Source organism: Lagopus leucura, unplaced genomic scaffold (genome assembly GCF_019238085.1).
Source record: "Lagopus leucura isolate 7727_CA_CO unplaced genomic scaffold, USGS_WTPT01 Super-Scaffold_100028, whole genome shotgun sequence".
NCBI lineage: Eukaryota > Metazoa > Chordata > Aves > Galliformes > Phasianidae > Lagopus > Lagopus leucura.
In genome coordinates, this window is record NW_024962279.1 from 4,576,072 (window position 1) to 4,635,577 (window position 59,506).

Consider the following 59,506-nt stretch of genomic DNA (forward strand, 5'->3'; position numbering starts at 1 on the left):
GGGGGGCGCGGGCGGCTGCGCGGCCCGAGGGCGGGGGAGGGGGCTCCGCGGGTGCGCACCGCCACACCTCCCCCCCCACCCCCGGTACCGGCGGTAAAGGGCTGGGGGGGGGGTGGGAGGGCAGACACGTGGGACCGGCGGTGGGGGAAGAAGTGCAACAGCCCCGGGAGGAGCGAGGAAAGTGTCGGGGGACGGCGGACTCACCCGCAGCGCTCGGCCTGGCCCCTGCCCAGCACGGCGCGGCCCCGGGGCGGGTGGCGGCGCGGAGCGGCTCGGGGCTGCCTCTCCGTCCCGTCCCTCCCTCCCGTCCCTCCGGCACGCCGAGCCCGGGCGGCGCGGCGCGGCGGCGGCGTGCTCCGCCGCTCGGTAAATAACAATAGAGCCCTCCGCTCCGCTCCGCTCGGGGCCCCGCACGCCGCCCCGCTCCGCGCCCCCGCCCCGCGGCCCCCCCCTCCCCGCCCCGCGCAGTCCCGCGCCGCCGCTCGCTCCGGGCGGGCTGGGGGCGGCCCTCGCCACCCCCGCGGAGGGAGATGTTGTTATTTTTTGCTGTTGTCAGTCTCTGACGTCACATCCACCTGCTGGGTAAACAAGGCTCGGTGCAGGGGAAAAATGGGGGGGTGGGGGGGGAGAAGGAATAATAATAATAATAATAATAATGAGAGCGGGGTGGGGGTTGCGGAGCTCGGATGCGATCACTTGCGGGGCGAAGGGGAGAGGGCGACCGCACGGGGAAGACGACGCTGGTGCGCAGCGCTGCGCGTGTTTTGCGCGGAGGCAGGCTCAGGGCAGCGCCGCATCCTCGGGCCCGCAGCAACTTTTCGTTCCCCCCACCCTCCCCTCCATACGCACGCTGCGCAGTCCCGGCACGCTACGCGGGTGGCTTAAAGGGGGGGAAGGGCCGGGGGGGGTTAGGCCCGCGGGTACCCGCGCATCCCTCCCTCAACTCCTTACCTGCACGGAGCGGCAAAGCGGGCGCAGCCTGCGCGCCTCAACCCCCCCCAACCCCCCCGCCCAAGCAGCATTGCGCGGGTGCGCAGCGGCGCGCACCGGCCGCCGAGCGGGAGTGCGGGAGCCGAGCGCGGCGCTGCTTTCCGGGAGTTGCGCATCCCGCGCCGGGGTCCCCGCACTGCCCCGCGGGACGGCGCCGGGGGGACGCGGAGAGGGGAGGGAAGCTGAGAGCAGCCTCGTAAAGTTTCAGATCCCGGCGCAGAGCCGGCGAGAGCAACGCGGCGGGATGCGGGGGGCGAGGGGAGCCGCAGCGGGGCCGGCGGCTGCTGCAGTGAGCGGCGGCCCCGAGTTACCGACTTTGTTCGCTACAAATTCTTTCCTCGCGGCTGCGGGAACCTGTTCGGAACCTATTTTCTTCCCCCTCTTTTGGATTGAATACTTGTTGTTGGTTGGTTTGTTTTGGGTTTGTTTGGTTGTTGTTTTTTTTTTTTGGTTTTTTTTTTGCGTTCTGCCTTCCAGCGGGGCTGACACAAAGCTCCCGGGGCTGGGGACAGCTCACCATGCGCTGTACCGCGGCAGTAGCTCCATAGGGCGGCTACGCGGGGCGCGGAGCTCCGCAGGTCCCCCCCGGGCGCGGAGCCGTTCGCCCCCCGCCGCGCTCCGCTCTCGGGGCCGGACCCGCGGCGCCACCTCCCGGCAGCAGCGCCCCATGGAGCGGGGAGCGCCGCGCAGCGCACCTGGGTGCGGGAGAGGCGGTGTGCCGGTACTCCTTCGAGCCGTTCGGGAAAATCGCTGTAAATAAAGAGTCGCGGAGGCGATGTTTGGGTCGCACGTTGCGGGCCAGCGGACGCCCAGGAGCTGCGCAACAGAAAGGAAGCCCCAGCTTTAACCCCACTAGTGCGGGTTATTCTGAGCTGCCGGGGCTGAGGCTTTTTTGTTCATCTATTTCTTCAGCAGAAAAAGGAAAGGAGATAACTGCATTAAAATAACTTTTCTAAAGCACTGCTCCCCCCACCCCCAGCCCATACTGTTCTGGGAGAGACTTGGTGTACGTTTCATCCTGGAATAAACACTGTTTATCAGAAACTCTCTCTGCTGTTTTTGAGTTCACAAAACTAAACCAGTAACGTCAGCGCTGTAAAATGTGATTAATTCCACAGCAGTGGGACTGCACCCTCCGCCAACATCACTGCTAATTGTACCTGAATTGTTTACTGCTGGATTGTTTTACACGGGCCTGGAGAAGGATGCTCCATATTCCCACCCCCAGCACCACCATCCCAGGAACAAACACTGCACATTTTGGCAGGGGTGCAAACAGGCCGCAACTACAGCTTGTTAGCTGAAAAAAACATGATGAAGGTGATGACGCCTCTGTAATTATAGGCGTTCCTTGGTTTAAAGTCAGAATGTTTTCCAAGCTACTGTGATGCCACACCTCTGCTGTCCCAGCAGCCAGGCCCCAAGGTCCTGGGGCCCTGCAGCACATGACTGCATGGCTGTTTCCCAGCCCCGTGCTGCTCCTGGTGGGTGCACAGCCCATGCAGTGCTGTGCCGTGGTCCTGCATGAGCTTCAGGCAGGGAAAGTTGAGCTATAGGCTGCATGCCCCATCAGAAGCTGGTAGGTACATTTGAAGGAGAAATGCATTGTGCTGGTTCTCCCTTTGTAGTTGGAGTGTGGAGTTTGGGCAATGGCTACCTCTAGAAAAGGTGGAAAGTGCTGCTCTGCCCAGCACCTGCTACGCATACATGAAAGTGAACACCAAGATTTCCATTACCCAGATAATGTTAAGGATGGGAAGGGTTGACTTGACAGTTCCCATGAGAGGGAACATTTAAAGAACAGCCTTTAACCACAAGCCCCAGACATGCCCTCTGTCCACAAGCGCTGGCTGACCCCAGTGCTGGCGGCAGCAGCTGCACCAACTGGAGTTGCTTTCCCAGCTGGGGGAACTGGACACAAAGATAGAGCGAAGGCAACACAGCTAAGGTCTCAGTTGGCTTGTCTGACTACAGGAAGTTACAAATGACCCAAACGAGGACTGCAGCCAGAAATAGATAATTTTTCAATTTAACCATCATCTTACATCATCTACATGATGTACAGTCTACATGAAGCAGCGCTGCAGATGGATTCATCCCCCTCTGCTCTGTGTGCTGAGACACAGGATGGGGTGGCTTTGCTTACAGCCCAGCAACAGTGTGCTGCCCTGATCCACAGCAGCTCTCTCTGCTCCTGAAGTGTCCGTCCATCCTCCAGTGCATCAGGAACTGCCCCAAGACAACTCCATAGCCTACTGCCGTGTGCCCGCAGCTGCCAGGCAGTGCATATTGCCTTCTCTTGGGGGGGTTGAAATAAATGGCCATTGGATTTGAGTTGGACTATTCATCTGCCTGAATTTGGTAGTGATTCTTCAATGAATATTCATGGAAATTAATGCCATTTAAATCCCATCGCTTCCTGAATATAATTGTCTGCTATACATGAATTGGCAAACACCAGAAGACATCCAATCTCACTGAAAGTCTACAGGCAATTAATCTGAGCCACCACAAGCTGGACACAGGCTGTGCAGAAGCTGCATGAAGTACACCAGAAGAGATGGGTTGCAGCTGATGGAAGAAAATAGGTCTAAGAGTGTACTTGAATTGTACTACATGTACTACAATTGTACTACAAATGTACTACAATTCTGTGATTCTGCGAATGCTCAAGAAAGTGTTTATATTGATCTACAAATAGGAACTACACTTAACTTTTTTTTCCCTGTGGAAAACTTCAGCTTTTCTCTCCCCAAGCCCCAGCACAGCATCCATCCATCCTGTCGTCTTCCTGAGTCCCAGTGCCTTCAAGAAGGCCCTCAGTGCCTACAGAAAGAAACACCCAAAGCCAATTTCCTGCAGACAGAAACACCCAGATGCAATCCCCCTTCCCAAGAGCTGCCATACCAGAGCTCACGCCGCTCCCCCAACAACAGGCGGCAGTCAGCGCAGTGCTAATGCGGAGCGAGTCCCCAGCACGGAGCTACCAGGCCCTGCAGTAACATAATAAGGGCTCTTCCCAAAATATTTGGGCTTGCCCTGTCACAGCGCAAGGCGTTCGAGTTCAGCGCTCTGTCAACAGTGCCAGGTGTCTCCCGACGCCCCGCTCCTGCGCCAAGAGGGAGAGCTCGGCAGCACGGAATAGTCATTATTCACATTACTAACATATAACGGAATGTCTAAACAGATAACGTAACAAAACCCTCTGCAGAAGAGAAAAAAAAAAAAAAATACAGGTTCGTATTTATCCCAGCGAGATGCAAAATGAACTCCATCTCCTGGAAAGCAGAAGTGAGGCTCTTGTTTTTGCAACTGACAGTCACCAAAAAAATAGTTCAGCTGAGCCAGGGCTGACGTTCTCTGCAGCCCTCGATAACCTAACCAGCAAATCTGGGGGAAAAAAGGGTGACTCAAAGCCAAACCTGAGCATGTAATGAGAGCAGAAATCCAGGCACAATTTCATCTCGAGTCAATCCAAAGATTTCCTTTCAGTTTTGATTTTTAGGGAATTAAAAAAAAAAGAAAAAAAAAGACACCGGGCGGCCCCCCCCCCGCCTGCGTGAAAATAAAGGACATTTTGAACACAAAGTAGTTTCAAAGTGAAAAAATCAAAGTGTTTCATGTCAGAAGTGTCAAAACTAACAGCTTCAGCATTTGTCAGAGCTTTTTTTGAGTTTTTATAAATGACAAGTTTGGCATGTGTGCACAGACCGCTTTGGTGCTGCTGAGACTGCGTTTTTGCATGCAGGAAGCAGCAGGCTGAGATTTCTGTGCACAAACCCCCTTCGCTGGTGGCTTTGTTCCGAGGTGCCCGCCCCCCCCCCCCCTTTTTCCTCCCCCCCACCATGCCTATGCCACAGTACAGCCCCCAGTGGCCATCACCTCTTTGTTGCCACATTAGCATCTCACCAATGGGGCCACAGGACCCCACAGGCCTGGGCTCTTTCAGCAGTTACTCACCATGAACGCTCAAAGGTTGGGACAGGCCAACTGCACATCTCTGCTTGGCATGCTGCTGCAGGACAGCCTGCTACCTACCTGTGCCAGGTACCTCCTCAACCTGGTGCACTGCAGCCTTCGCTATTGCAAAGCTGTAGGCTGAGCTCCGTTCTATCACCTCCGCCCCCCAAAGCAAAGTTTTTCGCAGTGCCACCTCCTGAGAAGTCTGTAGCCAGGTTTACAAGTGACCTGGTAAGGGCTAGCATCTATCCTGACGGAATGCACCTGAGCAGGCCTGAAATAGGACATTTAGTTAGAAATCTGAATTACATTAGATGCTATTGCTATAAAAAAGAACTACTAACCACCAAATCTGTGATGCATTTACAGTATTAGCACCTGAACTTGTTGCTGTGCAGGCAGCAGCCACCTGGATGGATGTCACACCTGTTCCCAACACAGCCTTCCTGCAGGTTCAGTGCCCTGTCCCCAGGGAGGGCAGCAGAATGCATTGCTGTGAGCACCACACTCACCCCTGCTAACACTTCCCTCCTGCCATCAGGCCCCTGCAGTGCTTTCTGCACCTCCCAACCACTCACTGTTTGCATCTGCTGGAGCTTGGAAGAGCTCCTCCTCTCCCTCCATGGCTTATAGGACCTTCCCTAGAGCTGGAGATGCAGAGCTGGTGGTTGGCAGCCCTGCATGGGGGGGGGGGTTGGAGCTGGGAGGTCTGTCAGCATTCATCCAACCCATCCATTCCATGATTGTAACTGTAGCTTCTGCCATGGAGCATTTTCTGCTGATGCTGCCTCGGAATTGTGCTCCAATGGAGTATTATTTCATCTCAACTTTTCCACTATTGTGACTTTCCTAGTCCAAAGGTCCAACATCAACAAAGATTAAAACTTCCACTCTGGTTACATATCTACGAAAGCAGCAGCCTCCTTCTTGGGAGATAAACACTACCAGATGCTCTGGTAAACAGCAGACAGGGGAGAGAGGGGGGAAAAAACAATGGTTGGGAAAAGGAAAGGGGTGAAAATAAGATAAAAACGGCTGAAGGAGAGACTGGAAAAGTAATTCTTGGTGGCTCCTGGTGCATGGCAGTGAAGAGGTTAAGCCCCAGTGCGCTGCCATCTCCAGACAGAATTGGTTGTTATTGCATTGATAAAACCCCGGGTTGTGTTTTCCTTGTCCATTTTGACCCGTAACTGACGTTAGCATTGCAAATGATGTCTGCTGCCATTCAACCAGCCGAAGTGAGCGGACAGAAACAAGACAGAGAGCTCCACAAGATGTTACTAATGGAAGGGGTGGGGAAAAGTCTGATTTGCATGTAATTAATGATTATTTATATAAAAACCATATCACTGTGGTGGTTCTTGACATCATTTAAAGCCGCTTTTCAGAAGTGGAGTCTCTCCTGTTAGCGCTCCGATCTTTTCTGTGCTGTATGAATGGAGGTGGAGGTGCCCACTGTGCTGATAACCACTGCTGGGGGCTGAGCAGCGCCGTGCTGCCCTCAGTCCCAAACCTCTGCAGCAGTTGCCCCGGGAGCCATTTGGTGGAGCACTGTCGGCTCTCAGGCCGATGCTCTGCAGAAGGTGATGGAGCTACGCACAGATGTTGCGAAGGAGTTTCAGATTAAATAAATGGATTTTCTTCCGAGCTTGTAAAATGATTAACTTATTTGATTTCAACATCTAATCGCGAAATAATTGCCTAGCCCAGCCCCGAGATACCTTGGCAGAGTTGTTTGAGATGCTTTGGCACAGACAATAAGCTCCCGCAGGAAGGCATCCATCTCTCTGCACCAATGAAACCGGTCCTTGGAAAGGAAGGGCGCAGCTCCGCCCTGGCTCCTGCACACCCATAGCTCCCAGTCACATCCCTGCACACCGGCCCAGCCAGCTTGGGCTGCATATGGCAGCATGACCTAATTTATTGGGCTCTGCTGGACAAAATCTGCGTGGCGGAAGGCTTATTGGCTGCCTCTCACAGATTCTCTCTCTAATTTGCCCAAGGAGCTGCTGGGTAGGAAACTCAACCTCAATGATGGCAGGGACAGATTAAAGAGAGCTGGGCTCAAAAACAAGCAGGTCTCAAGCACCCTTCTTAATAAAGAAAAGCAAACCACAGCACTAATTGGAGCAATTGGACAGAGCAGCAACTGAGGCTCGAGCCTGGGAGAGGGGGGGACAGCCTGAGCTCAGGTGGGAGGAATGTCACACTGGGGATGCTCCAACGCAGAGCAAACCTGGGTGTGCTGCTGCAGATCAAGCAAAGACCACCACAGGCAGATATCCACCTGCAAGGTCCCACCCGGCCTTCTGCTTTTCGAGAACAGCATCATATGTCATGTTCTCCCATCACTGCCTCCTGGCAGCACCAAAGCATATCTCATTGCACCTAGGGGAACAGATCACCCCCAGAACAAACAGAGCAGCCCAAACTGCCCACTTCCATGTTGCTCAGCGTGTGTTGTGGCTGGGGTGGGATGCCCATCCTACCTTCAGCAGTGGGCAGCTGGTGGGGTGAGATGGCTCATCCAGCCTTGCCCAGATTGAGCAGGAATTGATGCCAGGCAGGCACCCAGACTCCTAGGTTAAAAAAGAAAGAAAAAGAGAAAAAAAAAGAAAAGCAAAAGTGATTTCTCGTAGTAGATCTCATCTCCCCCTTTGCATTATTTTATCAAAAGTAGCCTGATGAAGAGCTACTGCCATTGTGAGCATTGTGCAAACCCAGGTAACAAGCAGCACGCTTGGCAGAAGGAGCTCCTGAAGCAGACTCCAGGAAGGTTGGTCCCCTTGCCAGCCACCCCATTTCAGACTTCAATGCTTTCCATTCCATTTCCAGTATTTTTCACTTATATCATCAACACTTTTCTCCCCGTTGTTTTATTTGTAAGTCACACTTGCCATAGGGCTGCTATCTCTGCATTCCAACATTCACATTCGGCAGAACTGAGTGAGGTCAGCATCAGGACTGTTTCCCCCCTGAAATTAGCACAAAAATGGGACAGGAGCAATATCAGAGCTACCGAAAGCTTTCTTTATCAGCTTGACCTGGAGACCAGATGTTTTGCTACAAACTCTTCAGCTCTCAGTGGTTCACAAGCGCTCTCTGCCATCCCCGCACATCAAATGTTGGCAGAGCAAAGAGTGTTTTGAATCTCAACAAAATTTCAGACTTTCAGGAGGGCCATTATTTCTGGGAGAAGAAATTACTTAAATGGAATCCTCACGCCCAAGAGCCTTCTGGCTGTTTCTTCCTGCTCAGGGTAATTCTCTGGCAGACGCCTTGCAGCTTCCACCCCGATACTGAGAGGCTGAGGCACATCTCCGCCAACCCTCGGACTGCCTTAATCACATCAGATATTTTGTTTATGAAGCTCAGCTCTACAAAGCCCAACCTGGAAGCAGGTATTCATCCTCCCATAGACAACTACTTTTGCTGTAATTTCTTCTAGAGTCAAAGCTGATCCTTATCTACAAAAGGCCAGAGCAATAAGGACTTAATGTGTTTAGAAAACATGGCTCTTTCACCACACCTGCAGCCTGGCTGCCAGCTTTCCACCATCTGCACTCTCTGCTGCTCTGGGAGCCATGAGGGAAGCAGGAGAGCTTTCCCTGCCATCCCTTCCAGCCGGCACCTCTCCCAGATGTCTGCACACACTCACATGCCCAAAGGGCTTTGCTCTGGTCCAGCATTTCCAAAGACTCATGTTTTGCAGTAGGAACTGGTGGCGCTTAGTTTGGTTTTTTCCTGCTCCACTTCCTCCATGCTGTCCTATTCATGACTTTGCAACAGACACAGAAGAGCTCTTGCTGCTGAGCAATGGCAGGACCCACTTCAGGAGGTACTCCTAAGATTTTTCTGTCCCCCTTTTTAAGAGATGAATTAAATCCCCCTCTTCTTCAAGCTTCCAGAGGCAGTAGCTTGTCCCAGCTCCCCAGTTTGCTTCTGCCATTTACTTCTGTCTTACACAAGGCAGCATCCTGTACATCCCTCCCTTGAGCTCATTTTGATGCTCCCTCCCAGTGCTCATTTTGGTCATAGCAATGCCACCGAACAAACTTCAAAGAAAAAGCAGCGTGGAGCCAAGGAGAAGTGCTTGGGGTGGGGCAAGGGGTGAGAGCACACAGGTAACAAATCTCCCAGCAGCATCCTCATGCCAACAGCCACAAAGCTTTTGTGCCTCCAAGTCCTGTCACGATTTCCCAAGATCCCAGTTCGTTTTGGAAAAGAAAGAAGCAGGCAAGGGTTAAAGCCCAGCCGTGCACCCCACCCCCAGCCCATTCACAGCAGAAGGAAATCTGTCTCTCCCACCCCTCAGCATCCTGTCTGTGCTGCCTTGGAAAACACAGCTCCCTGCCCGCATCCGGAGGTGCCGGACCTCAGCACGACCCCGGCCCCTGCCCCCCCTGCAGCAGCCTCTGGGTGCTGTCCTGGCAGTTCCCGTTGCCAGGTGCCCACACCCAACCCCAGGTGAACTCCCCAAAAGCAGCTTTCATCCCCGATCCCTCTCAGGAGGTCTGCCCCAATGGGTCATTTCCCTTTTTCTCCCTCCAGCTGATGTGAGCAGACAGAATGGAGTTGGAACTGCTCACTTCCAGCTGTCCCACACTCATCCCACTGGTCTCCCAAGACTTCCCCATGCCACCCAATGGTTCCAAGAAGCTGAGACATACCACCCTCATGGCAACAAGCAGTTGGAGATAGGGTGCATGGAGTTTCAATGGCAAGTGAAGCCCCCATTGGTCATACAGTGTCATTGCTTTCCGGCAAGTGAAGCCCCCATTGGTCATACAGTGTCATTGCTTTCCCAAACAAGGCCCCTGGCACTGCAGAGCACACTTGCCTGGCCATGCAGAAAGGCCACAGGTCCTTATTCTCCTCCTCTCCAACAGACCTAGAAGATACACAGTTGATCCGTTTGCCCCTACAAGAAGCCAAGGAGGGAACACAGCACTGCACTCAGCATGTCTCAGAGCACTCTGAGGCTGGAGGGCCCAACATCTGTACAACAGCATCACCTAGGAGCCATGCCCATGCTAGAAGTGCACGTGCAACACTCAAAGCTACTCCTGGTCCACCACCACATGGCTGCCAGCTAGAGGGGCTCCAATGCACACACCCCAAATTACTCAGATAGAGGCATGTCCTGAGACTGTTCCCAAAGGGCAGGTACACAGGGAATGCATGCCATAGAAGCAGGGCTCTGTGGATTCCCAGCCCAGCTCTCTGTGCTGGGACTTGTTGGTGCAGACAGACGAGCCCCGTGTGGCTCCTTCCAGCGCTCCTGGCCACGTGGGAGCAGAGCTGTGGCCGTGCCAGAGCCGAGCACTCAAAATCATGAGTCACAGTTTCCAAAAGTTATCTAACTGGTATTAAAAAAAAAAAAAAAAAAAAAAAAAAAAAGGAATTTAATGAATTCCATTTTTTCATTTTTCAGATGACACCCAAAAGTTTCTCCACAGCTCTCGGTGCTGGAAACCAAAGGAAAAACAAACACATGACAGAAAGCAGAAGTAAGAGATTTTCATGCATTCTCGTGATCCCAGGAGCTGGAGCTTTAAGGAGAAGAAAACAACAAACAACAAAAGCATATGATATAAGAATTATGATGTGGCTGGCAGCAGAAGGAAAGCCTCATGATTTATGTGACAAACCTCAACGAACAACCCAGCTCAAAAGCTTGGAAAAAGGTGAAACATTCCAGCATCATTCAGGCTGCCAAAATAACAGCAACAATCATGCAGAATTCCAGCACAAGAAAAAAAAATAAAATAAAATGAATGAGATTTTCTTCACTTTCATGAACTCAAAGACAAACAGATGTTGACAAGAAGATGTTGCAAACACTTTTGCTGTTGTTGAGCTGAGCCCAGCTCACAGCAATAGCAGCACATCTCTCCCTCATTGCCAGCCCCTCTGCTCTCAGTGGAGCTCAGGCAGCAGCCACCGTCCACACATGCTGTGTGCTCTTCCACATCTTGTTCCAACACAAGGGGTTTAATTACAGCTTCTTGTATGCCACATTAACACTTGCAATTAGTTACTAAGCATTCATTCTGCTGGAGAACACCCACACTGGGTACTTCCCTAAAAGTGTACAGCCCTATGAAAAGTGCCCCACTCAGTAACATCTGCACTTGTCAGTGCAGTCCTACAATTCTATGTGTTCCAAAGGGCCCGTCTGACTCCTGCGTGCTACTTTCTGTGCTCCTTTAATACTGAAGAAGCCATTAATTTTATTTAGCAGAGATTAGACTTGCAGGACCCAACCTGATACAGAGTTCCAAGAGGCCCTCTCCTGGAAAAAGGCCTCAGAAATGGATCCCATGTCCAAATGGAAGATGACGCCAGCACCGGTTTCATTTCAAGGCCATCCAGATGTTCTGTAAAGTGATTAGGAAGTGCCGTGTATCAAATATAAGATACCCTGCATTGAACTAATGCATTTATTTGCTCTGAATGGTTTTCCAGTTCAGGGCAGCACTTTGCCTGTCACAAGTAAAGTGCTTTGACAGAACACATGGACATTTCTGCTGCTTAAACTGAGCCAGGGTACAGAGTGGCCAGCAACTCTTAGATCTCAGCAAGAGCCCAGAGAAGTACTTTCACTCTGATATATTTATTTCCTGGTCAACTAAAAGATGAGTCCAAATCCCATTTGTCAGCATCCTGCGCATCCACAGTCATTTGAAAGGAAGCAAATAAACATAATGTTATCATGGAGTCATTGAGTTTCCACTGTGTTACAGGCTAGCAGGTGTCCAGAACATCACAGAGATTGGGTAATGCAGCCCTCTGCTTTGAAGAATGGCAACTGAGAGCTGGTCCTGTCTATTGGGGATGTTGAATCTCCACCCAGACATGCTTGGCTTCCTCCAGCGCTGGATCCAAGCACACTTGGAGTGATGAGGTGTTGGTACAGACATCCTATCCCTAGAGGTGTTCAGGACCTGGCAGGATGGGGTGCTGGGCAGCCTAAGATGGTGAGTGGCCATCAGCCCACGGCAGGGGGAGAGACCTAGGGGACCTTTAGAGGCCTTGGAGACCTTCAGTGCCCCTTCCAACCTTAGCAAGCTACGATTCTGATAACCTGGCCTCAGCTGTGTGGCTGTGACAAGGGCAATGCCGTGGGAACCTGCTGGTGAAGAAGCTTTCAGCAGATGTGTTGACATCACCTCTGTCATTGATTTTTTTTTTTTTTTAGAGTTACAAAAAAAAAAAATCTCCAAATAGTCACAAAAACAAACAAACAAACAACCACCACTATTCCTAGAGATACCACAGCCTATGTGAATGTGGCTCCATCCAGATCAGGAGGGCATGAGCCACACCATCCCATCCAAACACAGTATCCACTCATGTGCATGGGAGCTTCTGTGCTGACAGGGACCCTTCTGACTTCAGGTTTGGTCTCTGCTGTCTCACCAAGCTTCTCTTTGCACCTTCTACTTGTGTACAGGAGAGAACTCACAGGCACATGGGAGGAAAAATATCCAGATAAGAAAATGCAGCTGGATTGTAATTTGTAGTTTCACAGTCCTCTGTGGATAAGCCCCTACACAATACATCCATTTGCCTGCAAATTGAGAATTGTGTTAAACCCACAGTAGTTCTGATGTAACAATATCTTCATGCTGAGAAACTTGAAGACTGCTGAGAAATACAGCACTTAAGCAGAACAAAAAGCAAATTCCCAGCAGCACCTTCCACCCCCATGTTTTTATTGAGTTTTAGTAGAAAAGAATTCAAGAATACAGAGGGCCTGCCGACCAGACTAGGCATTGTCTGCATTAATTTGGGGTATACATTACTTTCAGCTGATACTCAGCTGAAGAATTAACCCAGCATTCCTCCATGGCTTGGGATTTCGCCAACAAGCGTTGCAGACACATCCCTGCTCCCTGGATGCAAAGCTCTACAGTTCCACTTCCACAGGCAGGAGGAGCAGCAGCTCTGGGTGGGAGCATCAGGGGGCTGAAGTCTCCCAAGTGGGACAAGGCCAAGCAGAACAGCCCAGCTCAGAGCCCTTCTGGAAGCAGCAATAGCAATGGGACTTCTCACCAGCTCCAGTAAGCACAAACTTTGGCCACCAGGTATCTGACCTGTGCTGGCCACACAAAAGCAAGTATTAGGAATAAAATGGAGTGGCAACAAGACCTTCAGCAGTGCCTGAAGGAACTGGAATCCACACCTCCACCCCTTGGTTTGAGGTAGCTTTGATAATTTTTATCCAAAGCTTTTTCTTTAAGCCAAAAGACAAAGTGTCCTAGGATACAGAGGTATCATGCTCCCAGCTGCTCTTACACTGCTATCACAAGACTTTCATTCTCAGTATTTGTAATTTGATAGATGTCATTTCATTAGGTTATAGTTTATTTCTGACAGGCATTTTCATCAACCACACATGACTTAGAATTATTTAGGTTGGAAAAGACCAAGATCAGCAACCCCAACCAATTCCCACTAATCGTGCTCCTTAGTGGGGCATCTACTTAGTGGGACAATGCCTCCAGAAACAGCGTCTCCAACTTCAAGCACCCAAGGCCCTTCCTTTCACCACACTTGGGCTCCAGCTTTCTCCAGAAGCTCCACTACAAAACTCACTTGAGCCCCACCAATTGCCCTGCAGGATCCCAAGGCACACAGTTCACCTCCAGCTCTACCAAAGCTGCTTCTCCCCTGCAGCACCCAAGGAAAAGAACAGAACAGCGAGACTTACCTCTCTTCCTCACCTTCAGCCCTCTTCCCACAGATCTGTGCTCTCTTCCTTCCAATCCATCCCCCAAAAAAGAAAGCACCTCTTCCTCTTGGGCTCTTATATCCCTGGGGAGCTCTGGGATAGCAGCACAGGCCTATTCCATCACCCCCTGCCCACAGGTGTAGGCACTTCCCTCTCCTGGCAATGGCTGCAGAAGCACCACGAACCACCCCATCCCACTAGGAGAGCTGAGCCTTTTTACAACAGATAAGGACAACATCAATGTCAGTACTAGAGAAAGTCAAACATTCCGTTTGCAACAAAATAAATTAAAAGCAATGCTAGCTGCAAGAGGTTGGAAAGAATTATCTTGGGCATCGTCACTGGAGTGTGGTCCAAAGCTGCAGCCACTAAACGTGGCCATTTCCATCGGGCATCACTCTGAAGATGCCCAGTGAAAGCAAATCATTGGGTGGGAAATGAAAATCAAGGAGGAAAAATATATCTGTGTTTCTGATTATTCTACCTTAATGTTGTGTTCTGTCATTATGGCAGATTGCTTAATTGTGCTGCTGATTACTTTTCCTGAATTCTTCCTACAGCTGTAGTTTTTGCAGTGCCGTGGAAACACTAATTAGTGGGAAGAACATTGCCTTGAATTTTGTTAGAATATCATACATGTTTAAAAAAAAAAATAGAAAACCACAGTGTTACTTACTCGGTCCCTTCTCTTGTTGACTTAACTCAGCACACCACCGTCTATCCGTCCTGAGCGAGGTGCGGGTGGGAGTGCTGTGCCAGTGCCATCACCCAGACACGTAGCATAGATCAGCCCTTTCCACCCAACGCTCACCTTGCAGAGCAATCCAAACGTGCACTTACCACAGGACAGGCCAGACTTTGCCTGCGTTCGCTGCTACCAGGAATTATCTCTATACTTTGCAATATGCAAAACAAGCTGCCGGTACAGAACATCTGCACGATGCTGTAATCTTACTGCACATTTAGGCTCCACATTCTTAATGATCCATCACGGGGAATGATTTGATGTTGTTTAACTCTTGTTTTACTAAGCTGGGGCGTGCATTCCCCCTACTTGTTCTGCAATATATCCACACACTATGGAGAAAAGCTTCTTATTGTGTGAAAATTAATGCTGTGACTTTTTATTGTTGATTTTTCTGTCCCTAAGTGTTAGCTGCTGGCCCAGCCAGCCTTTCTCTTCTTCCTTCTCAATCATTCAATGAGCTCAATTCAGCACCTTCAACAGTGGGACATGCCCAAAAGTTGCCAGAATGGAGTTTGGCCATCTGGAAATTGGGAAAAGAAATTGGAAATCTGGGCACAGCTAAGGACAGATCGCTGGGCTTTGTCTACAAGTGAGAATCCAAACAATGAGTGCTCTGGAGCAGAGGCAGTGGTGCACTGCCAGGTACTGCTCATGGGTATGACATAGATTGGCTTCTTCCTGCATATGGTTTCCCACCAATACACTGCTCCTGAAACACTGCTAAGGCATTGAGCAGCAGGGCAGGAAGGCAGAATACACCCTAATGGATAGGGAAAGCAGGCAGCAGCCAAGATCAGACATTCATCCCAGCACCAGTCCGGGTTCATCAGGGTATAGGCACAAGAACCTCACTGCTAACCAAATCCCACTGATGTCACCGGACCTCTGTTCTCAGTCCCCACCCAAAACAGTGAGGAGCAGGAGGCAGGCAGCAGGGATCAGTGAAAACCAGCAGCACACACAGCAGACTGCTACAAACCAACACCAAACGCACCTCCTCCAGGAGAAAAGCCACTCTCTCTGCCCGTTCCTGGTAAGCACAGGAAGAGGTTTCGTGGTCACTACAAGTATTAGGATTGAATAATGTTTGGCTATATTAATCCAAAGTGCACAGCAGGGAATAAGGTAATTTTTCCATCCTCTTGATTATATGTAGAAATTTTATATGCGCTTTTTGTGGATTTGATTGCAGCAGCTTGGGACGCTTCCCAATTTGCTCCTCTCCCAGGACGCTCTTTCTGGATCAGCTGCAAGCGAGCCCTGGTGGAACACATGGTATATAGTATTTGTTGCTTTAACATCTTAAACAATCTAGAGAGACAAGGTCACGCTCTCCTGGCACACGGCCCACGTGCTGCGCCTTCTTGTTCTGCTTCACTCTGCTGCAGCTGAGCAGCCAGAGTAGCGAGCTGGGGCTGCCATCCCCATGCACACATACAGGCACAAAGCCACGCTTCCCCTCCCTGGCACTCTTGCCTTTGCCAACAGTTTTCTGTGTGGTTACAGTGATGACATTTGACAACACCTTTCTGTCTGGTTACAGCACTGGCCTGTTGGCTAAAAGCAGCCTCCTCCCTTGCAGAGCATGCAGGTCACCTTGTTACTTAATTTCTGTGTTCCTCTATTAGAGGAGATGCTGCAAAGTACTCGAAATAATGTTCACAGCTGTGAACCGTGGTGCCCGATCAATGAGGGACACGACAGCCAATTACCCTTCCACTTTCTGATTGTCCCCAACAATCAGCCCAGATCGATGCCTTCAAACTCAATTGGCAGTGCATACCAAATCTGAAATAACACGTTTCATTGTTTTGGAAGTGCTGTCATGTTACACACAGGTGGCCCCAGCATTTATTTAGTCATTCCTTCTGCTCCTGGCCCAGTCTGGCTGACCACGCTTCCAACTGTTCATATGCAGCGTTGCAGCACAAGCACCCATCAACTGCTGCACTGCACCCTGTGGGGAGCCTCAATGCAGGAACAGCTGTGGAGGGAGAAGAATGATGGAAATGGGGCAGGGTAGTGCAGCAGGAGGAGAGCGGGAATGGCAGCAGGAAAACTCATGGAGAAAGGAGATGGCGAGCACATATTCTGTCCATGCATCTGCCTTTGTTTCAGGAGACTCAGCAAAGCTTCCAAGCATTGGAAGCAGCACCGTGCCAGGAGCTCCTTCAGAGTTTCCTTTACAGGTGCCAGTTTGCACAGGCTTTTGTAATTGAGAAGGATCATTTACATGTCTAATGGTTTAAACCAAAAAACAGCCACCGTGCAGGTACCAGGAGCCCCTCGCTGTGGATTGATGTGAAAGAGCTCTCCTGTCCTACTGTCCTAAGCCCTGTAGGTTTGGGTTTGGTGCCCCAAAGCCTCCCTGTGGCTGCAGGCTCTCTATCTGTTTTAAAGCATAAACCCATGGTCCCACATGAGTGCTCCTCACAGCCATACAGGTGTGACTGCTCCCTGTGAACCTCTGAGCATCCCTGCCTTGCCTGATACCCCCAGTAAAACCCCCAGGTGACCGACCCCAGAGGGGGACAGCCATTTGCCCCAGGGCATCCTCCAGCTCCTATCCCTGCCCCTATTCCCACTCTGGACATGGTACTGCCTTTAGAGGCCAAGGTAATGAAATAGATGCAGATGAGCTCACCATGAGCTGCTTCATTGAGGTGCCCTGCATGCAAGGGAGGCAGGAGCGCAACGGAAAGCTAATGGGGCTGAAGCATTAGCTCTGCGATCGGAGCATGGCGAGGAGCCAAGGCACTCCCTTTTTGTTAATCCACAGTACTTGTTATAAGATTGAATATCCATTTGGGGGCAGAATTCACCCACTTTCCTTCGCCCATTCCCCTGTGAAAGCATTGTAATGCTTTACTTATTGGCATTTTATTTTGATGAATATGCTGTGACTGGCACAAAAAAAAAAAATCCCAAATGGCATTAGGAGGCTCAGCCACGTGTCCGTTGGCCCATGTGCACTGAGTACCATCAGTCAAGGTTCATATTGCTCACGGGATGCTTCACCAAATGTTTTCCTAGCATCACCACCACCAGGAGCGTCAGCAGGGAAAAATCCCACTGCTGGTCCCATCAGCAAACCCTCCACGTGCCACGGGGCAGGCTCCAAAATGCCACAGCCCACGTGCTGGCAGAGGGAAGACTGCTACAATGCGTGGGTTGTGCCAGGATCCTGCCAGGATCGCTCCTGACCTTGTCAGCTTCACACGCGGGCACATCCCACTCTCCTTCTGAAGGCACGGAGCCATTGATGTGCCGCTGTTTGCTTTGGGAGCACAGCGGAGCCAAGGCCCTGTCTGAGCACTGCTCGTGTTGTTTCTGGGCAAGGGAAGGGGAGGGAGGCAGCGATTCAGAAAGCAGTCCCTGTGCAGCACATAAAGAGGAGCCCTTCGTGGTTTAGGCTTTCTAATTACAATTAATTAGAAGTCATAGCTGTCGCGCTGCTTCTCGCACGGCTTCGGGCAGAACCGTTGGCAAAAGTTGTTTTCAAGAGCATTTTGTATCAAATCCATCACCAGCGCTGCAAGCACGGCCCGGGGAGGGCAGCACCTCAGGCTGGTGTGTGCTGGGAGAGGGGGAGCCCAGCAAAAGGCGATGACCGTTCTTAACGTGCTTTTATACACAGAAACGCCCCCAGCAACCAAAAGCTTTCTGAATTTGCCAGCAACGGTTAAAGAAAACCCATTTCCTTGTTGCTGCTCATAACTCAGAGAGCTTCCCCCTCTACTCCACCGTTTATACACGAATTCTTACAGCGTTATGTGCTCTGTGTAAGCAGCAAAAGTCCGGTCCAGGCACGGCAGCGCTGAGTGGAGGCACACCATCCCCCGCGAGCCGCGGGCAGCCCCGGGCTGCGCCGCCCATCCCCGGTCTCGCACTGCCATCTCATGGCAGCTCCGGGCCCGCACTGAGCCCATCCGTTTCCTTTCAACTCTTCTCAAGTGTTTGATTCAGTTGCTCTGCGATGGCTTCAGATCTATACATTCAAACAAAACGCGGAGAGTAAATGAGTTTTTAATTACCGAAAGCTCGCCGTCCAAAACCTAGAAGCCTTCAAAGGCGGCTCTGGGATGGAGCACACCAGCACAGAGCTCATTTATCTCCTTGCGAGACATCCCGTCCAGACTGCTATATACATGTAACACTATCCAAACATGTGCCTTCCACATTACAGTCCATCTCTAATGGCTCCTTTATTTCAGGAGAGAGGGAGGAAAAAAAAATGAATAAATAAAAAGGAGATAAAGCCAGACTGGAATCTGGAAGCCATCGCAGCCTTTGAGAAGGAAAGCTATCGCAAATGTGGAACTTCCATCACAGCCTCCTCGTGGCTCCAAGGAATTCCCAGCAGTAAAACCTCCCCATTGCAGGGACAGCACATGCTGCACCTCTGGGTGCACAGAGGGACCCTTGGTCCCCTGAGGAGGAAGAGCTGCCACCCAAAAAGCTGCCACCCCCGTCCCACAGCATGCTGCTGAGCCACAGAGGTGTGCCAGGAAAGCCATGCTGTCAGAGAGCTTTCCTCCCAGGCTTCAGCTCTCCCTGTGCCTGCAGGAGGATCAGAGGAGGCCTAATCCAGGGATTAGGGCTGGATGCAGGCGGAAGGAAGGGCTCAGCTGTGAGCTGTGAGAGCACAGTGCTGCAGGGGGCAGCTGCCAGAGCAGCAAAGCCCAACAAAACTAGATTAACTTTTTTATTAACTTTTTTTTTTCTTTTTTTTTTTTTTTCCCCAATAGCTCAGGATCCTATTGCAAAGGACAAAACCATGATGGGAAATGGGACATTATCACAGAGTTGGGACCTGAGCACAGGACCCATCCTGGGGCACCATGGGTGTCATCTCCTCCATGGAGCAGCACCCAGTCACAGCTGCGGGCTTTCACAGCATGCAATGCAAGGAGGAGCAAAGCCAGCCCAACCCACAGAGAATTCTCAGACTGGAAGGTGGCTGGAGCCTGGCACCACATGTGGCTACAGTAAAGTCGGGCACAGCAGTGAATGTAAGTTCCTCCCATTTTACATCTCAGAGCTCCAGATGATCTCCGACCAACCCCACCACACCAATAGGTCCCTCTTTGGAAAAACCCTGGGTTTACACAGCTCTGCTGATGAACCACCCAACCCTCAATGACACGATGATGCTCTGCTCAGCCAGAACAGCACCAGGCAGTGCACATTGCAGTACAGCACAGGGCTACACACACTGCCTGGCACCTGTTGGATGCCTCGTTTTTCCTTTGCACACTTGTATGGAAATATAAGTGCAAAACATTCCTTCAAACTACTCCTCAGCGCACAAATATAGCTTTAAATGACTTCTCTAGGAAAGAATCCTCACTATTTTATACAAATTGTCTCGCATGTTTATTGCTCAGAATCATGATCCAAGAAGAAGGGGATTCATCCCATGCCTATTCATAACACTGCTCTCCCAGACTCATTACAAGCTGAACGCAGTCCAGGCCCTGCACATGATGGATGATGCCTGCTTTGGGCTCCGCTTTCAGTCTGCTCTGATTTGCTTATTTATGGAGCAGCACCAGTGGAAACCCTTCTTGCACAGTTTTACCTTTTCAGCTTTATCTCCTCCCAACCATAGGAATATCAACCCCACCATAGGAAAAATAGGAATTGTTACTTCTCTGTGCCATTACCTGGCTACAGCAAGGCACTGCCTAAGCCCCTCCTGCCCTGCAGAGCTTTGTGTTCTCAAGTACTGAGTTGATTAATTACTACTGACGAGAGCATGTCATCCTGCCCTGAGCCTGCCAGGCTGCAATAAAGGCCCACAGAGGACCCAGCAAGACCCATAGCACAAAGTGGCTTTAGACTGAAGATGCTTTGATGCATTCCTCCACAGTCAGGCAGCATCCCTAAGGCACACTGCACAACAGAAAATAAATAAATGAAAAATAAAAACAGCAGCAAACCCAAGCTGCCTGAGTCACACGCCTGCTGGAGAATGAAAGAACAAAGCCCTATGGCCAGAAGCAACTGCTTGGGTATGGGCTCTTGAGGCAGCATTGCCTATCCTTGCCTGCTAACTCTTAGCAGGCAACTCTTAACATTTCATCAAATAAGCTATGTTCAACAAACTGCCATTTAATTAGCAGAGCAGAATCCTGCTAATTAGCCTGGCCCAGAAGGCGGCCCTTCATCCCCACTAAGTGGCATTCCCAGCTAATCCCCATGGGCACAGCTGTGCCACAGCCTGGGGAGATGAGCAGCACAGAGGTGGGTGTTCACAGCAAGGGAGGAGGGGGCTGCACACATTCTGCATGGCTTTTAAATGCAGTGCTTGCTAAACTCCAAAATGCCATTTGTCTGGTACCTGAAAACTTGTATTGCACATTTTGATCCAAGCTCAGTTTCAGATTGTGGCATACTTGGAGAATTTTAGTCATCACTCATCAAACCAGGTATTAATTATCATCATCAGAGTTTTAAGATGCCCAGGAAAAAAAAAATCCACAAAACAAATTAAAAACCCCAAACCGTAATTTAATTTTAATACTACAATAGGGACACTGAATAAGGAAAATGAATAAGGAAAACTTGACAAGCTTGCAAGGTATCCTTTGGTGGTGAACAGACAGCTCTTCCATATCATGGCTAAAATAAAATCACCACCTATCCAATGTTCGAGCAGAGATCTTTCTTAAAGAAAGGGTAGGCAAGACAGCTAGAAAAATCCTTCCCTTCAGTGAGATGAGTAAGGTAATAACTAACCCATGACACTGCCAGGCATCACCGAGGCCACAGAGCAGGAACACTTCATCCCAGAAATGCAATTTTTAGGGTGGAGACACATTGGAACAGGTTGCCCAAGGAGGCTGTGGATGCCCCATCCCTGGAGGCATTCAAGGTCAGGCTGGATGTGGCTCTGGGCAGCCTGGGCTGGTGGCTGGAGACCCTGCACACAGCAGGGGGTTGGAATTACATGAGCACTGTGGTCCTTTTCAACCCAGGCCATTCTATGCTTCTATGATGATTCAGAAAGCAACCGCAGAAGCAAGACATTGGATTTTCAAAGTTTTGTTTAATTAATAATGCTCACTAACTGCACAGTTTGAATTCATAAATACAAAGTTGTAAAAAAAAAAAAAAAATAATAATAATAAAAAACAACCAACCTCTCCTATGTGTAATTCTTATTGCTACATTTGATTCTAATGGCTGCTTCTTCATACACCAAACATGTGGAGATCAGTGCCATTGGACCAGTTGCCAAACAAGAACTCTTACCCACAAAGCAATGCTGAGCAGAGTGCAAATCCTTCTCTATCTTATGGCTTCTTCTTGCACAAGGAGATAAATTAATCTTTGGTAGAACAGTAAAGCAAACCAGCACCTCAATTAATACAAACATTTACAGATTAAAGCAGTTAATATTCACATTCATGCCACAAAACAAAATCCATTTGTTTCCTGTAAATTAAAGAAAATAGGTGACCTGGGGAGCCATGACAGCTTGGAAGTACGAGTGACAGAATTTCTTCCTTTGCACCAAAGCGAACAGCACTTCTGATCTGAGCCTCTACAGGTGCAGGCCTAACATCTCCAGAAGCATGAGGGATGAATCAGGTTAGGCAAATGGGTTAGAAAGAATTTGTGACTTCTGTCATGAATGTACAGAGAAAGATCATAAGCTGAAAAGATTATAAGCACCATCCCTTCTGAAATAAATTGGAGGTGGGGGGTTCACAGGGTTTCTTACTGCAAAATCTCTAAATCCTAGCCTGAACCAGGGTTCTTTGGGAATCACCACACTTTAAACATTCAACATCATCTCACCCGGGGTCAGACCATATAAATGCATCTCTTCAGTTGCCCATTCAGTGAACACTTTGCTATTTACTTTTGCAGGATGTGTGCTGTTGTCAGTGCAAGAGCCCGCTAGGATAATGCCATGCAACTCCTTCATCTCCCGGGACAAAGACAGGGAGTAGATCTTCATATGATAGGAATGTCTCAAAAGGAAAACTGAAACACATTTCACCCAGGCAGTATTCCTCTATCTCAAAAAGGCAGCATCCAACGTTTGTGCATGTTTGCATTTAACTACAAACAGTTCAGAAAAATCCAAAGTGTTGTATCTTCATAGGAATCAAACGATCTGATTGAAAAAAATAGTGGCCAAATAACTTTTTAAAGAAAAAAAACCCAATGAATTAAAATCACAACTAAGCAAAAAGTCATGAATGGCACATTTAGCAGTCAGGGCAACTGTGTTTCCTCATTTTCAGTAGCAACAGCCCAATGAGAAGCATAAAATTCAAGAGGACCATGACATGTTATGTTTCTGCAAGGCCTCCTGCTGTCCTTCTCACTCAGACACCTCACCACAGTGCAAGTGACAAATGTAAGGCTGCATTTAATGCCTCCCACGTCGGCCTTCAAAGGCATGGTGCTCTCTGTGTGCTGGGGGAGAGAGAAGGGGAAAGATGTACAAAAAACATCAGTTCTGCCAAGGAGTTGAAAAGATGAACAGAAGACAACGATGCCCAAGCAGCCTAGGAAGATGCAGTGTGCTGAGCAATCTTTGGGAATGCACTACTTAAATACACGTTTAAATAGAGCCTAAAGAAAGAGATCCCTTCAATTCCCAAAGTTATAATTTCAGTGCAATGAGAGATGTTGCATTTCCAAACAGCTGATGAGGAACTAGTGAGGTTATTCCCATGGAAATACCCCACCAGCACCTTGTCTCTCTAACAAAGGTGGAGATCAGCCAGTAGAAAATACTCACGTTTGTAGAACACAGCTCTGAAAGAGGTGTGAGGCAGAAGTTTATGTATCTTTTCTAACACTTTTGCTTCACTTGCTAAGGAGGCATCCCCATTCCAGATTTGTACAACATCTTCACGGTCACGAACGCTGATGCTCACCCCTATGACTTCATCATCTGCAGAGCACAGGAAGCACCATTAAAAACTACTTTAAATGAGACATGTCTAATTCAATACTTATGTGCTGTGAAAGTGCCCAAAAGTTGAACAAACTGAAGCAGTGATAGAGCAGTCCCCAAAGAAGAGAATACCAACGCTCAAACCAGACAGAACAGTTAACAGAAGGAAACAAACACTGCATTTATAGAAACTGTTGTACTATGTAAATGTACCTCATAGTGGCTTTAATGAAGTGCCATAAAATCATTCACCTTTAATATCACTTCTATCCTTGCCTACACGGGAATCAAGAGCCCACCAGGGCTAACAGGGGCATCTATCTAATTTGGCCTCTTCCAACTCTGACAGTACTGTGGTACACAAACATAATTTGGGGTTCCAGAACTGTGGCACTGTAGAATTTAATACCAACCATTTAAATGCTGGCTAAGAGATGTTTACAACCCTGATAACCTGCCGTCCTCCCAGGAACACAGGCTGGTGAGCTGGGGACCAGAGGCAGCTCCATGCTGCAACACCAGAATGCCTCATCCTCCTCCTCCTCCTGGTAACCATATGGACACAGCAGCAGCAATCACAAGTTACCTGCAGCACAGCAGTCTGTGAACTGCTCTCCAACAGTTGCTAACAGGAGCTCTTTCCAAACTGCTGCCTAAGAAGAAGAAGTAGTAGTAGTTACTTTTGCCCTGCTATCTCAATTTAAAAGTTCCCTTTCTTAGCTCAGTTTTGAGTGAGTTCTCATTATGAGGTTGTCCAGACAAAAAAGAATGTTTGTAGCAAGTACACATTGTGTTACACAATTTCTTCAATACAGCTGGAACAAGAATTCAGACCTTGAAAATAAAAACTGATAAAAATATATTTTAGAAAAAAAAAATGTTTAATATTTAAACTATAAATTTACCTTCACTATGTCCATGTCTCACTGCACATTGAATTCTCCCAAGAATTTCCCATGAGAAAAGACCCTAAGGCTTTAATTGTGATGGTTTGTTTCTGTGGAAAGGAATCACTGTCTGTGCTAAGAGAAGTGCCAGAAAAACCCTACCAGTAAATGAAATGGATGTATATTTAAGCATCCCATCCGATTTGCCCTGCCTATGAAATAAGCCTGTCTTTCAACAGTACGAATGCTCACTAGAGATTTCAAATAAGGGGAGCAGCTATCTGCAGTTTTCTTTGGCTCTGTTAGATCAGTTACAGTCTTATCTCCTTTTGACATTTGTTATCACCCAAGTCAAAGCCCATACAAAACTTGGAATGCCTCTGGACCAACGCATACAGTAATACGCTCCAAGATGAGCATTCTGAGTGACAGAATATATATATGTATATAAAGAATGTATCAACCTCTGTATTTGACTGCATCACCACAGTGCATGCTGCCTTAAAAGAATGCCTTTTCTGCTGTTTGAGATAACTTGAGTTTTGGTGCTATTAAAAAGAAACAGCAACTTAAACACACAGAGGTTAAAGCAAAAAGCAAGCAGCTATGAAGAAAACAAACCAGTAAACTGCTTAAGGAGTTTCCAAGCACTGCTATACCATCTTTGGGAACACACAGGGCTGCACATTTCTGTAACTCGTTATCATCTCATCCTATATAACATACAGCCAGGCTATGGGACAGCTGATGCTCTAGAGGTGGGACAGCATGTGAGGCGACGTCCTTGCCAGTGACCAGCCCAGACACGAATGTGGGATGACCATGCACTCTCGTTACCAGGCACAGTGCTCACTACTGAGTTGTCCTAATGGCCTCACGGGTAGGAAGCACCTCATCCAGTAGCAAGCAGTTGCAGGATCAGGCTTATGAGGATCTAAAAAGTATTAGTTTTTGTATTAAGAACCAGCATACAGAAGCATTGCACACATGCAACAACTTTTCAGTGTCAGTATTTTGTCAGTCATACCACTAGAAAGACTGATTTCCTCAAAAAACTGCCTTTCCCTCCCACCCTCACCAAGTTTTGCTCAAGCATATCAGCTTTTCCAATGAGGGCTGTACAACATAGTTCTGCCTGGCCAAAGAGATGCTGTGGGGGTTTGTGATGGTTGGAAGCACAGAGCCAAAAATGGAGAAATGGGCATGGGTTATTATTCATGCTATTTACAAAAGTAATAGAAATTGAGTAAAGTTCTCTTTCAATTAAACCTCTCAGGGGCAAGTGGGGGTATTTATCATTTGAGATATCAGAAAGCATCCCCATCTCAAGAAGTGGTGATCATTCAGCCTCTGAAACACGCGGCTTCTCTGAGCTCCCTAAATTCACCACCCGGCAATGCAGCTCCCAAAACCATTTATCACCTCTGACCATCTTCACACCTTGGATTATAATAAAGAAAATAACATTTCAGACTCTTTTGTGATCACTTGGGACTGGAGGGAAGAAAGCTGCAATTCACATACGAAAGAAAGCTCACAGGCAAAACCAATTAGCTTTTGGCTGAAGTTTCAAGTACCATCTTTCAGCATCTAATGCCTTCCTCAAGGCTGTCACATTTTTCTCACACTTCATGTTCACTGTTGGAAGGTCTGACCCAGCCCCCACTCGCACACAAATAACACGTGAACAGCTCAGACCTTCCCTTCGTGACAGGTTGCAGGAAAGTCACTCAGCACGCATTTGATAGGGGCACAACACCCAGCACACAGCCACTTGTTTCAGCAGGGAGAGAACAACGTGTCTGAACTGATCTCATCTTCCGTGTTTCCAAATTTCAGAAAGAAAACCCAAACTGCAGTTTCACAAGAGGTGCACAGTGACAGACAACCAACTCTCGCACAGGGGACACCACTCTTCTTCTTTACTCCCATACACTTAACAAAAAACTCCCCTGGCTACACAATCATACTACAAAAAAGCACAAATACTTTATATGACGTCACAAACAGCCTGATAAGCAGCAGGGCCATCACAGGAGGGACTGGGAAAAGAGACTGAGCAAGATCCTTTCTTACCAGTGGGAGACACTGGATGAGACCCACCACCCCCTGAGAACATTAGTCCTCATTGGGCATAGCAAAACTCAGTGCTCCTCACCCCCATACAGGGTGGGCACAGGCAGTGCCAAGCACAACACTCCTATTGAGTCGGATAGTTTGGGAGCATTTGATGCTCAGTGAAACTCTGGCACTTGTGCTGAATGGTGTGTGGAGTCTTGAGAGCATTGTTGAGGTTCTGGCTATAATCAGAAAGAGATGTTTGTATATTTTGAGTGCCTGCAGGCAAACCAAGTCTTGTGGATACAGCTGGTTAGAAAATATGGTGTTTGCCAAATGGAAATGGAATAGAATGCTGCAGCTTTCATTTGATTTGTAATACATCAACAAATGTGACTGAAAGTGCAAAATACTGAATCATCTGAAAAGAAACTTTCCCTCACTATCTTAAAGCAAAGCATTGTAGACTTAGATGGTGTTTGCTTGTTACTTTGGGTAATGTCAAACCTAGAAAGTTTTACAACAGCTACTTTGCATGGAACTAAAAGAAACCCCTTATTAAATATTTCTAAATAAAGTATTACATACCGTACTTTCTTTAGCGACCTTCATTTTCCATATACCTCCTTTGGCATTGCTTTCCTCTTCCCTAGTTATGGGAAAAAGATCAGTAAAATAAGCACTGAAATGCACATCTAGATAAACCTATGTCTGGGGGTTAATTTGCCTGGAAAATTCCCTTTTGAAACGCAATTACCGACTCCGGGTAGCATGACTCAAGTTATGACTTCTGACATCAGATATAATTCTTTCATTGTTCGTATGAACTGCATCTCTCAACACCTAATCTCTCTCCTCAGGTTTGTGTGTTGGAAAATATATACGTTTTCCCTGGCTACAGACAGGCTTTGAAGTGGCTGAACACTGCATGGGAACAAGCCACAAAGCAATTTCATGTCTTACTATGGTAACCTTTTATTTTGGAAAAACTCGGGCATATTTTCACAGAAGCAGCTTATTACTCTCCAGTTTACCCAGTTTAATTTAAACAAACAAACAAAAACAACAACAAAACCACAACAAACGAGCACACTTCATTTCAGCTTTGTGACAACCAGAAATTAATTTCCCTATTCTTACAAAAAAACAAAAAAAAACCCATCCTGAAGCTTGTTTGGGCTGCTGATGGCACCGACCTCCTGCAATCCCTTCCCAAAAAGCAGCACCTGTACTTGCACAGCCTTAACACAGATGCAGTGCCATCAAGAAAGGACTCTGCATTTTACTTGTCTAATCAAACCAAAACTAAAACTAGAAGAAAACCAAAAGTGTTCTCACTCACCCTTCCAGAGTTCCCAAGTACTGCATACAAGGGCTTCTACAGACACCAACATCTCTCTATAAATCAACTCAGCTATTCTGCTCAGTCACAATATTGTTAGAAAACTAACACTGATCTTCACATGCATTTCCCTTTAGGAAAGCATCTCCTTTTAACACAGGGTAGGCCAGAAACCTCCCAGAGTAACTCAACATCCAGTTATTGAGACTATGATCTGGTTAGGAAACCTTAATCCAATCACAATCTGGTGCAAATGATGTCCAAGAGATCAAGTCTCTTCGGTAAATGGCTCAGCTAATTAAGATGTGAAGGAACTGGATCAGGAAGAAGGCATGCTAAACTCAATTTCCAAAAGGAAAACATCAGTGATTCATACATTACTTCATTACTGTCCCACAGTCAAGTGGGAATTTGCTGCAGTGCATCACTTCATGATGCCTTAAATTATTTTTAACCTAAGCTCATATGCACATCTTTATGCACACTCTGCTTCTGTACAGGTGAAGAGCAGTTAAGGATGCAGTCATTTGCATCATGATTAAACCAGCATCAGTGCAAAGAGAAAAAAGCAACAGAGTATTTCAGACACAAGTAATGCTCTGTGTATTCCCAAACTGGATTTCAAAGCCACATTTTAATTTCTTAATTGTTAATTCACAATTTAATTCCTTTCTGACCTTTACGTTCCAAAGCAGGCAATTAAATTCCAGCCTGCGTTTTTAAGTAAGATTCTCTTTTGAGCTCGACACGAGCCCAGAACACTCCTTGTGGCTCTCACATTGTGGCACTGGCTGGCAGCAGAAACACAGCCCTCCTCCTGCCCATGCCCCCCCTCTCTCCACGCTCGGTTTCTCCCTGCCCATTCCCAGAAGCACCACAGGGCAGCACTCACCACAGGGGCCGTCTTTCTCCACGCATCAGGTGGTAACTGCATCTCAGGGGCAAACTCGTCACGGGAGGGATGTTGTTGTAGACACTCCAGAAATCCTTCATCGAGCAAACACACAGAAATACTAATTGCATTAAGAGAATGGATTCAGTGCAAATTTACTTCTGTGGTCATTTTCCCTAAAACAATTGTGCACTCTACTGCCAAAGAGCCTTCTATACTACAAGCAAATGCTCCAAAGTCAATTGATTGCAGCTTACAGGGGAGGGTGGGGAAGATCCAATCCTGCTTAAGGTGGAGGTAGAAAGAAGGATACCAATGACATCCTAAAATCTACCAAACATCTATCAGTAACTCCGAATGACTGTGCCCCAGCGCGTAGCAAATATTTGTTGTAGTTATTTAATTTGCTTCCATATGCTTTAGAGCCAAAGTCTGTAGGAATAGAGAGAAAAAAATATCAAAATCAGAGTTATGCTGAGTTGCGTCAGAACAAACCAGCACTGGAAACTTTTTAAACATACTAGAAGTACATACTTAAATGTGCTTTATGTAAAAACTCTCCACTTTGCATCAATTAGGACTCATCCAAAACTTCACTGGAATCAGCCTCAACTACAACAAACAAACAAAACCAAGCAATAGTTCTGCTGAGCCAAGTGCCTAACTATAATCCAAATTCTCTGCCTAGATTCACAAGAAAAGGTTTCATGAGACCATGAATCTGAGATGCATGCATTAGTGCAGGAATGGGGGAGAATGAAAGGACCAGGACCCACCAGCTCACTTTCTAACTTTTCTGCTGAAAAAAAGTAGAAGCAGTGATGCACTTGGGTGGATAAAAGGCACTAACAGCAGCAGTGAGCAACAGGGAGGGAAGAGTAAAGAGATCCCAATTCCCTTTCTTCTTTATCCAGCAGTTGGGAGGAAGAAAGGCCTTTAAACACTTGTGTTGCACCGACACGCAGAGATGTAACACTGAGCATTAGTGCAACTAATTAAGTATTAGTTCATCTACTATTTAATCATTAGCACAACTTCAGAAACAAAGATTGCAACGCTATATGGTAAAATCCCACAGCCCTTGGCTCTTCTCTCTAAAAGCCATTGCCCTCACTAGCAAAGAAGGAAAAGTCACTCCGGTTTCCCTCCCACACTGCCCTGCTGCCTCCCTGCACTCCTGGTCCCAAACCCTGGGCCTGCAAACAGCCTCCATGCCCTGGGCCAGCTGTAGACATCCTCACCCAGCACCTCCTACACGCAGGCTGTCTCCCAGGGCTGCTGCTGGAGACAACATCACACACAGCGCAGGGCTGAGAGTCACTGACAAGGAAACCCAATGGAAACCATCCCTACTTCATTGCCATCAGCATGACTTCAGAGGCTTCACCAACTGAGCACCATGGTAAGACAAAGACTAATCCTCTGAATTTCACACTAACACTGGTATTAAAAGAGAAACCTGATTTACTTGCAAGAGATGCCCACTGATTGGCACCAACAGATGACACAGACATGCAGAATTCCTCATTGCTGTGATGTAAGAGCACTTTAATGCAAGACAGCTTGATGGAAGTATCAGAAAAATTCATGCTCAAGCACAGAGAGAAAAATGAGCATGGGCCGTAATACTGCGCCTTTGTACAATGATTTTCTGCATTCAAACTTTGAGAAAAGACAGAAAACACACTGGAAATCACCAAGTGTAACAGTGCAGCACAGGCACCAGTGGGAACTGGAAATGGCAGAGTGGGCATGTCTGCTCACACCAGGTCCCTCCATCCCCTCTTCTGGTTGGCAAAGCCAAGGGCAATTCAGACCAAAGGACACCACACACAGCCACGAGGTGCATCTCCCACCACAGGGAAGCAAAGCCAAGCGTGTCTCACCCAGATGGGCGTTCGGGTAACTTCACACCTTATGTTTCATGTTTGCAGCACGCAATTCCAGTACCTCACCTGCACTGTCTGTACTCTGTAAATCTTCTTCAGGTTTGAGGCGCATTCAGCTGCTGTGGTACCAGGAAGGGACCTTGCGGGAAGAAAGAAAGAAAAACAAAGCTGTCCAATTCGAGCATCTCGTCTCCCAGCAAACCTCTGAGTAATTGCAATTAGCGCAAACCCGACCCGCTTCCCACGTGCCCGGCCGTCCTCCCCGCTCTGAACCTCAGGCAGCGCCGCCAGTGTTCGCTGCGGTCACGGCGCGGCGCTGCCCCCTCCCGCCGCCAGGTGGCGGTGTGTGGCAGCGCGTCCCGGCCAGCACCGCGCCTACTGCCGCTGAGGGGTCGGCACGGGGCGGGGGAAGGAGCCAGAGCGACTCGTCCTGCACGGGGCAGCGCGCTGAGAAGCGCCGGGTGCGAGGCTGAGTGATGGGAGTGGCAAAAACACAGCCTGACGTTGTGAATTCCTGCTGTGAGCTTAACTGGAAAAAAAAATAAAAAGAGGAAAAGGGGGAGGGAAAAAGAAAAGAGGAAAAGGAAAGAGAGAGAGGGAAGAGAAAGGGAAGAGAGGAGAGGGAAAAGAGGGAGAGAAATCTGTGTGGCTCATGAACTACAGAAGCACATATCATTGTCCATAAGTGGGCAAAATCCAAGCTAACTTTGCTCCTTTATGTCTCACACCGCTGACCAAGAAATGACCCATGTCTTGCTACCAGCCTGCAGACCTCAGAGCTCCACTGCCTGGGGGTGGCTGTGCAGTACAACAGCCCAGTGAAGCTGTGTGTCCCACAGAGGTGCCCAAGCCCACACTGGATGGGATACAGGCAAGGGGTTGGAACTAGATGATCTTTAAGGCCCCTTCCAACCCAACCATTCTGCAGCATCTTTTCTCTCCATGTGCTCACACTGATGCTGCTCTGAGGTGCTGCTGTGGTAAGGGCTGCTCTCTTAAAAACAGATTATCTGCTCCGTAACGACAGCTTTCAAAGGTTATCCGTGTAATTGCAGTAGCCGTGTAGCTATTTAATGCCACTTTCAAGCTCAGCTACAAATGAGAAACAGAATATTCCACTCCCAGGCCAGAAGGTGGTTCATTTTGATGCTGAAGAACCATCAGCTGAAAAAAAAAAACAAACCCACCTGACATCAAGTTATTGGTTTTGGAAGTTAAGGTCATGGACTGTTCATTTATTTCTATTCCTAAGCAAGGAACAGTCAGGTGGTCAGGCCTTTGCTGAAAGGCTCCATACACAAGATAAGAAGCTTCATTTAAGGGTCAGTATTTGCAGGTTATTACGGAGTTTTTCCACTTTGGATAATTTTACTGCTATCAACAACAGAATTCAGCTGGTACATCCATACTGAACTTCCAATTACTGCCACTGTGGACAATTAGTTTTGAATTGAACTCAACAAGCACTGCAAATAGCTATGAGCAGGAAGGAACGGCCCAGCCAGCCGTGCCAGGAGCAGCAGCTGGACACAGAAAGCTCAGCTGGAGATGGGCATTAATGGGTTGGTGGCCCACTGGAGTTGCCCATCTGGATTCCCCATGGAGAGCCTGCCCAGGGAATATCCAGCAGCTCTCCTACCTGCCCACTCTGTGCCCTATAGCTCCCAACACTCTCCTGCACCTTCTGAATATTTGGGGCTGACATTTCAAAGCTACTTCAGGGTTGCTCAAGCAGCTCAGACCCACCGTCCCACATCTCATAGGGCTGTTTGGTCAAAGCGGAGCATGGAAACAGGAATAACCACCCAAACTGAGCCCTGCTGCCAGCTTCAAGAATAAAGAACAAGAGACCCAAAGATAAATTCCATTGTTTTACCCATGAATAAACCTCCAGGTGGTTGTACTGATGTTAATGCTTACTGCTTGAACTGTGGCTCTTCTGTTTCCCTGCACAGAACCAAGGATAGGAGTTGTTTTCAGACGTGCTCACACTGCCCTTTGTTTCCCAGTGGGAATCAATCCCTGCCTCTCGCCGGAGCCTTAAAAGCCACTGAGCACTTCTGGAGACACCACTGTCAGTATTCAGCCCCAATGGCTTTGCTACAAATAAGCAAAATATTTACTTACAAAGCATAAGCTCAAAAACATGCTGTGGCAACTAAATAAATCCAGCAATCCATTCTGCATGCAGACAAAGACTGATTTCAAGCCATCAAAGCCTGTCAAAATGCATTTACTGGGTTGAACATTTTTATAATATTAACCATCATTTTTCATTGTAAGCCACCTACTCATGAGCTTTAATAGATGAAATAGATGATTCTAGATAAATAGGATTTTGCTATAGGGAAAAAGGGAAATTATTCAGCTTAGTTTCAAATATTTGATGTGCTCAGTTATAACAATTCCCAATTATTATGGAAACGGCTCGGTTATCAGAATTTATCTACTAAATGACATTTGTATGGATCTCATCAGTACAACCTGGGGAGAGAAAAAGCAGTATATAAGGATACATTTACCCGCAAATGTTTACTCTTTCCTCCAGTTTATAAACATTACTTTACATTTGATAACACTTCTTAGCATATTTTTCACCTGAAAGTTACACAAAAGTTACAACAGAAACAAAAGCACTGCTGGAGCAAAGCGAGAAGAAAAGCAGTTGGGTCAGAGCCCTGCAGTGCAAGCTGCACCGCTGTGCACACACACACTGCCACTGGCAGGAGTGCATCTTGGACAGTTTATCTAGAATTGAGGCTTCTGCAGTGGGCTCTTGTGTGAGCTCTGTTCCATTTCTGGTGGCACTGATTTGTAAAGAAGGGTGCTGGTATTCTGCTACCAGCTGGAAGCGGCATGCCAGCAAAGCTGGCAGCTCAGATGCACTCTGATCTTCCAAAGGTGCCTTTGTGCAAGGATGTACATCCTCTCCATCCCTGCGAGCACACACGTGTTGGACAAGAGCTGCTGCTGCCAAAACCTGCAGCTTTCCGTGGGAAAAAAGCAGGCAGGTAGCAGCTCTGGTACCTCCTTATTTCAGCAGGGAACGACTTACCTAGCATAGCTGTAAACATTTAAGGGCACACTGAACCAAGCAGGCTATCTGCATCACAGCCAAACATACACATCGAAAAAACAAAATCAGTTTCACCATCTATATATTTACACAGATGTACAACCCCAGCTCCCATTAAGGGATGGTTTCAGGTTGCCAGCCTGTCCTGTTATCCATGACATCGGAGCCTTTTGCCATTTCACTTCAATTCCCACTTGTGCAATCTTCACATTGAATACACTGTCCAATACGAATATAATGACCAGATTTCTAATCCTCGCTTTTACATTACTGCGTTTTGTGAGGCATAATCACACTGTTCAGTGTGTGTGCATATATATCAAGCAACCCACAGTACTGCAAAAATCAGGAAAACAACCTTTCATTTAAAAGGCAGAGCCCCACACCAATCCCTCGCTGTGACAAGCCACCAGCAGGAATCTGCTTCCTAGTGTGACACCAAAGGCATCTGCAAACCCTGCTGACACTGCCCAGGCCTCCAACGTCACCAGAGCACTGCATGCAAAGCACTATGGAGACATCATGCCAGTACGAGCTTGGGAACCTGCAGATCTTGACCTTGAAGCACTTCAACAATTTAAGACGGAAATCTCATTTCTTCCCACAGAAGGAAAAAAAAAAAGCCAGCTTCTCTGTCTCATGTCTGCCTATGAGTATTTCCACACAGCCCCTTCTCCAAAAGAGTGGTCAGTTCCCAGGGAGGTGGTGCAGTTACCATCCGTGCAGGTGTTTAAGGCAAGGACAGATGTGGTGCAAAGGGACGCGGTTAGCAGGCAATATTGGTGATGGATGGATGGTTGGACTGGATGCTCTTAGAGGTCTTTTCCAACCTTAATGAATCTATGATTCTATGACAAAGAGCATTACCAGACTTAGTATTTTAGACACACACCAAGGAAGGCTCTGCGCTTACAGGAAATGCAAATCTCCCATCATGTGTGTGAGATAACAGCAACAAACCTGGGCACGGGATCACAGCCCCCACACGCTACACTTGTGCCATGGCACTTAGAGAAGCAGTGCTGATGTGGATCAGACAAAGAAAGCCATTCACTACTGAGGCAGGAGCTGCACCAGGGAAGCTGTGATAAAAGTGAGCCCAGGTGAATCGCTCGTATCACTAGCTGCTACAGGAAGTGCTGCTTCTTGGGTATATATTTTAAGTGTGACTTAATAAAAAGACACACATTGGTGGTGTTGAAACACATGCCATGGATCTCCCTCACTAGAGTATAACAGAACAATACACATCTCTACATACCCCTCCCAACTTGTATTTACCCTCCAGCGTCACTTCCTCCTGCATGTCAGCCCAAATACCAGGATTAACACACAGCTGCAGTCAAAATCAATACCATCTCCTAGCTAACAGCACTGCTCCATACCAGGTGTTACTGAGGTACAGCAACAACACCCAGCTGTACTCTGTGGTGTGTTCATCCTGTATGAGCCCAAGCAACACCTCATCAGCAGGTGCACCAACAACATTACAGAGCCCGTAGCGACACAGCAACCTCCTCACACTGCAGTTCTTGGCCATGCAATAAAAGATATCTCATGTGTGCTTTTAAATGCCTTAGGTATTTATTTTAATGCATGGAACACCTCTTCTGTTTTGTTTTCTTCCCTGTTCCCCGCCATCATTCTCTTACTCTTGGTGGTAAACACAACTCAGTGATGTGTGTATGTATGACTGAAGACATGCAGAGCGCTGGTACCACTTTCTTAATATATTATATGATTTAATAAGATAAGGAAGAACAACACTGCCTAATTAAATGTACTTAGAAGGGATCAGAATGAAGGATAAAGTAAGATCATGAATTCTAAGACTCTAAAATATAACAGAATCAAGACATAAGGAAAAAAAAGTAAATCATGATACACCTCAGTAACTTGAAGTGGCCTTTAACTTCCAGCAGTGGTTGTACAGCTGGGCTGCTCCTCCCTACCTGGCTCATGGACACAGCACACCTGCACAGCAGCTTCAGCAGCACGCAGCAGTGTTTAAGAGTAACCAGACTGAAAGCACAGCTTAGACCCTGACCCTACCTGCAACCAAATCAGGAGGTCAGAAATAACTGCTGGGGTTACTTGTAAGACTTGATTTGCAGGACCTGAGATCACCTGCACGCTTCCAGAGGTTCCACGCCACCCACAGAGATGTTTGAGTTGAAAGGGACCTTTAAAGGTCATCCAGTCCAACTGCCCTGCAATGAACCTGCTCCATTTCTTTGTCACCGTGTTTAAGAGATACAACCTGGAGGAGCAGAGCCTTGAGGAGTGAGGAAAGGCCTTCAGAGCAGAAGAGTGCTCTTGAGCAAGGGGAGAGAAGAAACACCAGAAACAGAAAACGGAGGAACACAGAAGATTAATAACAAGACGACAAACGCACAGCAAAGCAAGGTAAATAAATAGGGCAGGATTCAAGCTTTCTGTTTCGGTTTCCAGTGCTTATATGCAGCACGGGGAAGCTCCCTGTGACCGCTGGAGATGGGAGATAAAAGTTCAGGCACACGAAGTGCGGTACGCACGGAGGCACAGCGCTGTGATAACGCGTTTTCGCTCACCCTCATAACTGCTCTCTTCCCACCCGTAGGATCCCAGGCCCGGCACGAAGGGTTACGGCCCTACGGCCGCTGCCCCGAGCGGCGTCACGGCTAAAACTGCGGCGTGGAGATCGTCCGCACCGACGTGCGGCTGTCGAAGGACAACAGAAGCGGCTCGTCGAGTGGCTGCGTGAAATACAGCCCCGCAACGCGGCCCGTTACACCAGAAGTTTTCCTATATGCAGCACACGACCCGACTCCCGCTGTCCCACCGCCGAGCCAGAAGGAGCAGCGATTTCCCCCCAGCCGCCCCGCTCACTTGTCGAGCCAGAAGGTCCACGCCGAGTGCAGCGGCAGCCCCGGAGCTTCGGCCCCCTCCTCATCGCCTCCCGGTGGTCGCGACGGCTCCGGGCCCGGGGCGCTCAGCTCCATGTCCCGCCCGCCGGCCCGCAGCACCGCCCCCGGGGGATGGGGCGGGACGGGGGAGGGCGCGGGGTGGGGACCGGGAATGGCCGAGTCCAACCCCCGGCTGCTCCGCACGGCATCGCCCGAACCCAATCGTATGGCTGTCGGGACGCTCCGTGAGCCCGCGGCCCCCGCCCTCCCCTGGCACAGCTTTCCAGACCTGAAGGGGTTAATTCGTTTCTTCTCATCTTCTCTACCACCTGTTTAATTTGCATGCTTGTTTAAAGGGAGGTGTTTCTCATCATCCAGCGTGTGCTTAAAAGGCTCACATTATTTTTGTAATACTGTTTTCTTAAATTAAGATTCTCCCCAGTGGGACTGTAGTAAAGTTAAACACCCACATAAGCGATAGCAGGATCAAAGACCATGAATCACATAGGATTCTTTGCAAGCACCGTTAGTAGGATGAATAATTTTATACGTGCTCCTTCCTAAAAGAAGAATCAATGGAGCTGTGCTCCTGCAAAGAAATGAAATGTGGCAGTCAGGGCAGAGATTGCCCGTGAAAAGCAATCTGCACAGTGACAGTGAAGAAACAAAAAAAAAGTTAATGATTATGTTGTGCAGATGGAAAATGTTAACTGCTCAGCTAAATTAAATAAGGTCTGGAAAACCAGTTGCACCATCTCCTGCAATTTAATTTACTGCTCTTTAAATAGAAGGCAAGATAATGACTGGGAGAGCTCGAAGTCTGAAATTCATTGGTGCGCCCACCCTGAGCAAGCTCTCTGTTCCAACGGTGAGCCATCCAAGATGTTAAACCTGAGTAAAGCACTGCAATAGATGGCTGTATCTGGGCACAGCAGCCTGCGTTTGATCAGCAGAGGTGGAGAAGTAAGTAGGAGAGAACCGATTTGCTGTGACCTAAAGGGGCGCCACTCTGGGCCACCAACAGCCCTCACACATGTGATGTTTTTATTGCCCCTCTGCTGAAGCTGCCAATGAAGTGTTCATTTTCTACTATGCTGCACAGTCCCTCTGGAACTAAGGCCAGAGCCAGCAGCACACATTACAAGTACTAAATCCCTTTGAAGCCACCTCTGATGGGACAAACACACTTCAGTGAAAGCCTCCAGATCCCATCACCAGAGAGCTGCTCATCCTCCAGAATATTACAGCTGAGGCTGAAAACAAATGATTTTGTTGCAAACAACCTGAGCTGTAAGGAACAATATCAAAGCACAACCCCCACACTTCCAATACAGAGCAAATAGCAGGCAGCACAGCCTGTGTCATCATGCCAAATGAGACATGTAAACCTCCATTTACTTCTTGTTTACAGCAGTAAATAGCAGGCTTCGCAGGGGCAGAAGTTTTGTCATGGGAATCTCAGATAACAGTAAATTAATCTGGTTTGGGAGGAAGAGCAATCACAGGATGCATTGAATTAGCACATACATCCTACACCTACAGACATTTCTAAGAAGTCGTGACACAGAGGCAAGAACACATCTCCTGAGGGGGATCTCACAAGGAGAAAGGAAGGTGAGAGCAACATCCTGATCCTGCTCAGCCTCCTTGCACTGAACAAAACCAATTCAGAGATTAGGAGTCCCAGGAAATTGCTAGCACTTTGAGAGCGAGATTTATAGGCTTTAATTAACAATGTGTTTCATTGATATTTACCGCATACCCAGAATGTTCACTTTTAAAGAAACCCTGCTGATGCCATCTCCTGTGCCTCCATACCTTCCCCAGCAGATTTGCCACACACAAACTGTGTCAGCGTGCAACTCCGTGCTCCAAGGCTGTGCAAAGACGGGGTGACCACAGCTCACCTCTGCAGAAGGTCAAAAAAAAAAGAAAAAGGATTTTCTGCCATGAAAAGTTCTTACACAGCAGAACTGGGTGGCTAAGAGGAGGAGGCAGCAGGTAGGTCAGCTCAGCTGATTGCAGACTGGTAACAGCTGAATTTTCCCAATCAAGCACTGCCAAGGTGGATTGGGAAGAAAGAAAACAGACAAGTGAGGTAGAGTGAGAGATACAGTTCAGGTCCATTCTGCATGCTCTTAGCACTGCTTTCCTGCACCTAGTTTAAGTACTTGTTTGCTATAAGTGCCCAAGCAGTTTGGCATGGAGCTGACTAGCACTGAAGCAGGCGCATTGCAGCTGGAAAAAAACACTGTAACTCCTTCCATGGTTTTGACATTTAAAGCCTTGCCCTTATCATCCCTAAGCCTGGCAGCAACACTTGCTCAAGGCATTATCTGCCTGCTTGGGTGGCTTTTCTCACAGCTCCTGCTTCCAGCTAGAGCAGAGGACTCCTGCAATGCAAGCAGCAGAGGCTGGAAGGGGCAGACAGCCTCTCAAAGCATTCAGGACCATCCTTCCACTTGGCAGTTGTATAACATCACTGTGGCAACTACAGTGCTTGCATACATGAGAAATATTAGGAAAGCATTAAGCTTATTTTAGCTATGTTTTAACACTGTTTAGCACCTGCAAGCGAGGAAGAGAACAAGCACCATCTGAGCAGTCATGTTGCACTGCCATGTTGGAAGCATTCCAAGCTATTTCCAAGGCAGTAGGTATGACACCTTGGAGAACATCAAGCTGATAACCAGCTTTTGCTTATTTGGTTCTCCTGATAAAAAAGGAACTTAGTGAGATGTTGAGAAAGACCTCTGTCTAGCTGCTGCTCCTCTTTTTCAAAGAGCCTGCTGCAGCATAAACCTCCCTGGCCTTGATTGCTGGCTGGAGCACAAGCCCTGGCTGCTGTGCCCAGCTGCTGCTGGTGCCCTGCTGGCATACAGAGCCAACAGCCATGAAATGTGATTCCTGTACCAAAGGCTGCTGTCATGATCACTGGCTCTTGAAACACTGCCTGTGCCTTCAGAAGCATATTAAGTAATGCAGGAGCTGCTTCTGATTGCTTCTCAGGAAGATAAACTGATCAAGTGGAAGCCAAAGCAGAGGTGAGGATGAAGGGATTTGATTTGATATTTGCTTCCAAAGGCTTAAATAAACATTTTTTTAAAAACCTAAAGCATGATATTGAAGAGTTGAATCCAAATGCTTTTGGCAAAAGCTCCCCCATCTAGGAATGATTTCATATCAGCCAAGCTGTTAAGCAGAGGTTGTCATGGAAACAAGTTATATTCAAATGATATGGCCAGAGATATACTGTATTTAGTGAGTTCTTCATTTGCTGCATATTGGGAACATGTCAGAACTAAACAATATTGCATAACTTTGTTTTGTTCAAAACTAACTGGCTTGCACCCCCTGTTTTTCTAGCAGGCATGAGCCAGCGCCTGGGACAGCGAGCAGCACTGAGCAGTGCTCTGCAGGACAGGCTTTTCCCCTCTGCCTCCTGGAAACTGCCTTCCACGGAGGCAAGGGGCACAGACCTACCAGACACGTGCAACTGTGGACATCCCACAGGTGTCCATCACCTCCTTGCAAACACAGCCTACTATTCACTTTCTGTCTGTGAATGACAGTGGAGCAAATCTCAGACAGGACTCTGGATACTGAGTTCCTACATCCACTTTTTTTTCGCTATTAAGAAGTGCAGCTTTTACTCAGCAGTGTGCAAAGGAAAGTACTTGGGGTGATCTCCTGAGAGGTGGAGAAGCTGTGATTGCCCAAGAAGCTGACCATCAGGAAGAAGTTAAAGAGAAGTAAAGCTTACCCTTAAAGTCCTCACAGAACTGTAAAACTGCACAGAGAGGTGACAGCACATCACAACTTCTTGTTCCAGGGTCCTGTGAAATCCTATGAGGGTTTGCTCACTCTGGGGCAGATGGTACTAAACTTTTCTCAGCATTCTCTTCCTTACAGTTTATAAAGCAAAACCAACACTAAATAGCAACTCAGGTTTATGACAAAGCAAATAAAACCCCATTTTGTTTTGTTTTTCTGCCATAAGTGAATATGCTCATGAAGAAAACAGTATAAACTCCCTGCTCACCTTTGCTCAGTGCACCAGTGTGAAGGACATCAGCCCTTCCAGGTGCTTTGTGTTGCAGAATCACTGCTGTTTGGTCACAGCTGCTCATGAAGTTTCAGCCCAACCCAAAGCCCTTATCTTTATTTTTGACCCAGCTGCTTTTGGGGAACTGAACTGGCATGATATCCAACCCACACAGCAGGCTTTGGGAGACCTGAATTTCTGACACAGCATTCAGAAGACTGATAACAGGCTTCTGATTTCATCCCTTCCTGTTCCCCATGCAGGGAGGCATTACACCTATCCTAGGACCTAAAGAAACAATGCCTAGTGGAAATGAGATCATGGGCAGAAATGCAAGAAACCTGTGGACCACAAATCTGAGCTGAATTATACACTGGGCACAACTTCCAAACAGCTTTCCTTTGCTTATTTCCTATCAAAATATCTGCACAATGTTTCACTTAGATATTGCTTCCCCAAACACGGGGATCTCAAAATAGCATCATCCACCATGCTATTCAATATGTTACATTAAATTCAAAGGAATATTATTGGCACCACATCTGGCAATGGCTTTGATGTGGAACATGAGCTTAAATACTGATCTTTTTTTTGACAGGCAGCCCAGCATGCAGCTGAAGGAAATAATATGGAAGAGTCACATCCTACAGGCTGAGCAGAACGCGTTGGGCTGTACTGCAGGGAGCCACGGGTGGAAGCTTCATCTTGTATTGATACTGCAAGAAATGGAAGAATTACAAAACAGAAAAGAAGTACACACAAATTCATTCGTGCAGACCTGATGCTCATCTCATGCACATTAGGAGCTCAACACCGCTCACAGAGGGTCGCTGAACTTTGCATCGCACTCTGGCGAATTGTACCCAGTGAGGGCAGTGAAACCGAAGGCCCTCCGGAAGCGAACCACTAGAGGGAGACTGACTTCATGCTGTGACATCGATCCCGCACCTCCAACGCCAGATTCAGATCGAACGCGCTCCAAATAGCTCAAGTCAAAACTACTCGTGTGTGGCTTCCTCTCAACTAAAAGTGGATGAAACGAATAGGTCGAGTCTGCCTTATTACTGTAAAGTGGGAGAGCGTTGTGTAAATGGGATCAAGCAATCAGGTATCCTACTGTCTGTAAGAGAGGTGAGACCCAGCCTATGTAAAAAACACACCAAAAAATACCCCAGCCACTGAAAATACTAATAGCTGTATCCTAGCAACATCACACATTCCTTGTGGACTTTGTTCTGGAGCCTACAGTCTTATTTCATCAAAATTATTGACTTTCTCAAAGTCTCTAAACGACCATCAAAAACCAGTTAGTGCTTAAAAAATACAAACATTTAATTAGTCGCATTAATAAGCAAAGAAGAAAAGGAGCTTTGCATGCTAGCACTGCCTTTTCATGGAGCTCAGTTTAGCATCCTTTGAAATCAGCATCAAAATCTCCACTTTATTTGTTGGTGAGAGAGCCAGGTCCCACCTCAGGGAAGAAAAGGTGCAAATGGGGGTTGGCAGATGGGAGCTGTTCCCTAGGTTGGACTCAGACATTGCTCAGCTGAAGCCCATACAGCTCCCCACGGCTCTTCTAATCGTCATGTTCTTACTGGGAAAGTAAAATGGCATTTACAGGGTATGCAGGGGCTTTGCACTGTGCACGTTACCAAATAAAGGAGAAAAGAATCAAGCAAAAAACAACTAGCAACAGCAACACAACCCAACGACAGAGAAATCGGCTGCTCGTTATCCATAACAGCTTGCACGATGATCTGAACAGTCCTGGGGGGCATGTTACATTTAGCTCAGGGTTTGGGTAGGCTCAGATTTCGGTGCAATTTTCACTCAGCTCCAAACTACATCACAGCTTTTCTGATAGTTTTTCTCTATTATTTCAAGCTCAGCTTCAGTGAGTTAGCAAGACATTTTAGCAGAGAGAAAGTGCCATTAAAATAATAAATTCCTTCTCATGAGGCTGCCTTAAAAGCTCAGTTGATAGAACAGTACAACAAAAAGTGCTTCTCGTGCTTTACTTGGCCCACAAAGTTGCTTGAGACTCACGAACACTTCCGAACTGCATAAGCTTTTTATGTGCTATTTCTGTAGTTCAAAACTAACCAAGAGTGCCTTTGTTAAAGCAGCAATTTAAGAGCACAGAAGTGTTAGCAGCTCTCTCAGAGAAGAGAAGAACCTATACTTTATAATTGCAACTGAAGTCATTATTTTGTATTCCTCAGAATAGATTATAATGAAAGACTCTGATTGGTAAATGAACCTTTGAACTAATGTCACCAGTGGTACAGGAACCCACTCAAGTACCTCCAGCAATGTAAATAAGTCAATAGTTCTCCCTGACAATTAGATTTATCCCCAAAGTGCTCAAAGGTAATCAGCTAATGAAAAATTTAGAGATCCATCCCAAGTTATGCTCCTTGTTATACCCTGTTGGGCTAATTTCTACCTAGGTGATATATAAAAAGGGAGAAAAAAGCAAAATGCATCACGTACCACCAAAACAAAGGTGTGAAGCACAGACTGGCTAGATGGTTGTAACTGCATAAGGAAGAGAACGAACAGGAAAATCTGTACATGGGGAGATGCCCCTGAGACCTCAGAGGAAGGGTTTTCTGTAGCTTGCTCAGCACTGCTGTGGGCCTGGAGCAGCAGCAGAAAGGCTCGGTGCTGTGGGCAGCTTGTGCCTCGCTGAGGCCATGCCCTGCAGCGGGGGAGTGCTGCAAAAGCTTCAGAAGAGCAGCATGTCCCTGGCCATTCAGAGGCTCAGCGAAGAAGAGGCAGTGAGAGAAGCGAGCAGGAGGCAGCCATTCTTCCCCTCTGCTTTCTTCCCTCTCCATTGAGTGCACTTTAAAGGCCCGCTCTCTTTGCAGGGCGCTCAGAACTTCCAGCAAGTGGCACACAGAGGCACTCACAGCCATGATACCTGCGTCTGGTTATTTCCAGTCAAAATAATCTCCTACTCAATTATGGAGAAGAATAGAGGAGCTCAGCCTGACTCACAGTCACATGGGGGAAAAATGAGAGGAGTTGCTGGAGTTCAAAACGTTCTGCTGCTGTGGAGGAGGATCAGTGCAGCGGGAAGGAGTGCTGCTCTGCAGCAGCGCATCTCTGAGGGATGGAGGAGACCCGAGCCTGCTCCCCGCTGTGCCAACTGCACTCCTCCACTATTCTCTCCTCCCTCCCCAGGAGAGCACATGGGGTATTGCACAGCCGGGGAGAAGCCCTTGGAAGATGCGAGGGCTGTCAGATGCCGCTCTCCAAATGCATGCAAAGCAATTTTGGGTTCAGCAGCGACACTAATGCTCCATCTGCTCTGCTGTCATTTGTTCATTTGGTGTGCCTGTGCCAACACTTCTGTGAACAAAGCCACATCCAAACCCTTTGTTACTGCCCTGCTGACCGAGGAATCACACTCAGCCCGATGGCAGCGCTCTGTGCCTGCCCTCCCCAACCCCCTGCCCCAACACCTGTGCAGTGCTTTCCCAAAGCTGCTTCAAAGCTGTTCTCCCTCATTTTGCTCCCATGTAGCAAAGCTGTACCATGCTTAGAAGGCAAGCATGACTCCTGTTCAAAGCATTCAAGGTAGTAGCATAAATTTTGCAGACATAGAGCCTCTCATTTTATTTTCACGTTAGCCAGTATCTGAACATTACCTTAATGTGTCATTTTTTCATTCTGCCATTGTCACCAAGTATCACTGAGACCTTGTAGCTCCCTACAACTCCCTGAAAGGAGGGCATAGCAAGGTGGGGGTCAACCTCTGCTCCCAGGTAACAGTGATAGGACAAGAGGGAACGGCCTCACATTGCACCGGGGGAGGTTTGGATTAGATTTTGGGTGAAATTTCTTCTCCGAAAGAGCAATAAAGCATTGATACAGGTTGCCCAGGGAAGTGGTGTGGTCACCATCCCTGGAGGTGCTAGAGAACTGTGGAGATGTGGCACACGGAGGGACACAGGGACATGGTCAGTGGGGATGGATTGGGGATGGACTCAGGAATCACAGAGATCTTCTCCAACTTTAATGGTTCTATCATTCCTCAATTACTATACCTGAAAACTTGTCCTTGCCTGAATTGCATGTGATGGCAAAATCATTGTGGCTGACTGCTCCCACCTACTCCACTTCCCAGCAGTGTCTCTGCTATGGCAGGAGCTCAGATTTTAACCTTCAGGCACATCCTGACATTTCCTGCTTCCCTTGGATCACCCAGGAGATAACACTTTGGTTGCTGCTGCAGTGGTGCCAAGGACACGTGGTGAAGACACTGTGACTGTCCCTGCACTTCCTTCTGGCTTAAGCTCTCTCCAAGCTACAGGTGGAAGAAAGATGAGCTAGCAGTTTGCTGCGAGCCTGGCACAGCAGCCGTGAATTACAGCAGTGCCCAAGAAAGCTCAGCTGCGCTGGTGTGCATGCAGGGAAGCACAGAGGAGAGAAGAAGATGAGCTGCTGCCTTGCTCACAGAGCTCCCATAGCAGGTAAGGTTCCCTTTGGTCCCCCGTGTGCCCAGGGCCAACCAGTCCTGGGCTGCTGGCGGGGGCCCCAGTGCCCCAGGCACGAGATCCCCCCATGTCCCACAGAAAGCTGCTCCCGGTGCCAGCTGCCAAGAGGACACCACACACCCAGAGCTTGTCACCGCCCGCAGTGCCTGTGTGGGAGACTGCAGAGAGCACTGAGCAACCCGTGGGCAATCCTCTGTCACAGCACAACTCCAGTGCAAATGAGAAACCTAACTACTGCGAACAGCTCAGATGTGTTGGTAGAAAGCAAAAAGCAGCCTCAATTATCTGCCTTTTTGTGTGTGTGTGTGCTTCTAGAATTTCTTTGCACTCAATAAATACCAGATCCAAACCAGACTCACAGGCAACAGACACATTGCCCTCAACCACCCTTTGGGCTGAAGTCAGCTGTAGGCTCCACCAGTGTCCAAACACTACAGCTGCTCCGGATGTCTGAGGTCTGCATGCAGCCCCAGCTCAGATTTCTGACACTGCTCACAAAGCCCTGCTTGAAGGCTGCTCCACCAGAACCAGCATTTGGGGCTGATGCGGATAATTTATTTGCAATCGTTTCTGGAATAACACCGAATTTACTGATGGCTTTTAATCCTTTGAAAGGGATTTTGGATGCGTCCTTCATGAGAGCCATGATGGAAATTCAGCAGCAGCACAATAATTGCATTAGCATCTTCAGCATGCCCAGGGCCTTGCCCTAAATATCCTTCTTTTCTGCCTGTTTAGGTGCATCAGACCCCACACGTCAGGGCTCTGACTCGCAGAGGCGGCACTGTGTTCCCGCTGCGACGTGTGTCCATCAGCTCGCTGCAGAGCTGCACCCTCTGAAGCACTCCCTGCCCAGCGGGGACAACCGCAGCAACAGGCGGCATCTTCCCTCCGCGCACACACGGGGAGAGCTCCGGCACGGCCGTATCCAGCGGCAGCGCGCTGCTGACCGCGGCACGGCGAGGTACATCTCTGCCACACGGATACCCGCACGCTGCGGCTCTCAGCGGGCACGTCCGTGGGTGCGCACCCACCTGTGCCGCGCACGCACCTCCAGCCATGACTTCACCCCTCCGCCCCCACCTCTCCGAGGCCGCCGCGCAGCGGCACCGCACGGCCGTGCCTTCCCCTCCCGCACACCGCCAGCGGTTCGGCTCCGCGACGGACAGCGGGGCGGGGACAGGCGGCTCCGCTCCGGGTCGCGCTGCGGCAGCGAAACCTCCGCACCGCTCCGCGCCGCTGCGCGCTCTCCTCGGTCCCGCGCTCCGCAGGGGCCGGGCTGCGCGGGGGGCGGAGGCAGTTGAGGAGAGAGGGAGGGAAGGAAGGAAGGAAGAAAGGAGGGAGGGGGATTTACCCCATTGTCCTCGCCGGGAGCTGGGCAGAGCCGCCGCCGCTGTGCGCAGGCTCGGCCGGCCCCTCGCCCCGCGCGGCGGCGGAGCAGCTCGGCGGTGGTAAGGGGGGAGGGGGGTCCGCGCCGCTCCGCGCCTCGCCTCCGGAGCCCCTTCCTTCCTCCATCCCTCCATCCCTCCATCACTCCATCCCTCCCCTACATGGGGCGGCGGCGGCGCGGGGCGCGGCCCTAGCGGGGCGCGGAGCCGCATGGCCCGCGGGGAGTGCGGCGGCAGCGCCGCTCCTCGCCCGAGCGGCGGCGGCGGCGGCGGAGGGGGGAGAACGGCGGCGGCGGCGGGGATGGGGGTGCCGCGCGGCGCGGGTTGGGCGGCGGAAGGCGGCGGTGATGGCGGGGCCCGCGGCCCCGGAGCGCCACCGCTGCGCTGAGCCCCCGGGCCTGCCGCGAGGAGGAGGAGGAGGTGGAGGAGGAGGAGGAGGAGGAGGAAGGACCCGATGGCGAACAGCAGCGAGCTGGGGAGCAGCAGCAGCCCGCACCTGCCCAGCGCCGGCGGCCTGCTGAGCGCCTCCGGGCTGAAGCTGGCCACGCTGGGGCTGATCCTCTGCGTGAGCCTGGCAGGCAACGTGCTCTTCGCTTGGCTCATCCTCAAGGACCGACACCTGCACCGTGCCCCATACTACCTGCTGCTGGACCTCTGCTTGGCCGATGGGCTCCGCTCGCTGGCCTGCTTCCCCTTCGTCATGCTGTCGGTGCGCAGCGGGGCCGCCTGGCCCCACGGGCTGCTCAGCTGCAAGGTGCTGGCCTTCCTGGCCGTGCTCTTCTGCTTCCACGCCGCCTTCCTGCTCTTCTGCGTGGGGGTCACGCGCTACATGGCCATTGCCCACCACCGCTTCTATGCCAAGCGCATGACGGGCTGGACCTGCCTGGCTGTGGTGTGCATGGTGTGGACTCTCTCCATGGCCATGGCCTTCCCTCCCGTCTTCGATGTGGGCACCTACAAGTTCATCCGGGAGGAGGAGCAGTGCATCTTTGAGCACCGCTACGTCAAGGCCAACGACACGCTGGGCTTCATGCTCATGCTGGCGGCCGTCATCGCCGCCACCCACCTGGTCTACATCAAGCTGCTCTTCTTCATCCACGGCCACCGCAAAATGAAGCCGGCCCAGCTGGTCCCAGCCATCAGCCAGAACTGGACCTTCCATGGGCCGGGGGCCACGGGCCAGGCGGCGGCCAACTGGACGGCTGGCTTTGGTAGGGGACCCACGCCGCCCACCCTGGTGGGCATCAGGCAGGCCACCCACAGCCAGATCAAGAGGCTGCTGGTGCTGGAGGAGTTTAAAATGGAGAAAAGGCTCTGCAAGATGTTCTACATGATCACCTTGCTTTTCCTGCTCCTCTGGTCCCCCTACATTGTGGCCTGCTACCTGCGGGTCTTCATTAAGGCCAGCTCCATCCCCCAGGTGTACCTGACCACCTCTGTCTGGATGACATTTGCCCAGGCCGGGGTCAACCCCATCCTTTGCTTCATCTTCAACAAGGAGCTCAGGGTCTGCCTCCGAGCCCACTTCCCGTGCTGCCAAAGCATCCAGAGCACCCAGGGCACCATCCTGTGCGATCTCAAGAGCTTTGGGATGTAGGGGGGCTTCCTCAGCCTACAAAAAAGAAAGATGGATACCATTTTCCGTGTTTCTGCATATGATCTCAAGAAAGTGTGACCCGTGGGGGATGTACTGAGCCACCACCCGGCACCCAAACCTTAGGCTGTAAGAAGCTGTTTTATTTATTTTTCTATACTCTGCCTGTGCTCTCCAGAACATAACAGGTTGCTGTTTATGGAAACAGGTACTTGAGCAGAACACCCCCAAACCTTAGGCTGTACGAAGCTGTTTCTCTTTGTGATTATGTGGTTTTTAACAACAAAACAGGGCTCCAAGTTTCTGGTCTTGCTTCTAATGTTTCTAGACGTGATTCCAACAGATACGGATTAAGGCCATGATGTTTTCTTTTTTTTTTTTTCCTATTCCTGTCTGTTTTGATAAAGGCTTAACAATTTTACTCATGTAATATTTGATAAAAGCCAAGACAATTTTATACTAAAGTTATTTTTGATGACCTCAAGAGGTGTTGTTTTCTTATCATTTGATTTCAGTGAAGAACAAGAAGAGGACGTTCCTGGTGTGCTTTAGTGGAAGTCGGTTTTTGGTGGGAGCTGTGGGTTCATTCATTCTCAAATGGTTTGAGTATTTGAAGCAGTTACTTATAACTTTTGCCTGACATGCAAACAGTGTAGAACTAATTTCGATTTTCTCGTTGCACTATTTATTTGGTAATATTTCGGAACTATTTGTGAAATGTGATTTTAAAATACCAACTTTAAAACTAATCAACTATAGCAGTTTTTAAAAACCTAGATTGAAATTCATATTTTACTGCCTTTATAGGAAGTTATCTACAAACCTGGGTAACACTTGTACATTTTGACTGTTTTCTTTAATAAAATCTTGAAAACCTTGACTGTATGTAATTGTCTCAGAATGACAGCATTCTGCTTTGCTGACAAATAGCTTGTGTATCTGGAAGGTTGTATGTCTTGTGTCTGAGTAGATTTCACAGCCGAGGTCATTATGGACAAGCACAATCCTTACTTGCTGTTAGATCTCAATTTAGGTGTTTTTACCAATAAAAATGACTGATGCTATTTTTAAGGAGACTTAAGTTCATGATGGGCAACAGGTTCATGTAGCGCAATGGTAGAGCAGATGACTGCGAGGATCACTGATTTGAGTTGGAGAAGCAGTTCCTTAACGTGATGGCTTGGGTAACACTGGTCTCAAACTGCATTCTTAATGGGTAACTTAAACTTACTCAGCACAGCACATCCTAACTTGTTTCATTTAGAAAAACTTCTTTGGAAGTGCTGCAGCTGGCAGCACGATGGCAGGATCCTGATGTGACTCAGAGGAAGCTGCGTGCTTTCAGGTGTGTTGTGCAGCATTTAGCAAACATCAGTCAGCGCCACGCTGCTGCCTGTCGCACAATGACAGCAACAAGCTCCCTTTCCATAAAGAAATTATGCCTGAGCTGGAAGCAGCTCTGCAGTCAGAGGCTGTTAGCCATCAGCTGAGCAACGGCTGTAGTGTGGCTGTTAAGGACCCTGCTCCTGGGTAGGGTAGAACAAAGCAGGACTATTGCTTCCAGATCTGTTAGTGAAAGTGCATCTGGGTACAGCAGGAGCCCTGTCAGAACTTCAGGTGGTGGCAGAAGCTGGCTATCAGCACTGCTCATGTTTTCATCCTCAAGTGCCAGATCGTGGCTTAGTAAACCTGGATGAGTAATCCAGGTAGAGCTGTTATGAAGAGGAACGTGCAACGCATTGATGCTGTTACTAGTAATTGCATTCCAAATGTCCTTTGAGTGCCCGCTTTACTGTTCAGCTCTTTTTTACGGGATCCCAAATTGTTCAGAATCATCTCCTTAAAGTTTAAAAAATCTCTTGTGCAGATAAAGTATCTTTCTGGGGCCTAGAACTGTGATCTCCAACTGAAGTCCTGTGTTCTCATGCAGCCCAATTAAGAAACAGCCCATGTTTCCTCACTTAAGCTATTAAAAGTGTCAGATATTTTGGCATCCCAGCTATAAGTAGTGTGCTTATGATTCTATTTAAACCCCAGAGATAGGAGAGCTGTTATTTTAAAACAGCCCTAAAAGCTGCAAGGACCACATTTTTCTCTTCCAGGAAAATTAAGCACAGGTTGTGTAGTTGGTTGGATATACAGGGGGTGATGAATTGCCCTTAGGGGGGTTGGTCTGTTTGCTGTCTGCTGGATGGAACCGCCGCCTTGCTGTCACCACTGGTGGCAACCAGACCCATGGCAAAAAGATACAGAGAGATGTAGAATGGGTATCTCTACCATACCTTTTGCTTGCACAGAGACCTGTCAGGACTTCCCTTAGGACAGAATTGGTGCCTTTAAAAGTTAATTTGGTACCTGAGGTCCTTCTAATACCAGGCTGATGACGATCCTAGCTTCACCAGCACAAGGGAGAAGGAACTCCAGTAGCTTTAATTCAGGCTTTAGATGGGTGTTGAACAATACAGCTTCATTCCAGAGGGGGGGAAGGGGGTGAAACTAAGTATAAAAGGACAGATAGGTGGCAGAAAATGTAGCAGTGTTCAGTGACTAGCACTGCAAGTCCAGCCTGGGGCTGAGCATGCCAAGGAAATGTGCAGGCCAGAAAGGTCTGGGGGAGCACCAGGGGATGAGTATTCCTTCTGGAATGTGAGAACAGATAAGGAAGTTTCAAAAAACAAACAAAAACAACCAAGCTGAGCATCACCAAGGCACAGCATTAACACATTCTCACAGTGTCCTTCAGTCTGGATATGGGGAAAGTGGGTCACAGGGATTAACTGCTTTGGCCATGCCCAGAGAAGGGGAGTCAGAGGATGAAACCTGCTGTGAAGTGGAGGAATAAAGCAAAGGAGAATGGGCTGAGGCCTGGAAGTCTTCTCTGGTGCTGGTAGGACCCCTGAGGAACAGCTGTGAGCTCTGTGCCCTCGGCTGCCCATTGAACACCACTGCTCTGCTCTGCCTCAAAGTGCTAATGGACGGAGCTCAGCAGGAGCTGAGTGCAATAATTACCTCCTACGGCCACACGGGAAGCTATTGCAGCTCGTTGTGCAAGTGCTGGGCTCACGTGCAAAAACTCAGATGCTTTGAACCCGTTCCCATCCCCTCTAACCGCAATGCAAATCTATGGTGAGCTCAGTGGGCTGCACGGCAGCAGGGCACTCACCTCTCCCACCTAGCTGTGCTCAGTAAACGTGCAGATCAAACCCTTTCCACAACAGGACATTTGTGATGGTTTCATATTCTCTGGGCAACAGGAGTCGGCATCACGTGAAATGCCATCATCATCCCCCCTGGAGACTCTCCACTGTCTGTCTCAGAGCTCACAGCACGCTTGCTGTTGCATGGCTGTGGTAAAGAGTTGCAGTTGCTGTGGCAGCTGTGCTGCACTGGGAAATCTTACTGCTGCTGGCATCTTCCCTCACTCCCCAAATATTTAACACATTCATTGCAAGCGTTCCCAGCAGAAATCTTGCTATGCTGTGTCAGTGGAGGTTTTAGCACAAATTTCTATATCAGGGCAGCGTGAAAAGTGACACTGATCTGAAATCTCAGCAAGTACTGCCTTATGGGCATCTCTGCCTCGCAGCACTCAGAGCCTGTGAATACTGCAGGGTGCCTCTGTTGTTCAGCTTTGGAAAGTTTGCTGGGAAGAGCCGAAATATTTAACTCGTGCGTATTACATTGATGTGTGAAGGTCTCACATTTGGTGGTGGAGGTGAGTGGGGGACATGTAGCCCGTGGGCTCTTGCTGTTTGCTCTGACAGCGCCAAGTCTGCACCAAGGAAGACAAAACTGCCTCCCAGAACAGCGTGAAGTCAGTTGCCTTGAGGAAAAGGGCAGGAATTTGGCTTATTCCTATAGCAGAAATTCTTCCCTGGGGCTCTACCTGGCTGTGATACAGCTCCACCTCCGGCAGGCTGCTCTGCCATATGCTGCAGGACTGCCCCAGGACACACCGAGCTCAGCTCAGAGCTGGCGCTGTCCCTCCTTTCCAAGCAAAGGATGCTCAGCATTGGGCTGGATCTCTGCCACCTGCCCACATGGTTACAAACAGTTACGTTTCCCGTTGCGGTGCTGGTATTTGCTCAGAGTTGCCTGCAAAGCACCCAGCAGAGCAGTGGCTCGGGCAGCGATACACACCTACAGGCAGAACACGATGCCAGGTGGCTCAAGGCTCTCATCAACTTATGCTGCAGAGGAGGGATTCTGTGACATCAGAATATCCCAGAAACCGTACAACATAGCTGTATCTCAAACCAAAGTGAGATAATAAACACAGCAAGGGGGCTGTTTTCTAATAGATCTTTCCTATGATCCCCCCCTACGATTTTTAGCACAGCTTCTTTCATAGTTGCTCAAGAACTGCAAAGGCTACAATCAGCCACTGCAATAGGAACCAGGAAGCATCTCCTATGCTGGGTGCTGGTACACGCAGGAATATCGTAACATACACAGCAACCACAGCAGCAGAGCCATCAAAGAGAGACCATCTCTGAAGGAGTTCTCCTAAAGCTAGCATAGAATGCCAGGATGGGGCTGATAGAAGCCTTGCCCCAACACCTTCCCGTGCTGGTGCCCTCGATCGATGCTATGTCATTGATAGAGCCTCACACAGTCCTCACTCAGCTGTTAACTGTAGAGTTGGTGACTGAGGGCTGAATTTTCAGTGGGCCTTTTGCACCACTCTGCCTTTCCCTAGAGCTGATGCTGAACATCCCTGAGCCCATTTTCACTTGGCCCATGTCACTGGCTGCTCCAAGCCTTGGTGTTATATCTGAAAAAATGATTAATTATTCTGGCTCACCTTTGTAAAGCCCAGAACCACTGAAGGCCAGAGCAAACCTTTATCACAGGCAAACAATTGCTGACTATAGAAGCTTTCATCACTCAGCTTTAAAGTCAAGCTAAGCCTTTAATGCGAGCTGTTGCATTTCTGTATTTCTATTCATGTTTAATGACCTCAACACTTGCACTGTGCCTTTGATCTCATGAGTCACGCATGGTCTGACTGTGGATGCATTTATTGGAAGGCCACTTTCTTCAACACTGTGTTTTTCGCCTCTGCTATGACCAGGTTGATGCCGCAGAGCACTTTGTGTAGGAGGCTTTCAAGTTCAAAGCGAGTCTTGCAAGGACACAGGGAACTGTGAAGTCCTGGCTAATTTTAGGCACTCATCAGTGCTGATAGAGTAGGCAGCAATCAGGCGATCACCCAGCGAAGAGACACCCCTCCTAAAGCATTATTTACTGGTGTGCCATTAAAAAATGCAGTCCTATGTTTGTGGAAGGATGATTAATCATTGGAACAAGTCATCCAGGGAAGGAAGGGTGCTCCATCTGTGAGCAGCGGCAGCCCATGTGCCCACCCACAGCCAGCAGCCACACTGTGCCCAGGGTTCTGCCTAAGTGCCTGGGGTGGCAAAAACCAGGAGCACTTGTACACAGCACCACATCCCGTCTGTCTGAAAGCAATGTGTTCCTTTCTTTCACTGCCTGACAATACCCATTATCACTCCTTACCCATTATCACTCCTTATAAACACCAGTGCAGCTCTCGGAAAATTCAGCAGAGATAGAGCCAAAAGGGCTTTGCCATTTAAAAAAATATCCAGAAGGGGGAAACACAGGCAGAATTAGAAGTGGAGCAGAAGTCTGGGTGCTTTCTGACAGTGAGAGAAAGAGGGATGATTTAGTGAAATACAACCTCCCTCCATGAAACCGCTCAATCTGCTCCCATCTGTCACCGGGGAGCTGAAGGAGGCAGTGAGCAACCCGGTAGCTGGGTGAATCAGTGGGGCTCTCCTGCTCGCCCCCCCCCCTCCATGGGCCCCATACACAGCACTGCACAGCCAAATTCAGCTAGGCAGAGGACATCTGGGTGCAGAGGATGGCAGCTGAGCATACGATGTACAGTCAGACCAAGGGGAATGTGGGCGCCCAAGTCAAGGAGCTGACAAGGCAGCGTGAAGCCATGGTGTGATATCACCTCTGGGCATGGAGGTGTGCCCACTTTGTCCCTGTAGATCCCAAACACTCAGAGGACAACGTTTCCTTACTCTATGCTTACACAATCTCTGTCTGAGCAAAAGTGCTGATGTAAGCCAGCCCCAGGTCACCAAAAGCTCTGTTGCAACGCGTAAAGGTCTGTTTGAGACTTCAGGGAGTTCAGAGGAACCAGAGTGGAGGGTGAAATGATGACAACACAGCAGCCAAAAAGCTCCGCCATTGTACCAAGAGGGCTCAGGGACCCTCCTGGTAAGGCTTCATCCATGTAAGTAGGAAAAAAAAAAAAAAAAAAGGAGACAAGAAAATCTCCTTTTTGTGCTGAGAAAGAGCCCACAAATACCCACATGATGAACAACAAAGCATACTCACATTTGCAAGAGAAGTAAGCAGGGCTTGGTTCTGCTCACTTTCCTTTAGGAAATTGTAGGTGATTTTCTCTACGTCTGACATGCATTAAGCTCATCTCCATTCCTGTGCTCACAGCATTGATCAGTAACAGCTGTACCCCCGCTGTTTTGGCATTTCATTTCTATCTAATAGAGAGAGGCACATTGATTTTGCCGTTATCAAAATCCCCTTGTATTTGCACAGCCTTTTCTCCTCCTGCAATTTTCTAATTCCTTCTGGAAAACATGTTACACATTGTCAAGATCAAATTCCTGAGACATCTTGTTTAAATCAAGGGACTCTCAGCACCTTCTGTTTCTTTTGAATATCCATCTGTGCAGTAATAACAAATCAGAGTGCTGCTGGAGTGGGAGGGTGTCCACAAGGACCCAGGGCTGCACTCTGCTCACTGGGGCTGCACAGCATCAGGGCTCATTGTGCTGACAGTGCAGATCAGCAAAGGGCCTCTTTGCTGGGCACATGATGAGATCTCACATGGTGCAGCCACAAAACAACAACAAGCCCAAGGATTCCAACCCACCTTCATAGTAGCATGAGTAAAATCCAGATACCCCATTTCACATACCTTATAGCAGCCCCACACAGTACAGGCTGTTTTTCCAGCTCTCCAGCTCACCTAGATGACCCCCAGCCTTGTACTAACTTTAGCTCCTCATGCACAACCCAGGCCTTGGCTAGGGCAAACACCTGCTCAGATCTCAGCCCCACTGACCAAGCAGCTAAGAGAATTTGTTACACACCACCACCTACACCCAAAGACTTTGTAAGGCTTTCAAAAGGGGCATTTCCCAGTGAGGGATTATATGCAGGAGAGTGCAGACAAGGCCACACTCCAGCTGGGCTTTGTGCTGCTCCCCATCCCTCAGGCTCACAGGTGCTGCCTGCCCTGCAAAGCACCTTGCCTCACCCACCTAATTAGCAAGAAATCAAATTAAGGCAGCAGCTCGTTATGTTTTGCAGCATCCTTTCTTACAATGGCTTTTTGCTAAGCCAAAATCTGGTGATAAACAGGGAACTTCTCTCAGCTTGAAGTGACAGCATCGTTATTCTGTAACATGCCTGTAATATCAATATTAATACAACATTAAAAATTAATGCACATATTTGTATTATTAATAATATTTCTCCAATATTAATAAAACTGCACTCAGCATTAGCATGGATCTCCCAGGTAGAGAGGATGAAGGAGAGCACTACAGCCAGAAGCTGATGCAGACCAGCCTGCAGTTGCTGCAGGGTCACAGCAGTGGCAGCCAGGAGCAGGGCTGAGAGCTGCTGCTGTGATCCATTCTGACCATGTGCTTTGTGGGGATGAATGGAGTAAGAGATGGGGACACACACACATCTGGGCTGCTTCTGTGTTCCTTCCTAAAAATGGAAGCCCAGGGAGAACCTGAGAAGGTCTTAGTGGGTAAAGATCAGTGCTGGCATCAGGACATGAGCCCTGGGCTTGGGCTGCTCTGAGCCAGAAAGGTGCAATGCCATCCCTCCAGTCTCTCCAAATCTATTTTTCTAATGCCAAAGCAGTAGTTCCAGTGGCTGCTTGCTGCTTCCAGAGGGCCGTGGGGGCAAGTGCCTGGTGAATGCACTGGGACATGTGTCCTCTCAGCAGTACAGGTGTTTGCTTTAGTGTCGCATGCTAGTTGCTCCATCCCACCATCACCACCAGCAAAGGCTCTGATTGTTGGAAGATGAGCAGCTTCCCCTTCCCAGAGGCAGCATACGTTTGCATGTCTGAGAGCAGAAATGTGTGAACCTCACACAAACTATCAGAATTCCATCTCTAGAGCCACAAGTAAGCATGGAGTTGCATGGTACTCCATAGAGAACCTACCAACTGCATGTCTGACAGGCTGAAGGCTTTGAGGCATGTGCAAAGACAAACCTCTCACATTAACTCCTCCAACATTCCCCATCCTCCACCTCCCAGAGCACAGCTTGGTTGTGATAACAGGGATGCGATCACAGGGTACACTGAATAAAAACTGAAAACCACAATGACAAAATAATGTTATAATATTAAAATAAATCAAATAATATACTGCCATTATTCTGATACAGAATTTTTACACAGCAAATTCGGTACATATACAAGAAGTCAGGCAGCCCGTTACAATAAATGTCAGGGTTCCTTTTTTAATATAAACTACATCTTAATACATAGTTTGGGATGATCAGGTAGTTTTACACCAACTCCAGTAACAAAGACTTTTCCTAATCTCAGAGTATTAAAATAACAGAGTCTTGTAATGCTTTGAGTATTGAAATGCTTTGGTTCTGTCAGCCACTTTTTAAAAGTGTAAAATCTACATCTACTGGTTAAACGTTTAACATGGAGGTGTGCCTAACTTACAGACAGTTATATTAACCAAGGAGTGAAATAGAAGGGTAGGTTTTTGGTAACTGTTATATGCTTCCCTCCATATAATTATTCAAATCTCAGTTCGGTTCAAGCATTCCAAAGTGTAAAAATGCAGCCAAAGTTTTCCAAAGGTGATAACTATTGTGGCTGGTTTCATTCTGGGGTTAAGCTGGAGCCACACAGACAACAGGACTGTCCAGCAACAGAGCTCCTTATGTCAGAAATCTGCACTGCGCAGCAAATCCCACTTCACCCCCCCCAAAATGAAAGCCCTTCAGAAAACCTTGGCTGCTACAGCACAGCACGGCATCATCACTGTGATGTTGGTGAGGCAGGGAAGGATGGGAGAGGGGTCCCAGCGAGTACCTTGCTCATCACAACAACAAACAGAACACGGGCGGCTCCTCCTCAGAACACCGAGCAGCTCCTGCTAAAAGAAGACATCTTCTTTCCTGAAGTCCGGCAAACACCTGAACTTGCTGGGTGATGCCCGCATGCAGGCCAGGCTGGGGAGGCAGGGGCAGGTATGGTGCATCCGCCGCCCTGGGAAGGGCACCTGGAAGGAGGAACGCGGGTGTCAGCAGGGCACGGCCACGGCGGAGCTGCGGTAGGAGCGCTCAGAGAGCAGTGCCCTACAGCCTGCGCAGGAAGTGGCACCATAACGACCCACAGTGGCCGGCTCTCCCTGCCCAGTACCCCTTCCAACTTCCCTGCACCTTATCCCAGCCCAGCCTGGGTCACCGGCTGCAGAGCCTGCAGGAATGGCATCTCTCGGCTGCCTGCGCAACACAGAACCTGCAATCACAGCTCTGCTGCTGGCAGGACTGACTCATTGCAGCTTCCAGCAGCCTAAGTGATATATTCTAGACCCTCCACATGCATAGCTCTGGGTTTAGGATGGGTGATAGCAGCATGGTGACACAGAGACACGGGAGGGATGCAGGGTCTATATGCAAGGTGCATAATAGCAGTGATGCCGCCTACAGACGTGTTGCAGACCCTGCCCTTGTGATGCCATCAGATTGCTAATAGCATCAAGCTGACACCATCTCGTTGCTGAGAAGGAAAGCAGAAGGTGGGGAGCCAATCACCAGACATCTGTAGGTCCCCTGGAGGTCTCCAAGGTGTTGAGGTGGCCATGGGGTCACTACTGATGGGGACACAAAGCTCTGTTCCACCTGGTCCCAGCCAGGATCCCCACCAGGAGTAAGGATGCTGTTACATTCCGCACATCACAGGGCCTATAACCACAGAGGCTATGACCATTTGCAGTTGCAGCCCTGCTCCCCAGCCCTACTCACCCGGTGGCTCAGAGGATGGCACTCCTCTCCTACATTGCCCATCGGTGTGCACATCCGCAGGCTGCGGATCCATAGGCTGACAGCACAGCACATCCCTCCTCCACACTGCTGGTCTCTGTCGCAGGCCTGTGGTTCCAGAAAGAGAAATTGTTTATTCTGTTTGCATAAATACTTTCCACCCATAGCCGGAGCCTAAGGGAGCTCAGGGAGATGCGAGGACACAGGGCACCAGACAAATGGAATCCCATCTTACAGAGAAGCTAAGAATTGAAATCATCCATGAATTTAAAGACTTCTAGAGACCTATTCCTTCTAGTTTCTTATGGTAATATCTGATGGTTGAGTGCCTTTCAAATGCAAGTGCTTGATAGTTCTGTTAGCAAACTGCAAGTGGAAGTAGATAAAATACAAGTTTAAATAGGGAATGTATGGCTGTTACCTAGAATTACATGTAACTAAAAGATGTCCCGACTGTATAACTGAAAACACTTTGTGTGAGTGCCCATGCCCAAGAAAAATGTGGTAGCACATACCCTGCAAGGGGAAACTGAAATTATCAGTCATTTATCCGATGTGTTTTGTGGCCTAGATTGCACAAACTAAAATTAAGCTACTGGGTGTATTTCAAAAACCAGAAACCATGAAGAGTAATCGATATATTAGGGCTTGGAACAGGTTACTGCACATCTTTCTTTTTGTAGACCAGAAGATCATCGGACTCTCAATCATATTCTCTCATTGCCAAAGCAGTGAGAAATTCTGTCAGTTCAAGGTTCTGATGATGCCCCAACAGTAGGGTCAGGCACCTTGCTGCTCTCATGTCTGGCAGCGGGGCTGAGAGGCTGGAGGCACAGCAAGAGGCAGCTTCTAAAAATGCACCTAAAAGCCAGGAAGGCTGCTCAGCAGGACAGTCATTGAGTCAGTGCCTACGGGTCTCACCTTGGGATCTACATGATAAATGCCAACAGATTGCACTCTGCTGAGTAAACGTTGCACTGTTTCAAACAGCAATGCCAGATCAGCGAGTAATTTAGGGAAAAGCTGTTGCAATTACTGTCAGTATGTGTGTAACCCAACGGCCAGCACTTCTCCTCAACGCATGTAAGGAAGCAGAGCTCTGTGCTGTGAGCGAGCCCAAACACGCAGCATATTTACTTACAAGAATAGAGTGGCCATAAAACTACCAATGCAGCCTTCCAGGTAGGTAATGTTTGCTTTCTTTCTTCTCTCTCTCTCAAAATAAAATAAAACAATCCCTCTGATGGTATAATTTTACCCTAGGCACAGGACTGATGGTCTTGGAGTCGCTTTGCCCGCAGCAGAGCAGTGTAAGGGGTGCAGAACAGTTTGGGAGAGGCAAGCAGTGCTGAACAGTGCTATGGTTTAGAACTCACTCTCATGCACATACATATATTTATCTGGCAGAGCTTTTAAGATCCCCCTTCCAAAATGTTTGATGAGCTATTAAAGCATGCATCCCCAGTGCTGCTGTGCACCCTGACCTTCCTGCCGTGCT

At 48.6% G+C, this 59,506-nt stretch overlaps 3 protein-coding genes across 5 annotated transcripts in view; 1 reads left to right on the forward strand and 2 right to left on the reverse strand.

Annotated features, from left to right (window-relative positions):
• Positions 1 to 21,466: 21,466 nt before the first annotated feature.
• EIF4E3 (eukaryotic translation initiation factor 4E family member 3) lies at positions 21,467 to 36,496 on the reverse strand. Of its 3 annotated transcripts, none has more exons than XM_042880931.1 (7): positions 36,368 to 36,496; positions 30,490 to 30,562; positions 28,535 to 28,629; positions 26,889 to 26,949; positions 23,942 to 24,008; positions 23,197 to 23,352; positions 21,467 to 22,868 (listed from the first exon to the last, which is right to left on the reverse strand). In XM_042880931.1, exons 1-7 carry the CDS (start codon positions 36,478 to 36,480, stop codon positions 22,822 to 22,824), a joined length of 612 nt encoding a protein of 203 aa, XP_042736865.1. In that variant the 5' UTR covers positions 36,481 to 36,496; the 3' UTR covers positions 21,467 to 22,821. The 3 variants fall into 3 exon arrangements, with proteins under 3 accessions (XP_042736865.1, XP_042736866.1, XP_042736867.1); XM_042880932.1 differs by lacking the exon at positions 36,368 to 36,496 and adding an exon at positions 36,070 to 36,307; XM_042880933.1 differs by lacking the exons at positions 30,490 to 30,562; positions 36,368 to 36,496 and adding an exon at positions 28,792 to 30,058.
• Positions 36,497 to 46,773: 10,277 nt separating this feature from the next.
• On the forward strand, positions 46,774 to 48,627 carry GPR27 (G protein-coupled receptor 27). The gene has a single exon (XM_042880960.1). The coding sequence runs from the start codon at positions 46,774 to 46,776 to the stop codon at positions 47,914 to 47,916; it is 1,143 nt and encodes a 380-aa protein (XP_042736894.1). The 3' UTR covers positions 47,917 to 48,627.
• Positions 48,628 to 56,878: 8,251 nt separating this feature from the next.
• Positions 56,879 to 59,506, reverse strand: part of PROK2 (prokineticin 2) — a 4,048-nt gene continuing 1,420 nt past the window's right edge. Inside the window, exons 2-3 of the mRNA XM_042880991.1 lie at positions 57,991 to 58,116; positions 56,879 to 57,245 (exon numbers count right to left, since the gene is read on the reverse strand). Coding sequence (XP_042736925.1) covers positions 57,120 to 57,245; positions 57,991 to 58,116 — 252 coding nt within the window. The 3' untranslated portion in view covers positions 56,879 to 57,119. The remainder of the gene's footprint in view (positions 57,246 to 57,990; positions 58,117 to 59,506) is intronic.

Excerpts from the sequence above, each read along its gene's own strand:
- EIF4E3 (XM_042880931.1), bottom strand. The coding sequence starts at position 36,480 with ATGGAGCTGAGCGCCCCGGGCCCGGAGCCGTCGCGACCACCGGGAGGC. Across the intron at positions 24,009-26,888 it reads AGGTCGCTAAAGAAAGTACG|GCAGCAGTTTGGAAAGAGCT; the intron begins GTATGTAATACT and ends TCTTCTTCTTAG. Across the intron at positions 22,869-23,196 it reads CAGAGCTGTGTTCTACAAAC|CACACAGAGAGCACCATGCC; the intron begins GTGAGTATTTTC and ends TCTCTCCCCCAG.
- GPR27 (XM_042880960.1), top strand. The coding sequence starts at position 46,774 with ATGGCGAACAGCAGCGAGCTGGGGAGCAGCAGCAGCCCGCACCTGCCC.